The sequence below is a fragment of the Leuresthes tenuis genome, unplaced genomic scaffold (assembly GCF_036924035.1).
Source record: "Leuresthes tenuis unplaced genomic scaffold, fLeuTen1.0.hap1 SCAF_6, whole genome shotgun sequence".
NCBI lineage: Eukaryota > Metazoa > Chordata > Actinopteri > Atheriniformes > Atherinopsidae > Leuresthes > Leuresthes tenuis.
Genome location: NW_027325360.1, coordinates 32,160,057 through 32,232,145, shown reverse-complemented (window position 1 = coordinate 32,232,145; position 72,089 = coordinate 32,160,057). Strand labels below are relative to the sequence as shown.

Below are 72,089 nucleotides of genomic sequence, written 5' to 3'. Positions count from 1 at the left end.
TTACTGTTCAGTGCCACAGCATGATGCATTCTTACGACCCCCTGCAGTTGGCTCTCATAGTATCAGTCAGAGCGAGAACTACATGTAAACTTTATGGGCAACCTGTTCTATTAGTGAATTCTCTGTAGATTAGCCCATGATACCATATACAACATGTATGCAAACTAAGAGGGAAACCTTTTTCATGTAATTTAAACCTACCTCTATTTGCTATAAACAACCCATCCTCCGTTCAGTGTCACAGTATGGTGCAGCCAGAGACAACCAGATGTCTGTTAACAGACCCCACCCCACACATCTAATTATTTTCCCATCTTTACCTTACAGGGACCGGTCTTTGAAGCTGTTAAAATGCTGACCGCTTCTACAACTTAACCTTTTCTATTAACCCTAACCCTTTCTCTTATTTAAACATTCAACTAATATATTTCTCACAACCTCCTGACTTTAGCTGTAATAATTCTTAACCCTAGCCATAAACTCCCCCTTCCTTCCTTAGATCTCTTCAACAGATGGCTAATCTATGTCAAACAGAGGTCACACGTCAAAATAGCTTGATCGATCGATAAGAGGTCAAAAGTCATATCCCCAGATGTCAGCAAACGGATGTCAAACAAAGGTCACCTGTCATATTAATTTGATTGATCGATAAGAGGTCAGAGGTCACCTGTCAAAATGAGTTTGAATAAAGGTGTCCTTTTATTTCTCTAATGCGGGAGCGGAGTTGTTCGGCTGTGAGTAGGTGTGAATCTCCGACCATAATTGCTGAAAAATGTGTTAGAAAAGGTAAAAATGCCGGTCCATACATCATCAAAGGCGAGAGAGGTTGTGTTCGGCTGCAAGTAGGTGTGAATGTCCAGCCATAATTACTCACAAACGGGTAAGAAAAGGTAGTAGCCAGACCATATATGATCAAAACAGGGAGCGGAGGTGGTTCAGCTGCAAGAAGGTTTGAATGTCAAACTAAAGTTCAAATATATTAACAAAAGTGGGAGGAGAGGTCTTCGGATGAGAGTGGTTGAAAATTTCCAACCATAATGTATAAAATGCGGTGAAAAAAAAGGTGTGATAGAACACTAAAAGGTGGAGCGGAAGTGTTCGGCTGCAAGAAGGTGTGAATGTCCGACTATATTTGGTGAAAAGCAGGTGAAGCAAGGTCTGAATGCCCAACCTTACATCATCAAAAGCAAGATCAGAGTTGTTTGGCTGCAAGAAGGCCATAGTTTGCCAAAAGCGGGTAAGGTGCGAATGTCCGACTAAATATCAACAAAATTTGGGGCGGAGGTCTTCGGATGCAAGTGGGTGTGAATATCCCACCATACAAGTATGGTGGAGAGGAAGCTGTGAATAGCCGACCATAGTTTGGAAAAAGCGGGTAAGAAAAGGTTGGAATGCCCGAACATACACCATCAAAAGAGGGAGCGGAGGTGTTCCGCTGTACGAAGGTGTGAATGTCCAACCATACTTGGTAAAAAGCGGGTAAGAAAAGGTTAATATACCCGACTGTACACAATCAATAGCGGGAGCGGATGTGTTCGGCTACAAGAAGGTGTGACAGTCCGACCATGGTTTGTAAAAAGCGGGTAAGAAAAGGTGCGAATGTCCGACAATGTATGATCAAAAGAGAGAGCGGAGGTTTTCGGATACACGAAAGTTTGAATGTCCTACCATAGTTTGTAAATAGCGGGTAAGAAAAGGTTCGAATGCCCGACTATACACCATAAAAAGCGGGAGCGGAGGTGTTCCGCTGTAAGACGGTGTGAATGTCCGACCATAGTTGGTAAAAAGCGGGTAAGAAAAGGTTAAAATACCCGACTGTACAAAATCAATAGCGGGAGTGGAGTTGTTCGGCTACAAGGTCTGAAAGTCCGACCATGGTTTGTAAAAAGCAATTAAGAAAAGGTTCGAATATCCAACCAAACATAATCAAAAGCGGGAGCAGAGCTGTTCCACTGCAAGTAGGTGTGAATGTCCAGCCATAATTACTCACAAACGGGGGAAGAAAAGGTAGTATTGCCAGACCATACATGATCAAAACAGGGAGCGGAGGTTCAGCTGCAAGGTGTGAATGTCTGACTATAGTTTGTAAAAAGCGGGTAAGACAAGGTGCGAATGCCCGACAATGTATGATCAAAAGAGAGAGCGGAGGTGTTCGGCTGCAAGGTCTGAATGTCCAACCATAATTTGTAAAAACCGGGTAAGAAAAGGCTCGAAAGCCCGACTATACATCATCAAAAGCGGGAGCGGAGGTGTTCAGCTGCAAGAAGGTGTGAATGTTCGACTAAAGTTTGTAAAAAGCTGTTAAGACAAGGAGCGATGTCCCGACATTGTATGATCAAAAGCGGGAGCGGAGGTGTCCAGCTGTGAGTAGGTGTGAATGTCCGACCATAATTGCTGAAAAATGTGTTAGAAAAGGTAAGAATACTGGACCATACATCATCAAAAGCGGGACAGGTGGTGTTCAGCTGCAAGAAGGTGTGAAAGTCCGACAATGGTTTGTAAAAAGCGGGTAATAAAAGGTTCGAATGCCCGAATATACATCATCAAAAGCGGAAGCGGAGGTGTTCGGATGCAAGAAGGTGTGAACGTCCAACAAAAATATGTAAAAAGAAGTTAAGAAAAGGTTCGAATATCCAACCAAACATAATCAAAAGCGGGAGCAGAGCTGTTCGACTGCAAGTAGGTGTGAATGTCAGATCATAATTTGCAAAAAGCTGATGAGAAAGGGTGAGAATGCCCGACTATACATCATTAAATGCGGGAGCGGAGTTGTTCGGCTGTGAGTAGGTGTGAATCTCCGACCATGATTGCTGAAAAATTTGTTAGAAAAGGTAAAAATGCCGGTCCATACATCATCAAAAGCGAGAGAGGTTGTGTTCGGCTGCAAGTAGGTGTGAATGTCCAGCCATAATTACTCACAAACGGGTAAGAAAAGGTAGTATTGCCAGACCATATATGATCAAAACAGGGAGCGGAGGTGGTTCAGCTGCAAGAAGGTTTGAATGTCAAACTAAAGTTCAAATATATTAACAAAAGCGGGAGGAGAGGTCTTCGGATGAAAGTGGTTGAAAATTTCCAACCATAATGTATAAAATGCGGTGAAAAAAAAGGTGTGATAGAACACTAAAAGGTGGAAGAAGACCATAGTTTGCCAAAAGCGGGTAAGGTGCGAATGTCCGACTAACAACAACAAAATTTGGGGCGGAGGTCTTCGGATGCAAGTGGGTGTGAATATCCCACCATGCAAGTATGGTGGAGAGGAAGCTGTGAATAGCCGACCATAGTTTGGAAAAAGCGGGTAAGAAAAGGTTTGAATGCCCGAACATACACCATCAAAAGAGGGAGCGGAGGTGTTCCGCTGTACGAAGGTGTGAATGTCCAACCATACTTGGTAAAAAGTGGGTAAGAAAAGGTTAATATACCCGACTGTAAACAATCAATAGCGGGAGCGGATGTGTTCGGCTACAAGAAGGTGTGACAGTCCGACCATGGTTTGTAAAAAGCGGGTAAGAAAAGGTGCGAATGTCCGACAATGTATGATCAAAAGAGAGAGCGGAGGTTTTCGGATACACGAAAGTTTGAATGTCCGACCATAGTTTGTAAATAGCGGGTAAGAAAAGGTTCGAATGCCCGATTATACACCATAAAAAGCGGGAGCGGAGGTGTTCCGCTGTAAGACGGTGCGAATGTCCGACCATAGTTGGTAAAAAGCGGGTAAGAAAAGGTTAAAATACCCGACTGTACAAAATCAATAGCGGGAGCGGAGTTGTTCGGCTACAAAAAGGTGTGAAAGTCCGACCATGGTTTGTAAAAAGCAGTTAAGAAAAGGTTCGAATATCCAACCAAACATAATCAAAAGCGGGAGCAGAGCTGTTCGACTGCAAGTATGTGTGAATGTCCAGCCATAATTACTCACAAACGGGGTAAGAAAAGGTAGTATTGCCAGACCATACATGATCAAAACAGGGAGCGGAGGTTCAGCTGCAAGGTGTGAATGTCTGACTATAGTTTGTAAAAAGCGGGTAAGACAAGGTGCGAATGCCCGGCAAGTAGGTGTGAATGTCCAGCCATAATTACTCACAAACGGGTAAGAAAAGGTAGTATTGCCAGACCATATATGATCAAAACAGGGAGCGGAGGTGGTTCAGCTGCAAGAAGGTTTGAATGTCAAACTAAAGTTCAAATATATTAACAAAAGCGGGAGGAGAGGTCTTCGGATGAAAGTGGTTGAAAATTTCCAACCATAATGTATAAAATGCGGTGAAAAAAAAGGTGTGATAGAACACTAAAAGGTGGAAGAAGACCATAGTTTGCCAAAAGCGGGTAAGGTGCGAATGTCCGACTAAATATCAACAAAATTTGGGGCGGAGGTTTTCGGATGCAATTGGGTGTGAATATCCCACCATACAAGTATGGTGGAGAGGAAGCTGTGAATAGCCGACCATAGTTTGGAAAAAGCGGGTAAGAAAAGGTTTGAATGCCCGAACATACACCATCAAAAGAGGGAGCGGAGGTGTTCCGCTGTACGAAGGTGTGAATGTCCGACCATACTTGGTAAAAAGCGGGTAAGAAAAGGTTAAAATTACCGACTGTACACAATCAATAGCGGGAGCGGATGTGTTCGGCTACAAGAAGATGTGAAAGTCCGACCATGGTTTGTAAAAAGCGGGTAAGAAAAGGTGCGAATGTCCGACAATGTATGATCAAAAGAGAGAGCGGAGGTTTTCGGATACAAGAAGGTTTGAATGTCCCACTATAGTTTGTAAAAAGCGGGTAAGAAAAGGTTCGAATGCCCGACTATACACCATCAAAAGCGGGAGCAGAGGTGTTCCGCTGTAAGACGGTGTGAATGTCCGACCATAGTTGGTAAAAAGCGGGTAAGAAAAGGTTAAAATACCCGACTGTACACAATCAATAGCGGGAGCGGAGTTGTTCGGCTACAAGAAGGTGTGAAAGTCCGACCATGGTTTGTAAAAACCGGGAAGAAAAGGCTTGAAAGCCCGACTATACACCATCAAAAAGAAGGTTTGAATGTCCATCAATAATTGCTTTAAAACAAGAAAGTAAATTTTCGAATATCAAACCGCACATGATCATAAGCGGGAGAGGAGGTGATCGGCTGCAAGAAGGTGTGAATGTCCACCCATAATTCATGAAAAATGGGTAAAAAAAAGGTGCGAATGCCTAACAATACATTATCAAAAGCAGGTGTGAATGTCAGATCATAATTTGTAAAAAGCTGATGAGAAAGGGTGAGAATGCCCGACTATACACCATCAAATGCGGGAGCGGAGGTGTTCGGCTCTGAGTAGGTGTGAATGTCCGACCATAATTGCTGAAGAATGTGTTAGAAAAGGTAAGAATGCTGGACCATACATCATCAAAAGCGGGAGAGGTGGTGTTCGGCTTAAAAAAGGTGTGACTGTTCGACTAAAGTTTGTAAAAAGTGGGTAAGACAAGGTGCGAACGCCTGACAATGTATGATCAAAAGCGGGAGCGGAGGTGTTCAGCTGCAAGAAGGTCTACATGTCCATCAATAATTGCTAGAAAACATGAAAGAAACTTTTCGAAAATCAAACCGCACATGATCATAAGTGGGATAGGAGGTGTTCAGCTGCAAGGTGTGAATGTCCACCCATAATTCCTGAAAAATGGGCAAAAAAAAGGTGTGAATGCCCAACCATACATCATCAAAAGCAGGAGTGGAAGTCTTTGGCTACAAGAAGGTGTGAACGTCCAACCAAAATATGTAAAAAGAAGTTAAGAAAAGGTTCGAATATCCAACCAAACATAATCAAAAGCGGGAGCAGAGCTGTTCGACTGCAAGTAGGTATGAATGTCAGATCATAAATTTGCAAAAAGCTGATGAGAAAGGGTGAGAATGCCCGACTATACACCATCAAATGCGGGAGCGGAGTTGTTCGGCTGTGAGTAGGTGTGAATCTCCGACCATAATTGCTGAAAAATGTGTTAGAAAAGGTAAGAATGCCGGTCCATACATCATCAAAAGCGAGAGAGGTTGTGTTCGGCTGCAAGTAGGTGTGAATGTCCAGCCATAATTACTCACAAACGGGTAAGAAAAGGTAGTATTGCCAGACCATATATGATCAAAACAGGGAGCGGAGGTGGTTCAGCTGCAAGAAGGTTTGAATGTCCGACTAAAGTTCAAATATATTAACAAAAGCGGGAGGAGAGGTCTTCGGATGAGAGTGGTTGAAAATTTCCAACCATAATGTATAAAATGCGGTGAAAAAAAGGTGTGATAGAACACTAAAAGGTGGAGCGGAAGTGTTGAATGTCCGACTATATTTGGTGAAAAGCAGGTGAAGAAAGGTCTGAATGCCCAACCTTACATCATCAAAAGCGAGATCAGAGGTGTTTGGCTGCAAGAAGGCCATAGTTTGCCAAAAGTGGGTAAGGTGCGAATATCAACAAAATTTGGGGCGGAGGTCTTCGGATGCAAGTGGGTGTGAATATCCCACCATACAAGTATGGTGGAGAGGAAGCTGTGAATAGCCGACCATAGTTTGGAAAAAGCGGGTAAGAAAAGGTTGGAATGCCCGAACATACACCATCAAAAGAGGGAGCGGAGGTGTTCCGCTGTACGAAGGTGTGAATGTCCAACCATACTTGGTAAAAAGCGGGTAAGAAAAGGTTAATATACCCGACTGTACACAATCAATAGCGGGAGCGGATGTGTTCGGCTACAAGAAGGTGTGACAGTCCGACCATGGTTTGTAAAAAGCGGGTAAGAAAAGGTGCGAATGTCCGACAATGTATGATCAAAAGAGACAGCGGAGGTTTTCGGATACACGAAAGTTTGAATGTCCTACCATAGTTTGTAAATAGCGGGTAAGAAAAGGTTCGAATGCCCGACTATACACCATAAAAAGCGGGAGCGGAGGTGTTCCGCTGTAAGACGGTGTGAATGTCCGACCATAGTTGGTAAAAAGCGGGTAAGAAAAGGTTAAAATACCCGACTGTACAAAATCAATAGCGGGAGTGGAGTTGTTCGGCTACAAGGTCTGAAAGTCCGACCATGGTTTGTAAAAAGCAATTAAGAAAAGGTTCGAATATCCAACCAAACATAATCAAAAGCGGGAGCAGAGCTGTTCCACTGCAAGTAGGTGTGAATGTCCAGCCATAATTACTCACAAACGGGGGAAGAAAAGGTAGTATTGCCAGACCATACATGATCAAAACAGGGAGCGGAGGTTCAGCTGCAAGGTGTGAATGTCTGACTATAGTTTGTAAAAAGCGGGTAAGACAAGGTGCGAATGCCCGACAATGTATGATCAAAAGAGAGAGCGGAGGTGTTCGGCTGCAAGGTCTGAATGTCCAACCATAATTTGTAAAAACCGGGTAAGAAAAGGCTCGAAAGCCCGACTATACATCATCAAAAGCGGGAGCGGAGGTGTTCAGCTGCAAGAAGGTGTGAATGTTCGACTAAAGTTTGTAAAAAGCTGGTAAGACAAGGAGCGATGTCCCGACATTGTATGATCAAAAGCGGGAGCGGAGGTGTCCAGCTGTGAGTAGGTGTGAATGTCCGACCATAATTGCTGAAAAATGTGTTAGAAAAGGTAAGAATACTGGACCATACATCATCAAAAGCGGGAGAGGTGGTGTTCGGCTGCAAGAAGGTGTGAAAGTCCGACAATGGTTTGTAAAAAACGGGTAATAAAAGGTTCGAATGCCCGAATATACATCATCAAAAGCGGAAGCGGAGGTGTTCGGATGCAAGAAGGTGTGAACGTCCGACCAAAGTTTGTAAAAAGCAGTGAAAAGCGAGAAAATGCTTTTCGTGAGTTCTGCATGATTTGGGATTTTGCTTATAAAATGCATTACTTCACTCAAACTATGTTAAAACTGATTTGTCCTTCATATTTACCATGTCTAGAAAGATTTAAACAAAAAAACAACGTTGTACTTTGCAGTAAAAGAAAGAGCAAATCTAAAGTTTCAGGAATCCGAGTATTAGCCTGCTTTCATGAGTTCTGCACGATTTCGGATTTTGCTATAAAATGAATTGCTTTGCTCAAACCAAGTTAAAACTGCGTTGTCCTTCCATATTCATCAATGTCTAGATCGACTTCAACAAAGAAAAACATTGGACTTTGCAGTAGAAGAAGTTGAAATCCATCTACACATTGATAAATATGAAGGACAAAGCAGTTCCCACTTGCCCATAAGAAAAGAAGCTTATTCTCGGATTCCTGGTCCTTCAGTTTTGCTCTTTCTTCTACTGCAAAATACAATGTTGTTCTTTGTTGAAGTCGATCTAGACATTGATAAATATGAATGAAAAAGCAGTTTTAACTTGGTTTGAGTGAATTAATTCATTTTATACATAAAATCCGAAATCGTGCAGAACTCATGAAAATAAGCTTATTCTCAGATTCCTAAAACTTTTGATTGGCTCTTTCTTTTACTGCAAAGTCCAACGATGTTTTTTTTGTTTAAATCTATCGAGACATTGATAAATATGAAGGTAAAAGCCGTTTTAACATAGTTTGAGTGAAGGAATTGATTTTATAGATAAAATCCCAAATCATGCAGAACTCCTCAAAAGGGGCGTATGGCTTAATCACAAGTGTGGCTCTTTCTCATTCAGGGTAGTATGAGGAAGTTTATGCTTGAAATATATGTATAAATGGGTACATATGAAGGACAAAGTAGTGTTAACTTAGTTTGAGTGAAGGAATTCATTTTATACATTAAATCCCAAATCATGCAGAACGTATGAAAAGAAGCTTTTTCTCGGATTCCTGATCCTTCAGTTTTGCTCTTTCTTCTACTGCAAAATACAATGTTGTTCTTTGTTGAAGTCGATCTAGACATTGATAAATATGAAGGAAAAAGCAGTTTTAACTTGGTTTGAGTGAATGAATTCATTTTATACATAAAATCCGAAATCGTGCAGAACTCATGAAAATAAGCTTATTCTCGGAATCCTAAAACTTTTGATTTGCTCTTTCTTTTATTGCAAAGTACAACGTTGTTTTTTTGTTTAAATCTATCGAGACATTGATAAATATGAAGGTAAAAGCCGTTTTAACATAGTTTGAGTGAAGGAATTAATTTTATAGATAAAATCCCAAACCATGCAGAACTCCTCAAAAGGGGCGTATGGCTTAATCACAAGTGTGGCTCTTTCTCATTCAGGGTAATATGAGGAAGTTTATGCTTGAAATATATGTAGAAATGGGTACATATGAAGGACAAAGCAGTGTTAACTTAGTTTGCGTGAAGGAATTCATTTTATACATAAAATCCGTAATCGTGCAGAACTCATGAAAATAAGCTTATTCTCGGATTCCTAAAACTTTTGATTTGCACTTTCTTTTACTGCAAAGTACAACGTTGTTTTTTGTTGAAATCTATCTAGACATTGATAAATACCAGCCGAAACTCTGCTGCCGCTTTTGATAATTTATGGTTGGGCATTCTTACCTTTTCTTACCCGCTTTTTACAAATTATGATCTTACATTCACACCTACTTGCAGTCGAACACCTTCTCATCCACTTATGATCATGTGCGGTTGGGCTTTCGCACCTTTTCTTACCCATTTTTCAGTAATTATGGGTGGACATTCAGACCTTCTTGCAGCCAAAAACCTCCGCTCCTCTTTTGATCATACATTGTCGGGCATTCACACCTTGTCTTACCCGCTTTTTACAAACTTTAGTCGGACATTCAAACCTTCTTGCAGCTGAACCACCTCCACTCCCTGTTTTGATCATATATGGTCTGGCATTCTTACCTTTTCTAACACATTTTTCTGCAATTATGGTCGGACATTCACACCTACTCACAGACGAACACCTCCGCTCCCACATTTGATAGTGTATAGTCGGGCATTGTCACCCTTTCTCAACAGCTTTTTGCAAATTATGATCTGATATTTACACCTACTTGCAGTCGAACAGCTCTGCTCCCGCTTTTGATTATGTTTGGTTGGATATTCGAACATTTTCTTAACTGCTTTTTACAAACCATGGTCGGACATTCAAACCTTCTTGTAGCCGAAAACATCCGCTCCTGCTTTTGATGATGTATGATTTGGCATTCGCACCTTTTCTTACCCATTTTTCAGTAATTTTTGGTCGGACATTCAGACCTTCTTGCACCTGAACACCTTTGCTCCCGCTTTTGATGGTGTATAGTCAGGCTTTCGAGCCTTTTCTTCCCCGATTTTTACAAATTGTGGTTGGACATTCAGACCTCGCAGCCGAAAACCTCCGCTCCCTCTTTTGATCATACATTGTCGGGCATTCGCCCCTTGTCTTACACGGTTTTTACAAACTTTAGTCAGACATTCACACCTTGCAGCTGAACCACCTCCATTCCCTGTTTTGATCATGTGTGGTCTGGAAATACTACCTTTTCTTCCCCCGTTTGTGAGTAATTATGGCTGGACATTCACACCTACTTGCAGTCGAACAGCTCTGCTCCCGCTTTTGATTATGTTCGGTTGGATATTCAAACCTTTTCTTAACTGCTTTTTACAAACTTTGGTCGGACGTTCACACCTTCTTGCAGCCGAACACCCCCGCTTCCGCTTTTGATGATTTATGGTTGGACATTCGCATCTTTTCCTACCCATTTTTCAGTAATTATGGGTGGATATTCACATCTTCTTGCAGCTGAACACCTCCTCTCCCGCTAATGATCATGTAAGGTTTGATATTCGAAAATTTTCTTTTATGTTTTAAAGCAATTATTAATGGACATTCACACCTACTTGCAGCCGAACACCACCTCTCCCGCTTTTGATGATGTATGGACCGGCATTCTTACCTTTTCTAACACATTTTTCAGCAATTATGGTTGGAGAATCACACCTACTCACAGCCGAACAACTCCGCTACCGCATTTGATGATGTATAGTCGGGATTTCTCACCCTTTCTCATCAGCTTTTTGCAAATTATGATCTGACATTCACACCTACTTGCAGTCGAACAGCTCTGCTCTCGCTTTTGATTATGTTTGGTTAGATATTCGAACCTTTTCTTAACTGCTTTTTTACAAACTTTGGTCGGACGTTCACACCTTCTTGTAGCCGAACACCTACGCTTCCGGTTTTGATAGTGTATATTCGGGCATACGAACCTTTTCTTACCCGCTTTTTACAAACCATGGTCGGACTTTCACACCTTCTCTTAGCTGAACAACTCCGCTCCCTCTTTTGATTGTGTACAGTCGGGTATTTTAACCTTTTCTTACCCGCTTTTTACCAACTATGATTGGACATTCACACCGTCTTACAGCGGAACACCTCCGCTCCCTCTTTTGATGGTGTATGTTCGGGCATTCAAACCTTTTCTTACCCGCTTTTTACAAACCAGGGTCGGACTTTCACACCTTATAGTAGCCGAACAACTCCGCTCCCGCTATTGATTGTGTACAGTCGGGTATTTTAACCTTTTCTTACCCGCTTTTTACCAACTATGGTCGGACATTCACACCGTCTTACAGCGGAACACCTCCTCTCCCGCTTATGATCATGTACGGTTTGATATTCGAAAATTTACTTTTTTGTTTTAAAGCAGTTATTGATGGACATTCAAACCTTCTTTTTGATGGTGTATAGTCGGGCTTTCGAGCCTTTTCTTCCCTGTTTTTACAAACCATGGTCGGACTTTCACACCTTCTTGTAGCCGAACAACTCCGCTCCCGCTATTGATTGTGTACAGTCGGGTATTTTAACTTTTCTTACCCGCTTTTTACCAACTATGGTCGGACATTCACACCGTCTTACAGCGGAACACCTCTGCTCCCGCTTTTGATGGTGTATAGTCGGGCATTCGAACCTTTTCTTACCCGCTTTTTACAAACTATGGTGGGACATTCAAACCTTCTTGTATCCGAAAACCTCCGCTCTCTCTTTTGATCATACATTGTCGGACATTCGCACCTTTTCTTACCCGCTTTTTACAAACCATGGTCGGACTTTCACACCTTCTTGTAGCCGAACACATCCGCTCCCGCTATTGATTGTGTACAGTCGGGTATTTTAACCTTTTCTTACCCGCTTTTTACCAACTATGGTCGGACATTCACACCTTCGTACAGCGGAACACCTCCGCTCCCTCTTTTGATGGTGTATGTTCGGGTATTCAAACCTTTTCTTACCCGCTTTTTCCAAACTATGGTCGGCTATTCACAGCTTCCTCTCCACCATACTTGTATGGTGGGATATTCAGACCTACTTGCATCCGAAGACCTCTGCCCCAAATTTTGTTGATATTTAGTCGGACATTCGCACCTTACCCGCTTTTGGCAAACTATGGCCTTCTTGCAGCCAAACACCTCTGATCTCGCTTTTGATGATGTAAGGTTGGCCATTCAGACCTTGCTTCACCTGCTTTTAACCAAATATAGTCGGACATTCACACCTTCTTGCAGCCGAACACTTCCGCTCCACCTTTTAGTGTTCTATCACACCTTTTTTTCACCGCATTTTATACATTATGGTCGGAAATTTTCAACCACTCTCATCCGAAGACCTCTCCTCCCGCTTTTGTTAATATATTTGAACTTTAGTCGGACATTCAAACCTTCTTGCAGCTGAACCACCTCCGCTCCCTGTTTTGATCATATATGGTCTGGCAATACTACCTTTTCTTACCCGTTTGTGAGTAATTATGGCTGGACATTCACACCTACTTGCAGCCGAACACAACCTCTCTCGCTTTTGATGATGTATGGACCGGCATTCTTACCTTTTCTAACACATTTTTCAGCAATTATGGTCGGAGATTCACACCTACTCACAGCCGAACAACTCCGCTCCCGCATTTGATGGTGTATAGTCGGCCATTCTCACCCTTTCTCATCAGCTTTTTGCAAATTATGATCTGACATTCACACCTACTTGCAGTCGAACAGCTCTGCTCCCGCTTTTGATTATGTTTGGTTGGATATTCGAACCTTTTCTTAACTTCTTTTTACATATTTTGGTTGGACGTTCACACCTTCTTGTAGCCGAACACTTCCACTCCTGCTTTTGATGATGTATGGTTGGGCATTCACACCTTTTTTTTGCCCATTTTTCAGGAATTAAGGGTGGACATTCACACCTTGCAGCTGAACACCTCCTATCCCACTTATGATCATGTGCGGTTTGATTTTCGAAAAGTTTCTTTCATGTTTTCTAGCAATTATTGATGGACATGTAGACCTTCTTGCAGCTGAACACCTCCGCTCCCGCTTTTGATCATACATTGTCAGGCATTCGCACCTTGTCTTACCCACTTTTTACAAACTTTAGTCGAACAGTCACACCTTTTTGCAGCCGAACACCACCTCTCCCGCTTTTGATGATGTATGGTCCAGCATTCTTACCTTTTCTAAAACATTCTTCAGCAATTATGGTCGGACATTCACACCTACTCAGAGCCGAACACCTCCGCTCCCGCATTTGATGGTGTATAGTCGGGCATTCTCACCCTTTCTCATCAGCTTTTTACAAATTATGATCTGACATCCACACCTGCTTTTGATAATGTATTGTTAGGCATTCGCACCTTTTTTTTAATACAAAGTTTGTTGTTTATTGTTGAAACTTCATCAGAAGTGAAGAAATAAATGAATGCCTATCAACAAATGTGGGATCTAAACTCTAGTGCTTCCTCTAAAATAATTTCCTTTCTCAATTTAGAAATGTGTGTGTGTAAGTCACAACACCCGTGACACCAAAACGGCTTTCTTTTCTCTACACTCTCCACTATGAGCACACACACCAAATCAGAAAGGCTTTTTTCTCTCTTTTCTACATTATGGACTGTGGGGACACAAAACCGCTCTCTCTCTTTTTTTTTTTATCGTGTGCCAGGGCGTTGTCTCATGTATTAGATTATGCTTAAGATACGAATGGGTTTATCAGTCACATCAGAATCCATACATACTGATCCTCCCGTAATAAAATGGTCGGATCTTATCAAACACACTTTGTTTCTTGTGACAATCAAGTCAGCGAAACAGCGTATACACGTCAAGACACTGAATCAAGTTTGCCACAAGAACTCATAAGTTTGGCAGTATTGCTCTGCCATCAGCAATGATGCACCCATTTTATTTTCGTGAGACATGTGAAAGCACCTGTTCATCTACTGTTCTATCACTATGAATTAGTGATCTATTATCAATATGGATACTTCTACAACTACTATCAAAGTATGTCCGGACTTCTTATGTTGTCAGTTGCTATATATGAATAAGTGGGTAGCTACTGACAAGCATTAAGCATGTCACACAGCCCAAACATATAACATTTCAGGACACACCACACAGTTAACAACCACAGTGAAGCGTGTCAAAGCCCAAACATGTAACATTCAACAGGACACTTACACAACACATTCAAATCAAACAGTCAGACAACATACAAGAACATATACCCCAGCCGGCATTGCTCCCTGCCTATTTTCGTACAGCACACTATGTGTGCGCACACCTTTATTCACAAACTCTTCAACTTATACTCTTTTACCGAAGCTGCTACAGCTCGATTGGCCGAATACCCTTTGATCCTATTTCGGTGAATTTGACATCTGCCTTACATATAACAGATTAGCGGTTTAGCAGTTTTAATTTAGTTTGAGTGATGGAATTCATTTTATAGCAAAATCCGAAATCGTGAAGAACTCATGAAAGTAAGCTTATTCTCGGATTCCTGAAACTTTAGATTTGCTCTTTCTTTTACTGCAAAGTACAACGTTGTTTCTTTTGTTTAAATCTTTCTAGACATGGTAAATATTAAGGACAAAGCAGTTTTCACATAGTTTGAGTGAAGGAATTCATTTTATAGATAAAATCCCAAGAGTCTGCTGAGAAAAGAGAGTGAATGCGAAGTAGACTTTAACACGGCTATGGGAGCGAGCCGAGTGTGGGCTAACCAGGAGAATTGCTTGAAAGAAACGCGACCCCGAATGAGCGGTCAGAACAAAGCCTCAATACGGGATTCTCGTGGTGTTTTTGTTGCTGCCTTGTCTTTTGCACAGAGTAAAAGACAAGGCAGCCATCGAATAGGGCCCGATTGTTCCTACTTGGTCAGCCGAGGAGCAAGGGGGGGGGGAGCAAGCGTCTCAACCAAGCAAAGCTCACCATGGGGAAGGTGGCTATGCCAACTAGCCTGATGCCCTGCTCCCGCAGTGACGGATAATCGTACTCTGGTTTCTCTTCATAACGTACAAGTCTTTCGCCTTTTACTAAAGATTTCTGTGGAGAGCAGCACTAATGAGTTGTTTCTATTTTTGGCAGGCTTTACCTTTGCGGGTGAAGCCCTTTCTGTCTGTGCAAAAGAAATCTTGTTACTGTGCAGAGTGACTTCTCTGCGTAGAGTCGCCTTACTTGTTGCGACTGTGCCGATGTTCGAAGCTGGAGTGCAAAGTTGTTGCTTGAATGGTGCTTGCTGGAGCATGCGGGAGTGCAAAGTTATACCATTTAAAAGGGCTGAAGAGTGCTCAGTGCAGCGGGTGGGCGACACTCTGGCCACCTTGAAAACCGAGGTTACATCCACTACCAGGGGCAGCCCAAGTTCTGCCGCAAGTGTGGTGAGCATGGGCACCTGGTTGAGGCTTGTACCAAGGTGTTATGTGGGAAGAGCAGAGAAATTGGGCAAACTTTTGGAGAGTGTCCAAATGGCAGGAAATGTAATCTCTGTGGAGAATTAAATCACCTCTTCAGAGATTGCCCTAAATCTTTTGCCAACAAATTAAAGACGGTAAAGTCACAGTCAAGCCAACAAAGAGAAGGACCAAAGGTGGCAGTTGGTGAACAAAGTGAAGAGGTTGACCCAATAAATTCAAACTTCCCGCCAAAAGCTTGGATTGGAAGTGAGGAGCAAAAAGGGGAGGGGCCTGTAGAGGCCTCACCACTCAGTGTTGAAGTCTGTGAGAATTCAGTTAAATGCAACATTGCGTCAGAGGCCAACACCGAGAGTCCGAAAAGGAAATATAGATCACCCTACTCACTTTTCACCTAAAGAAATGAAGGAAGAGCTAGTTTCCCAAGAAATAACCTGAGTGTGTAATTTGTTTTGATAACTTAGAAAAACGAAAATGACATACCTACTTTCCTTTATGCTTTTAATGGTTCTCACCTTCTCAACACTAAATGTGAGAAGTGTGAAATCGAAGACAAGAGCCCAGAGTATTTTATTCTTCTTAGACTCCATAAAATCAGATGTGTTTTTAATACAAGAATGTGGACTACCTTTTTTAAAAAACCATAGACAATGGGAGGAAATGTGGCCCCATTTATCGATATGGAGTGGCTCAAATCAAAATAAAAATGATGGTGTGGCCATTCTAATTAAAAATCCGCATGTTCTGGTGAAAGGTAGCACAGTGGTGAGAGACGGATGGGCACTTTTAGCACACTTGAATTTTATGGGGCAAGACTTTAACCTCTTCAATATTTATGGTTTCAATGGAAAAAATTAAAGGTATGACCTTTTAGAAGATATACAGCTTTACATGCTAGGGCAAGTACCTTTAGTTGTAGGAGGGGATTTTAACTGTATCTTGAGCAGGAAAGATAGAAAAAGAGCAGGGGTAGATTTTAAAGTGGATAAGACTTCGATTTTACTTCAGGGCATATGCAGGGATTTTAAGCTTACTGACTGTTTTAAAACCATGCATCCCAGAGAGGAGGGCTTCACCTGGTTTAGTCATGATGGCACCAGAGCCTCTCGCATTGATTATTTCTTTACTAGAGATTGCCCACCCACTGATGTTAGATTAACCCCTGTTTTCTTTTCAGACCACCTTATGCTCTCCTGCACCCTTTCACCCCCTTCTGGTGTGACGGTAGGAAGTGGTCTGTGGAAACTCAACTGTTCCCTGTTGGAGGATGAAATCATAGTCAGTCAGTACAGGGAATGTTATAAAGAGTGGCATACCCTTCAAGACCTCTACGAAACACATGCACAATGGTGGGAAATGGTGAAGGAAACGACCCAGACTTTTTTTAAACAGCAAGGTAAACGTAAAAAAAGGAAAGAGAATCGATGTATGATGGGACTACATAAACGCTTACAGCGCTACTTTAAACTAAATCAGTGTGGCATAGACTTTAAAGAAGAAATCAAAGATGTCAAAAAGGAAATGTCAGTTTTAGCAGAAATAAAGAGTAAAGGAATTTTTGTAAGAAGCAGGGAGCAGGAAATTGAGGAAGGTGAAAAAAAAAGAAAGTTATAAATAAAAAGGAGTGTATTCAAAATCTAAAAAGAGAAGATGGGTTTTTAACAAAATCCACACAAGAGATGATTGAAACTGTACATACCTTTTATAATAACATGTACAAAGAGAAACCAGTGCACTTGGAAACATCGGCAGAAATTTTAAAATTCGTTGACAAAACCGTAAAAGAGAATGCACACTTGACACAGGATTTTACTGCTTTAGAGTTAAAAAAATGCCTAACAGGTTTTAAGAGAAGTCGAGCTCCAGGTTTAGACGGGCTTCCTGCAGAATTCTATCTGACCTATTGGGACCTTTTATCATCAGACGTTTTAGATGTTTTTAAAGATTTTGAAAAACTCGACCGACTGCCTGACAGTTTTAGAGTGGGAATAGTGACTCTACTTTATAAAAAAAATGATAAGACTGACCTAAAGAATTGGAGGCACATCACACTTTTAAACTTTGACTGTAAACTTTTTAGCAAGGTTTTAGCGACACGGATGTCCTCTGTTTTAGAGGAGGTAATTCACCCAGACCAAGCTTGTGCCATCTCAGGGAGACAACTCAACGACAGCCTCGTACTGATTCGAGACATCATTGATTACGCTAGAGACAGAAACACCCGGCTTGTCATCTTAAATTTAGACTTTGAAAAAGCATTTGATCGGGTCTCGCATCAATATCTCTTTCAGGTGTTGCAGCCATCGAATAGGGCCCGATTGTTCCTACTTGGTGAGCTTTGCTTGGTTGAGACGCTTGCCCCCCCCCCCCTGCTCCTCGGCTGACCAAGTAGGAACAATCGGGCCCTATTTGATGGCTGCCTTGTCTTTTACTCTGTGCAAAAGACAAGGCAGCCACAAACACCACGGGAACACCGTATTGAGGCTTTGTTCTGACCGCTCATTCAGTGTCGCGTTTCTTTCAAGCAATTCTCCCGGTTAGCCCGCACTCGGCTCGCTCCCAGAGCCGTGTTAAAGTCTACTTCGCATTCACTCTCTTTTCTCAGCAGATTAAAAGAAAGTTTCATCTTGGGCTCCCTGAAACTTCCATCCTGCACCGCTGTTTGCTTTTTCACAAGAGCAGAGGAGAGCGCACCGTTCCCAGCGGCACTGCAGTACCGGGTCGAGGCTTGGAGTGAACGGAGCAAGCTTCTTTTTCAACTCCTATTCTTAAAAATCCATTTAATATGTAGTCCTCGTATAGAGGACATATCAGATATTAAACTGATAAGAACAGATACTACACTTGATCTTAGCCAAAAGGCCGAGAAGCGACAACTGTCCACTGGTTCACGTCCGAGGGCCCTTCCTGGCACAATGCGCACTTGTAGCGGTGTTCTTTTTATGGCCATAGGTGGCCAGAGTGTCACTATGCACCTCCGCCCACCTGCTGCACTGAGCACTCTTCAGCCCTTTTAAATGGTATAACTTTGCACCCCCGCACGCTCCAGCAAGCACCATTCAAGCAACAACTTTGCACTCCAGCTTCGAACATCGGCACAGTCGCAACAAGTAAGGCGACTCTACTCAGAGAAGTCACTCTGCACAGTAAGAAGATTTCTTTTGCACAGACAGAAAGGGCTTCACCCGCAAAGGTAAAGCCTGCCAAAAATAGAAACAACTCATTAGTGCTGCTCTCCACAGAAGTCTTTAGTAAAAGGCGAAAGACTTGTACGTTATGAAGAGAAACCAGAGTACGATTATCCGTCACTGCGGGAGCAGGGCATCAGGCTAGTTGGCATAGCCACCTTCCCCATGGTGAGCTTTGCTTGGTTGAGACGCTTGCTCCCCCCCCCCTTGCTCCTCGGCTGACCAAGTAGGAACAATCGGGCCCTATTCGATGGCTGCCTTGTCTTTTACTCTGTGCAAAAGACAAGGCAGCAACAAAAACACCACGGGAAAACTGTATTGAGGCTTTGTTCTGACCGCTCATTCAGTGTCGCGTTTCTTTCAAGCAATTCTCCCGGTTAGCCCGCACTCGGCTCGCTCCCAGAGCCGTGTTAAAGTCTACTTCGCATTCACTCTCTTTTCTCAGCAGACTCTTGGGATTTTAATCTATAAAATGAATTCCTTCACTCAAACTATGTGAAAACTGCTTTGTCGTTCATATTTACCATGTCTAGAAAGATTTAAACAAAAAAAACAACGTTGTACTTTGCAGTAAAAGAAAGAGCAAATCTAAAGTTTCAGGAATCCGAGAATAAGCTTACTTTCATGAGTTCTTCACGATTTCGGATTTTGCTATAAAATGAATTCCTTCACTCAAACTAAATTAAAACTGCTAAACCGCTAATCTGTTACATGTAAGGCAGATGTCAAATTCACCGAAATAGGATCTAAGGGTATTCGGCCAATCGAGCTGTAGCAGCTTCGGTAAAAGAGTATAAGTTGAAGAGTTTGTGAATAAAGGTGTGCGCACACATAGTGAGCTGTAGGAAAATAGGCAGGGAGCAATGTCGGCTGGGGTATATGTTCTTGTATGTTGTCTGACTGTTTGATTTGAATGTGTGTAAGTGTCCTGTTGAATGTTTGGGCTTTGACACTTCACTGTGGTTGTTAACTGTGTGGTGTGTCCTGAAATGTTATATGTTTGGGCTGTGTGACATGCTTAATGCTTGTCAGTAGCTACCCACTTATTCATATATAGCAACTGACAACATAAGAAGTCTGGACATACTTTGATAGTAGTTGTAGAAGTATCCTTATTGATAATAGATCACTAATTCATAGTGATAGAACAGTAGATGAACAGGTGCTTGCACATGTCTCACGAAAATAAAATGGGTGTATCATTGCTGATGGCAGAGCAATACTGCCAAACTTATGAGTTCTTGTGGCAAACTTGATTCAGTGTCTTGACGTGTATACGCTGTTTCGCTGACTTGATTGTCACAAGAAACAAAGTGTGTTTGATAAGATCCGACCATTTTATTACGGGAGGATCAGTATGTATGGATTCTGATGTGACTGATAAACTCATTCGTATCTTAAGCATAATCTAATACATGAGACAACGCCCTGGCACACGATAAAAAAAAAAAGAGAGAGAGCGGTTTTGTGTCCCCACAGTCCATAATGTAGAAAAGAGAGAAAAAAGCCTTTCTGATTTGGTGTGTGTGCTCATAGTGCAGAGTGTAGAGAAAAGAAAGCCGTTTTGGTGTCACGGGTGTTGTGACTTACACACACACATTTCTAAATTGAGAAAGGAAATTATTTTAGAGGAAGCACTAGAGTTTAGATCCCACATTTGTTGATAGGCATTCATTTATTTCTTCACTTCTGATGAAGTTTCAACAATAAACAACAAACTTTGTATTATGAGAAAGAACCAGAATCATTCTTCAGGAATCCGAAAATAAGCTCTATTTTATGAGTTATGCACGAATTCGGATTCTCCTATAAAACGAATTCCTTAACTCAAACCAAGTTAAGACTGCTTTGTCCTTCATATTTATTAATGTCTAATCAAGTTTCAACGATAAACAACGTTGTACTTTGTAGAATGAGAAAGAACTTCTTCAGCAATAAGCATCTCTCGACATATGACGAAGTACAGATTTTGCTATAAAATTAATTCCTTCTATCAGCCTGACTTAAAACTGTTTGTCCTCCTTATTTATCCACTTCAAATCAAGTTTCAACAAATAAAAAAATGTTATAGTTTGAGAAAGTACAACTTAATCTTCAGCAATCAGTATAAAAAGAGGTGCAAATGCCAACCATACATACCTAAAAGGTGGAGCGGAAGTATTCAGCTGCAAGTAGGTGTGAATGTTCGACTATAATTTGTAAAAAGCGGGTAAGAAAAGGTTCGAATGCCCGACTATATATTAACAAAAGCGGGAGGAGAGGTCTTCGGATGAGAGTGGGTGAGAATTTCCAACCATAATCTATAAAATACGGTGAAAAAAAATTTGTGAATGCCTCATAGAACACTAAAAGCGGAAGTGTTCGGCTGCAAGAAGGTGTGAATGTCCGACTATATTTGGTGAAAAGCAGGTGAAGCAAGGTCTGAATGCCCAACCCAACATCATCAAAAGCGAGATCAGAGGTGTTTGGCTGCAAGAAGGCCATAGTTTTCCAAAAGCGGGTAAGGTGCGAATGTCCGACTAAATATCAACAAAATTTGGGGCGGAGGTCTTCGGATGCAAGTGGGTGGAGAGGAAGCTGTGAATAGCCGACCATAGTTTGGAAAAAGCGGGTAAGAAAAGGTTTGAATGCCCGAACATACACCATCAAAAGAGGGAGCGGAGGTGTTCCGCTGTACGAAGGTGTGAATGTCCGACCATAGTTGGTGAAAAGCGGGTAAGAAAAGGTTTAAATACCCGACTGTACACAATCAATAGCGGGAGGGGATGTGTTCGGCTACAAGAAGGTGTGACAGTCCGACCATGGTTTGTAAAAAGCGGGTAAGAAAAGGTGCGAATGCCCGACTATACACCATAAAAAGCGGGAGCGGAGGTGTTCCGCTGTAAGACGGTGTGAATGTCCGACTATAGTTGGTAAAAAGCGGGTAAGAAAAGGTTAAAATACCCGACTGTACAAAATCAATAGCGGGAGCGGAGTTGTTCGGCTACAAGAAGGTGTGAAAGTCCGACCATGCTTTGTAAAAAGCAGTTAAGAAAAGGTTCGAATATCCAACCAAACATAATCAAAAGCGGGAGCAGAGCTGTTCGACTGCAAGTAGGTGTGAATGTCCAGCCATAATTACTCACAAACGGGGGAAGAAAGGGTAGTATTGCCAGACCATACATGATCAAAACAGGGAGCGGAGGTTCAGCTGCAAGGTGTGAATGTCTGACTATAGTTTGTAAAAAGCGGGTAAGACAAGGTGCGAATGCCCGACAATGTATGATCAAAAGAGAGAGTGGAGGTGTTCGGCTGCAAGGTCTGAATGTCCAACCATAATTTGTAAAAACCGGGTAAGAAAAGGCTCGAAAGCCCGACTATACATCATCAAAAGCGGGAGCGGAGGTGTTCAGCTGCAAGAAGGTGTGAATGTTCGACTAAAGTTTGTAAAAAGCTGGTAAGACAAGGAGCGATGTCCCGACATTGTATGATCAAAAGCGGGAGCGGAGGTGTCCAGCTGTGAGTAGGTGTGAATGTCCGACCATAATTGCTGAAAAATGTGTTAGAAAAGGTAAGAATACTGGACCATACATCATCAAAAGCGGGAGAGGTGGTGTTCGGCTGCAAGAAGGTGTGAAAGTCCGACAATGGTTTGTAAAAAGTGGGTAATAAAAGGTTCGAATGCCCGAATATACATCATCAAAAGCGGAAGCGGAGGTGTTCGGATGCAAGAAGGTGTGAACGTCCGACCAAAGTTTGTAAAAAGCAGTGAAAAGCGAGAAAAAGCTTTTCGTGAGTTCTGCATGATTTGGGATTTTGTATGGGATTTTTTATAAAATGCATTCCTTCACTCAAACTATGTTAAAACTGATTTGTCCTTCATATTTACCATGTCTAGAAAGATTTAAACAAAAAAAACAACGTTGTACTTTGCAGTAAAAGAAAACATTGGACTTTGCAGTAGAGGAAGAAGTTGAAATCCATCTACACATTGATAAATATGAAGGACAAAGCAGTTCCCACTTGCCCATAAGAAAAAAAGCTTATTCTCGGATTCCTAAACCTTCAGTTTTGCTCTTTCTTCTACTGCAAAATACAATGTTGTTCTTTGTTGAAGTCGATCTAGACATTGATAAATATGAAGGAAAAAGCAGTTTTAACTTGGTTTGAGTGAATGAATTCATTCTATACATAAAATCCGAAATCGTGCAGAACTCATGAAAATAAGCTTATTCTCGGATTCCTAAAACTTTTGATTGGCTCTTTCTTTTACTGCAAAGTACAACGTTGTTTTTTTGTTTAAATCTATCGAGACATTGATAAATATGAAGGTAAAAGCCGTTTTAACATAGTTTGAGTGAAGGAATTAATTTTATAGATAAAATCCCAAATCATGCAGAACTCCTCAAAAGGGGCGTATGGCTTAATCACAAGTGTGGTTCTTTCTCATTCAGGGTAGTATGAGGAAGTTTATGCTTGAAATATATGTAGAAATGGGTACATATGAAGGAAAAAGCAGTTTTAACTTGGTTTGAGTGAATGAATTCATTTTATACATAAAATCCGAAATCGTGCAGAACTCATGAAAATAAGCTTATTCTCGGATTCCTAAAACTTTTGATTTGCACTTTCTTTTACTGCAAAGTACAACGTTGTTTTTTGTTGAAATCTATCTAGACATTGATAAATACCAGCCGAAACTCTGCTGCCGCTTTTGATAATTTATGGTTGGGCATTCTTACCTTTTCTTACCCGCTTTTTACAAATTATGATCTTACATTCACACCTACTTGCGAACACCTTCTCATCCACTTATGATCATGTGCGGTTGGGCTTTCGCACCTTTTCTTACCCATTTTTCAGTAATTATGGGTGGACATTCAGACCTTCTTACAGCCGAATACCTCCGCTGCCGCTTTTGATGGTGTATAGTCGGGCTTTCGAGCCTTTTCTTCCCCGATTTTTACAAATTATGGTTGGACATTCAAACCTTCTTGCAGCCAAAAACCTCCGCTCCTCTTTTGATCATACATTGTTGGGCATTCACACCTTGTCTTACCCGCTTTTTACAAACTTTAGTCGGACATTCAAACCTTCTTGCAGCTGAACCATCTCCGCTCCCTGTTTTGATCATATATGGTCTGGCAATAGTACCTTTTCTTACCCATTTGTGAGTAATTATGGCTGGACATTCACACCTTCTTGCAGCCGAACACAACCTCTCCCGCTTTTGATGATATATGGTCCGGCATTCTTACCTTTTCTAACACATTTTTCAGCAATTATGGTCGGACATTCACACCTACTCACAGACGAACACCTCCGCTCCAACATTTGATAGTGTATAGTCGGGCATTCTCACCCTTTCTCATCAGCTTTTTGCAAATTATGATCTGATATTCACACCTACTTGCAGTCGAACAGCTCTGCTCCCGCTTTTGATTATGTTTGGTTGGATATTCGAACCTTTTCTTAACTGCTTTTTACAAACCATGGTCGGACTTTCACACCTTCTTGTAGCCGAACAACTCTGCTCCCGCTATTGATTGTGTACAGTCGGGTATTTTAACCTTTTCTTACCCGCTTTTTACCAACTATGGTTGGACATTCACACCGTCTTACAGCGGAACACCTCCGCTCCCGCTTTTTATGGTGTATAGTCGGGCATTCGAACCTTTTCTTACCCGCTTTTTCCAAACTATGGTCGGCCATTCACAGCTTCCTCTCCACCATACTTGTATGGTGGGATATTCACACCCACTTGCATCCGAAGACCTCCGCCCCCACTTTTGTTGATATTTAGTCGGTCATTCGCACCTTACCCGCTTTTGGCAAACTATGGCCTTCTTGCAGCCAAACACCTCTGATCTCGCTTTTGATGATGTAAGGTTGGGCATTCAGACCTTGCTTCACCTGCTTTTCACCAAATATAGTCGGACATTCACACCTTCTTGCAGCCGAACACTTCCGCTCCACCTTTTAGTGTTCTATGGGGCATTCACATATTTTTTTTCACCGCTTTTTATAGATTATGGTTGGGTATTCTCACCCACTCTCATCCGAAGACCTCTCCTCCCGCTTTTGTTAATATATAGTCGGGCATTCGAACCTTTTCTTACCCACTTTTTACAAATTATGGTCGGACATTCACACCTACTTGCAGCCGAATACTTCCGCTCCACCTTTTAGGTATGTATGGTTAGCATTTGCACCTTTTTTATACTGATTGCTGAAGATTAAGTTGTACTTTCTGAAACTACAACATTTTTTTAATTGTTGAAAATTGATTTGAAGTGGATAAATTACGAGGACAAACAGTTTTAAGTCAGGCTGATAGAAGTAATTAATTTTATAGAAAAATCTGTACTTCGTCATATGTCGAGAGATGCTTATTGCTGAAGAAGTTCTTTCTCATTCTACAAAGTACAACGTTGTTTATCGTTTAAACTTGATTAGACATGAATAAATATGAAGGACAAAGCAGTCTTAACTTGGTTTGAGTTAAGGAATTCGTTTTATAGGAGAATCCGAATTCGTGCATAACTCGTAAAATAGAGCTTATTTTCGGATTCCTGAAGAATGAGTCTGGTTCTTTCTCATAATACAAAGTTTGTTGTTTATTGTTGAAACTTCATCAGAAGTGAAGAAATAAATGAATGCCTATCAACAAATGTGGGATCTAAACTCTACTGCTTCCTCTAAAATAATTTCTTTTCTCAATTCAGAAATGTGTGTGTGTAAGTCACAACACCCGTGACACCAAAACGGCTTTCTTTTCTCTACACTCTGCACTATGAGCACACACACCAAATCAGAAATTCTCTCTTTTCTACATTATGGACTGTGGGGACACAAAACCGCTCTCTCTTTTTTTTTTTATCGTGTGCCAGGGCGTTGTCTCACGTATTAGATTATGCTTAAGATACGAATGGGTTTATCAGTCACATCAGAATCCATACATAGTGATCCTCCCGTAATAAAATGGTCGGATCTTATCAAACACACTTTGTTTCTTGTGACAATCAAGTCAGCGAAACAGCGTATACACGTCAAGACACTGAATCAAGTTTGCCACAAGAACTCATAAGTTTGGCAGTATTGCTCTGCCGTCAGAAATAATACATCCATTTTATTTTCGTGAGACATGTGCAGGCACATGTTCATCTACTGTTCTATCACTATGAATTAGTTTATCTATTATCAATAAGGATACTTCTACAACTACTCTATCAAAGTATGTCCGGACTTCTTATGTTGTCAGTTGCTATATATGAATAAGTGGGTAGCTACTGACAAGCATTAAGCATGTCACACAGCCCAAACAAATAACATTTCAGGACACACCACACAGTTAACAACCACAGTGAAGCGTGTCAAAGCCCAAACATGTAACATTCAACAGGACACTTACACAACACATTCAAATCAAACAGTCAGACAACATACAAGAACATATACCCCAGCCGGCATTGCTCCCTGCCTATTTTCCTACAGCTCACTATGTGTGCGCACACCTTTATTCACAAACTCTTCAACTTATACTCTTTTACCGAAGCTGCTACAGCTCGATTGGCCGAATACCGAATAATCCTATTTCAGTGAATTTGACATCTGCCTTACATGTAACAGATTAGCGGTTTAGCAGTTTTAATTTAGTTTGAGTGAAGGAATTCATTTTATAGCAAAATCCGAAATCGTGAAGAACACATGAAACTAAGCTTATTCTCGGATTCCTGAAACTTTAGATTTGCTCTTTCTTTTACTGCAAAGTACAACGTTGGTTTTTTTGTTTAAATCTTTCAAGGCATGGTAAATATGAAGGACAAAGCAGTTTTAACATAGTTTGAGTGAAGGAATTAATTTTATAGATAAAATCCCAAGAGTCTGCTGAGAAAAGAGAGTGAATGCGAAGTAGACTTTAACACGGCTCTGGGAGCGAGCCGAGTGCGGGCTAACCGGGAGAATTGCTTGAAAGAAACGCCACACCGAATGAGCGGTCAGAACAAAGCCTCAATACGGTTTTCCCGTGGTGTTTTTGTTGCTGCCTTGTCTTTTGCACAGAGTAAAAGACAAGGCAGCCATCGTATAGGGCCCGATTGTTCCTACTTGGTCAGCCGAGGAGCAAGGGGGGGGGAGCAAGCGTCTCAACCAAGCAAAGCTCACCATGGGGAAGGTGGCTATGCCAACTAGCCTGATGCCCTGCTCCCGCAGTGACGGATAATCGTACTCTGGTTTCTCTTCATAACGTACAAGTCTTTCGCCTTTTACTAAAGACTTCCGTGGAGAGCAGCACTAATGAGTTGTTTCTATTTTTGGCAGGCTTTACCTTTGCGGGTGAAGCCCTTTCTGTCTGTGCAAAAGAAATCTTGTTACTGTGCAGAGTGACGTCTCTGAGTAGAGTCGCCTTACTTGTTGCGACTGTGCCGATGTTCGAAGCTGGAGTGCAAAGTTGTTGCTTGAATGGTGCTCGCTGGAGCGTGCGGGAGTGCAAAGTTATACCGTTTAAAAGGGCTGAAGAGTGCTCAGTGCAAAGTGACACTCTGGCCACCTATGGCCATAAAACGAACACCGCTACAAGTGCGCATTGTTCCATGAAGGGCCCTCGGACGTGAACCAGTGGACAGTTATCGCTTCTCGGCCTTTTGGCTAAGATCAAGTGTAGTATCTGTTCTTATCAGTTTAATATCTGATATGTCCTCTATACGAGGACTACATATTAAATGGATTTTTAGCAATAGGAGTTGAAAAAGTAGCTTGCTTCGTTCACTCCAAGCATTGACCCGGTACTGCAGTGCCGCTGGGAACGGTGCGCTCTTCTCTACTCTTGTGAAAAAGCAAACAGCGGTGCAGGATGCAAGTTTCAGGGAGCCCAAGATGAAACTTTCTTTTAGTCTGCTGAGAAAAGAGAGTGAATGCGAAGTAGACTTTAACACGGCTCTGGGAGCGAGCTGAGTGCGGGCTAACCGGGAGAATTGCTTGAAAGAAACGCCATACCAAATGAGCGGTCAGAACAAAGCCTCAATACGGTGTTCCCGTGGTGTTTTTAATGCTGCCGCTGTTTGCTTTTTCACAAGAGCGCACCTGTGTAGAGGGGGCCTGGGTGATGGTGGGTCTCAGGCCCGGGCTGCTGCGACTGGTGTGACCGGGTGGTTTGTTTGTTTGTTTTTTGTTGTTGTTTGTTTGTTTTTTTAGAGGTCCTCCGGAGTGGGGTTGGGTTGAGTGGGGTGGGGCGGGATGGGTACCTTCTGGGGGTACAGTAGCTCCCGGAATATGGTCGCTGCAGGCCCCGAGCCTGGTGGACATCAGGCCCTCCTGTCCTATGTTGGCTCCCTGGTAGCGGGGATGCCTGTTGCAGCCAGTCCCTGGCTGCCCTCTCTGGGGGAGAGTAGCTCCCCCGGCGTATATCCCCATACCCCTCTCCCTTCTGGCTCCTGTACACAGCACACACTCACACATGAAGGGTTTTGGGGGCGTGTGTGTTCGGTGGGGTGTAGTGGACTCTGCAGTAGTTGCACTCTGCAGTTCCCCGCCCCTGTTCTAATTACACCTTAGACATTACTACTTATCAAACACACTCACACACACACATTAGGTCTTGGGGGGTGGTTACACTGAGTGGCATCTGGTGGGCGGGGCTCTTTGGGTATGTAGGCTGCCCAGAGGGCCACGCTCCCAATTCTACAAGTTTGGCTGCCCCTCAATTTTAATTGCTCACTATTAGAAAATATTGAAGAGCCAGAAGGGTGAGGGGAGGGGTCTTCTTCGCACACCCCTGCTTCCTGGTTGCTGCTCGGGGCGGGAGTGGCCAGGAGGATTAATTAATTGTTCTGCTGGTTTGGGGTCTGTGGTGGCTGGGGGGCTGCTGGCCCCCTGGTGTGCCCGCTGCACTACACCCCAGCGGAGTCGAGGGAAGGAGGACGTGTGGATGTATGGGACATGAAAGTGTGTGTGGTAATGATTGGGCCTGGATCTTGGACTTGCTGTCGCCTGGCCTGCCTGTGCTTCTCCCGATGGGGGGGCGGTGTGGCCTCTCCCCGCTGCTCGTGACTTCACCCACCTGTGGGCACGTCTTGACTCCCAGGGCACTTGGCCAGGGCTGCTGGGGCAGGCGCTGATCCACTGTGTGGCTGTCTGGGGCGCTTGGCCCTCCTGGGTATTGGGTGGGGCCTCTGCCGGGGGGTTTGGGGGCGCTCGGGCTCCTGGGGCCCGGATCCAGTGCACGGCCCATGTCTGGGCGGCTGGGGCCTGGCGACGTCGGTGGGCTGTTGCCCCTGGCTCCCGGAGGGCCTCTGCCCTATGCTTATGGGGGCTTCCTCTGCAGTCTTCTGGGTGGATGCGTGGTTGCCCCTGCGGTGGGCTTCCTGGGTTCTGTGCTCTGTGGGGGCTGCTGGTGGCCTGGGTCTTGTGGCCCTCTCTGCCTGCTTCTGATTGCTTGGGGGGGCTGTGGATTGTGGCCCTGTACGCTTATACACTCATAACTAAGCACGGTTTATCATGTAGGTCCTGTGCCATGGGTGTTGCATGTTCTCACACACACACAACCACATTCATTAGTCCAGTAGCATGGTCGCTAAGAAGTTGATGTATTATCATGTCGTCATGATTGTTGTCTGTTTTGTTTTTTACAGGTGTAGCAGCTGGTTGTCTGGATTTTGTTTCTATTTTTGTTCTGTTTCCTCTTCTTTCTTCTTCTTCTTTCCTTGTCCCCCGGTCCGGTTCAGTTCTATTACATGTCATATATTGTAAACAGAAATAAATAAATGGGCATTAAGGGGAGCTTTACATTTATAAATCTTCCCTTGGCAAAGCAAATCTGTTTGGCATCAAAGGTATTCAGACTACAATTCTGCTGCCATAATGCTGAACATGATAAGGGGAAAAAAAAAAAAAGTAAAGAAGACAGTTCTGCCGAAAGCCAGGGACTAGACCTGTTCTAAGTTCTATACTTTTTAAAAGGGGCGTGTTTATCAACTATGGAATTAGAAGATTTACAAAAAGTATAACTATTCAACAGATCAGTCAAAAAAAAAACCTGCTCATGGAGATGTTTCAGGATCTGGATACCAAGCGTGGATCTAATGTTTTCATTTTTGCAATTCTGATACAGGCTATTGAGCAGTGATAACTAACACCAAGTTCAGATACTGCGGATTTTCTACCTTTGATTTGTTAAGATTGAACCAATCAGGGACAACCTTGAAGGATCTCTTAAGTTTGGTTTTGTAGGATCAGTAATTACCTGAGAAAGGTTGATATTGGTACACACCTTTTTTAAATGATCAGAGGCAGAGTTCAACTTGTTTAAATTAAAATTGCCACACAGAGATTGGGTTAGGCCCCATGCACACAGAATGACATCAACAAATATAAGAAATATTAAACATTTACACATAGATTTTTGAATACATGTAGAGGAATGATACTTTGAAATGCGCTCATTGCGGAGTTATGATCAGTTGAGTAATGAAGGTTGAACTATTCTGGGAAAGAGGTTCTATTCCCAGCATCATGATGGACACTCCTGATATAGAAGGTTTCGCTAACGCATTGGAATTGTTTTACTATTTTCATATGGATGTGCAATGAAGAATTGCTTGCTGCTGATAAATGCAAAGAAGAACAGCTTACACATAGATGCTCACATATAGGCTGCTGAATGCAATGAAGACCTGCTTATCCAGTAAAGTTCAATGTCAATGTGTAATATTCAATTAGGATTTGCAAAACAGTGAAGTTAAACAATGAATGGGTCCATAGTCGGTATGAGAAGACTACAGGAATATTTACCTGGGTGTACGTTCAAACAGAGATAAGAAAATTGCGATAAATAATTGTTTGTTTGTTTGTTAGTATGTATATTAATGTTATGTGTATAAACTGTGTTGATTTGTAGTTACTCAGTAGTGTCTCAGTGAAACAACCGACAGGGGAAGCCTTACGGTGACAACAAAAGCAGTGTTTTACTGATCAGTCAAGTTGCTCCAGAATACTTGTTTTAAAGCAAACAAGGAATTAGATGGGAAAAATACATGTTTTAACGGGACCCAGACAATATTAAATACTCAGACAGATGGGAGAAGAAATGTAGTTTTGTAGGAAATCACAAAATTATTACAGAAATTTAGTGAAATCAATTGAAGAATGCCTTTCTGAAGAGCTGTTTACCACAGATGAGCAGCTTTGCGACCAAGCACATTGTAGATCGCTTTAGTGCCAAAATGATCTAATTTAATGGATTGGTTTTAGACATGCATAACAGCATTTTAAGAACAAAGAGAGAAACAAAAAGGGACAACGCTTCATGGTGGAAGGTGATGTATAAATAACTGTGTATATGATGAAGGAGAGACCATTTGAGCAGCACAGCCATTTCGCAGCACAGGGACAGCAGTCCAAGTTAAAGGATCTCCCACGTGGTATCACCTGTCACACTGTGTCAAGGCATAAAAAGAAGAAAAAATCACCAAACTCAAGGACAAAGAGACGAAGACTCCAGTGAATGAAGAGAGAGGACTGACAAACCAGAAATACAAAAGGATGCTCGATGTCAAGATCCAGAAGAAGAGGCTAACAATGCCACGAACACTTACGATGCTGGGAATGATGCCAGCAATGAACAGAGAAGAAGATTCAGTGTCATCAATCTGCAACACGTGCCTCTAATGAGGGGGTGAATATAGAATCCTCAACGATTACAACGTCTCTGGGAACTGTGACAACAACAAGGTTTAAACCATTTTGATATATATTGTAACCTATTGGCTAAGGAATAGTGCTGAAAATGAGGTATATCTAATCCACCACTGTCTGTAGGGTTTTTAAACTAATACGTGGTGGTTTGTTTTTCCACAGAAATTTGGAGATGCATGAATCTAGTGACTTAAACCAAGTAGCAGATGGTTTTATGGGGATCATTGTGAACATATAGTTAACTTTTGGTAGTATCATCATTTTAATGGTTGTAACTCTCCCCATAAGTGATATAGGTAAGGACTTCCAATGAGAGAGATCGTCCTCTACTCTCTTTAATAATTGCACTTAATTTAGCTTTGTTAGCTCTGAGAGCCTGGAGGAAATGTTTATGCCTAAATATCTAATATTTCCTGACTGTAAAGTGATCGCAGGTATATTCTGGACCCTACAGTTAATGGGCAGAACTGTGGTCTTAGACCAGTTGATAGAGTAGTCAGAAAGTGCTGAGAATTTATTTATGAGTGTGATCGTGTGAGTGAGAGACGTCTGTTAGTTCTGAAGGAAAAGTAATACATCATCAGCATAAAGACTTATTTTATGCTCAATATTTTGGGATTGGATGCCTTTAATATTTCTATCTTGTCTGATAGAAGCTGCTAAAGGTTTGATGAAAATAGCAAAAAGTGAGGGAGAAAGTGGGCAACCCTATTGTGTACCTCTCTGCAGACTGAAGCTTGGAGAAGTTTGATCATTTGTCCTGACACATGTATTTGGGGAGCTATTTAATATCCTTATCCATTTGATAAAGTGTGACCCAAACCCGAATTTGTTTAATGCTGCGAATAAAAATTTCCAGTTCACTCCATCAAATGCTTTTTCTGCATCTAGAGAGTCGATTGTGGTTTCCAAGTTGTTGATGGTAGAATAGTCTATGAGATTAATGATCCGGTTTGTGAACAAACTGTTGTGCCTACTGCTCTTCAGCCTGTCAAATGAAACGTAGAATTTGAAAAGTGACAAATGAACGAAGACCCAAGGAGTTGAGTCGTAAACGAATCAATACTGTTTCCTGTGCGAGGACCCGTCAGCTGAGGAGTTGAGTCATGAACGAATCAATACTTTTTCCTGTGCGAGGACCCGTCACCCGAGGACTTGAGTCGTGAACGAATCAATACTGTTTCCTGTCCTGCTGACTGAGCTTATGAAGCTGCCGCCTGCCATGTGGTGAGGAAGGGTACTAAATGAAAATGAACAAATCATTCACTGAGACAACTCGTTACTCCCGAGTCATATAAAAAATTAGTTCATATCGAACGAATCGCTCACGAACGACACATCACTATCTATTGACGAGTTATGCATGAATTCGGATTTTGCAATAAAATTAATCCTTCTCTCAAACCAAGTTCAAACTGCTTTGTTCTTTATATTTATCAACTTCTAATCTAATTTCAACAATAAACAACACTGTATTTTGTAGTATGAAAAAGAACAAGACCTAATTTTCAGCAATAAGCTTCTCTCGAGGAGATATGAAGGAATAAAGATTTTGCTATAAAATTAAATCCTTCTATCAAACTGACTTAAAATTTCTTCACTTCTGATGAAGTTTCAACAATAAACAACAAACTTTGTATTATGAGAAAGAACCAGACTCATTCTTCAGGAATCCGAAAATAAGCTCTATTTTACGAGTTATGCACGAATTCGGATTCTCCTATAAAACGAATTCCTTAACTCAAACCAAGTTAAGACTGCTTTGTCCTTCATATTTATTCATGTCTAATCAAGTTTCAACGATAAACAACGTTGTACTTTGTAGAATGAGAAAGAACTTCTTCAGCAATAAGCATCTCTATCGACATATGACGAAATACAGATTTTGCTATAAAATTCCTTCTATCAGCCTGACTTAAAACTTTTTGTCCTCCTTATTTATCCACTTAATCTTAAGCAATCAGTATAAAAAGAGGGTAAGAAAAGGTGCAAATGCCAACCAAACATCACTAAAAGGTGGAGTGGATGTGTTCGGCTGCAAGAAGGTTTTAATTTCCGACCATAGTTCGTAAAAGCGGGTAAGAAAAGGTTCGAATGCCCGAACATACACCATCAAAAGAGGGAGCGGAGGTGTTCCGCTGTAAGAAGGTGTGAATGTCCAACCATAGTTGGTAAAAAGCAGGTAAGAAAAGGTGAAAATACCCGACTGTACACAATCAATAGCGGGAGCGGAGTTGTTCGGCTACTAAAAGGTGTGAAAGTCCGACCCTGGTTTGTAAAAAGCGGGTAAGACAAGGTGCGAATGCCCAACAATGTATGATCAAAAGAGGGAGCGGAGGTTTTCGGCTGCAAGAAGGTCTGAATGTCCACCCATAATTCCTGAAAAATGGGTAAAAAAAGGTTGTGAATGCCCAACCATACATCATCAAAAGCAGGAGTGGATGTGTTCGGTTACAAGAACGTTTGAATGTCCATTGTTGAGGTTAACCTGTACCTCTTTCCGAGTCCGTTGATGCAGTGAAGGAGGAAGACAGAGGAGACGATATAAGAATCATCACAGTTTTATTTACGCAGTTTGCAAAGTGCGGAGAGCAGTTCAGTACAATGCATGCGAACAGCACAAAGTACGGAAAAGCTCTGTCGTTGTCTAGGGGTGTGATGTTATATAGACTTGAGTTCAGTCTCCGCCTTATGAGATGTGTGTGCGTCAATATCTTATCTCTTCCTCTATGTGTGTGTGTGTGTGTACTGGTATAAGGCGTTACTTTCAGAAGACCGTTGTGGGTGCAGTCCTAGTTTTACAACCTGTTGTTCTCAGAGATATTTCCTTATCAGGCTGCTGTGCAAGCACAGAAATGAGCAAGTCAGTTATACAGGATATCACCTTATACAGCTATCCTCACTCACAATACCCCCTTTTGATCTCTATTAAGAGATCACACAAATAGTTGAGTAACAATACATGACTAAAAATAAATTGAAAAACTTCACGCCCCCTTTTGATAACAACAAGATGATCACACAATCTCCGACATTCTGATGATATCATCTTCCTCTGTATCAGGATCGGGAGGGTTCAGCAGTGGCATTACCAAAGGGGAGGGAGCCTTCCCCTCTATAGTGGTAGTTATAAGTCTAATGGCAAGTGAACGGATACATGGGATACAGCAACAACCACAAGTCACCAAAATAGCGACGAATATAGCAAGAGATATGTTTCACTGTGTCTCAAGTATGATAAAAATAGCAAGCAAAACTTTCTTGGTAATTCAGACCTTATCTATCAGGGTGCTCTAGGCGGGGTTACCCCTAGAGGAGCTTTAAACCTTATAGTTTGTCAACATTACCCAACTCCTTAGCAAATAGCACACATTATTAAAAAGATAACATAAGGGTGATACTGCAATGATTATAACTTGGTATGACCTGTAAGAGCAAGTTTAAGCAAAGCCCCAGCAAACACGATCATGAGTATAACAAATCCAAAAATAAAACAATTCAACTGCGATGACGTCATCTGGTCCCGTTCTTCTGAGAAGCACAACTCCGGGTGCTCTTTAAGGAAAGTCAGTCGCTGGTAATATGAAGAAGGTGAGGGCTGACGTTTCCAGATGAGGGTTGAGTTGGAGCCCGGGTCTAACACCCTTCCTGCTCGTAAATGATGTCGTTGCAAGGAGGCAGAAGTGTACTACTTCTGCCTGCAAAATGCCACCAGGGGATTATTCTGCCCCTTGTTGGTTGGTGGTCTTTTCCTCTGTACCAGCCGGTACAGTGTGCAAATCTTTCAGCGCCTGGTGAGTCGCTGCTAGGGAGCGTTGAGGTTCCTCGGCTGCCGCACACTGGCTCCAATGGAACCACGTATCACCTTTCCCTTTGACTCGGACTGCGTGGGAGGTCCTCTCGGTCACCTGATAGGGCCCCGTCCACCTTGGCTCCGACCACTTTCGTTTGATGACCCTCAGCAATACCCACTCAGCCTCTGGAGCCGGCGCTGGTTGGCCCTCTCCTCTGCTACTCGCCACCTGCTTTGAAAATTCTGCAACGAGACTTTGGAGTTCATGGAAATACATTTTGTGGGTTAGGTGTTGTTCAATATGTCCTGTTCCTGGCAACTTAGATTGAGGTCCAGGAAAAGCTCTCCCTGTCTGGAGCTCATGTGGTGTAAACCTTGTGGACTGATTAACAGAGCTCCTGATGGACATTAATGCTAAGGGCAACGCATCTAGCCAATTCATTTTGGTCTGTGCACAGATTTTAGCCAATTTGCTCTTCACTGTCTGATTCATTCTCTCAACCTTACCCTGTGATTGTGGATGGTAGACAGTACCAAACTTGTGTTTTAGCCCTAGCATGGCCTCAACCTGTTGCAACTCTTGGTTTTTGAAGTGAGTGCCGTTGTCTGACCTGATCCTTTCTGGAAATCCATACCTGGGGATATAATGGTTAATCAGAAATTTTATTACCGACTTACCATCCTCTTTCTTGGTAGGCCATGCTTCAGGCCATCCTGAATATGCGTCCACACACATCAGAATATACCTATACCCTTTCACCGGTGTGATCATGTCTGTGTAATCAATGATGATTTCTTTCCCTGGCTTTACCTCCAATGGATAACATCCAGGGTGTGGTTTCACTGTTGGTCTGACATTGTACTTTAGACACTCCTCGCATGACCCCACAAAATGTTTGGCCATGTCCTTTAGGTATGGATGCCACCAGTGCTCTAGATTTCTCATCATTTGAGCTACCCCCACATGTCCCACTCCATGTGCCTCCGCCAACGCTGTCTGTCTGATCCCTGGAGGTAGTATAGGTCGTCCATCTGGGCCCCTCCAGAGGCCGTGTACTTCTGTCGCCCCTCTCGCTTTCCATAATGTCTTTTCTTGTGGAGAGGCCGCAGCTTGCTCAGCTATCAGTGCGGTCATGTCTGTGTCTTTCTCTGTCTCAGCGCACATGAGGATCGCCTTCACCACATATCCTGCCGCGGTTTTAGCTGCCATATCTGCTGCGTTGTTTCCCTTTTTTGTAGGTGAGTCATTTTTCTCATGGCCCTTACATTTGATAACAGCTACTTTGCTCGGGAGTAGTAGGGCCTCCGCTAGCTCTTTCATTTCTGCCTCATGTCTGATGGGTTTATTTGTTGCGGTTAGAAATCCAGCCCTCAACCACTGTTTCAGTTCCACATGTACTGCTCCTGCTGCATAGGCTGAATCTGTGTAAATGTTTACTTCCTGCCCTTCCCCTAGCCTCAGTGCTGCTATTACTGCCAGTACTTCTGCTCTTTGTGCTGACTGCTGTCCTTCCAGTCTCTCTGTTTGTCGTGTGATCAGTTCCCCTTGCACGTCCTCTACAACTGCATATGCTGCTTTCAGTCCTTCTCGTTCATCCCTGAAGCAACAGCCGTCTGTGTACAGTTCTCTGGCCCCTGGTATCGGTTCTGTTTGTAGGTCCAGTCGTACTTTCTCCTCTTTCTGCACTCTGTCCGTACACTCATGCGGCTCACCTGTTCCTAGCTGATCTGCCATGTTTATGCCTTCATGAGTGAAAGTCAGGTTTGGTGCCTCGAGAATTTTGCTCAGTCGTCTTTGTCTCAGAGCAGTCAGCGTAAAAGTCTGTGAGTTCACATAGGCCACAACGCTATGTGTGGTCAGAATGTGCAGTTGATGTCCCATGACAATGTGTGCAGTTTTTTGAATGAGCTTTGCTATCCCTGCTGCCTGTTGTGTACACATAGGATGGCGCTTTTCCATATTATCTAGCATCACACTGATATACATTAGTACTACTCTCTCACCCCCTTTTCTCTGGAACAGGACGCCATTAGTGCAAAGTTCTGTTCCAGAGACATCCAAGTAGAATGGTAAGCTATAATCGGGTATAGCTAGGTCTGCTGCTGTGGAGAGGGCCTGTTTTAGTGCAATAAAGGCTTCCTCCGCCTCCTGAGTCCAATTCAGGGTCGCTGACAGGTTGCGCATGCCTTGTTCTTTCACTAGGGCCCGCAGAGGTCTAGTTAAGCCGGTGTAATTGGCTATGTAAGTCCTACTATAGCCCGTCAACCCTAAGAAAGACAACATGTCCTTTACCTTCACTGGCTTAGAGTGATGGAGAATAGTAGACCTGTGCTGAGGGGAGAGCCCTGCTCCTTTTTGGGAAATTTGCCTGCCCAAAAACGCTACCTGCCGCCGTGCAACCTGAAGTTTGGCTTTGCTGACCTTGAACCCTGTTCTTGCAAGATGTAAAAGGACATTTTTAGTTGCTTCCAAACACAGAGCCGCAGTGGGCGCTGCCAACAACAAATCATCTACATACTGAACGAGAGTCACCTGCTCTGGTAGTGGGCAATCACTCAGGATATCTTTTAGAACCTGGTTAAAAATCCCTGGGGACAAAGCGAACCCTTGTGGCAGCCTGGTGTACTGTAGCTGCTTGTGCTGATACGAAAACGAGAAAATGTGCCTGCAGTCTTCCGCCAAGGGAAGACAAAAGAATGCATTAGCCAAGTCAATGCAGGTAAACCACTCATGTTTAGGATCCAAATTGGTTAGAGCCACATATGGATTCGGAACAGGAACTGTAGGAGTGAGGAGAATATCGTTGATTGCCCGTAGGTCATGTGCCATGCGATATTTACCTGTCCCTTTCTTTTCAATAGGTAAAATGGGTGTGTTCCACTCTGAGGACGAGGGTTCTAACACCCCCTTTTGTAACAGGCCATCAATAGTGTCCCTAAGTCCTTCTTCCGCCTGAGGTTTATGAGGATACTGCCTTATCCAAATAGGGGGACCCTCACGCACCTGGAATGTAATGGGCTTGTACTTAACTTGTCCAACATCTGTCGGACCCTGTGCCCATAGGTGTTCAGGGAGGCTGGCGAGTAGAGCTGCCGCCTCCACGTGATCTGTACGTTCACGGCCATGATGTCTAGAGATCTGTGCATGCTCTAATGTGACTGTATCTTCCCCTGAAACCTGAATGCGATATGTGCGAGCTTGCGCAGAATACTGAACTTGTGGAAGTTGTGTATTTACCCAATCGGATTGTAGGAGTGCCCGTTTAACAATACTCCCTAGCTCTTTTGCCTGATGCTGTGGGTGTAATGCCAATGATACATGTGGGGCCGCTTCTTCTGCCATCATATACCAGGGAAGTTGTGCAGAGGTCAGGGCAACACCTGCCGCCACGCCTTCAGGCGCCACATAAATATTATGTGTCTTAATTTGCCAATCTCGACCTTCAAGTTGGTCCTGAAAATTTTCCTGATACCAATCTGTCTGTAACCCATCATAGAATAGAGTAACATGGGGGGAATCTGGAGGTGAGACATAGGGTTCGAGTTGGGAAATCCAGGGTTTCCACTGGAGGTAAGCCGAGAGGATACCACGCCGCTCAGATGTTTCCGGCTGTAATAGACCCCAGTATATGTCCGCGTATTGTTCATTCACTGGCTGCACAAGATATTGACCAGTGATGTTCTCCATCGGTCCAGAGCACGGCAAATGAGATCCATCAGGCATGACAACAACCAGGCCATCGGCGCTGCAGAGTATCGTGGCCCCCAGTTTTATCAGGAGATCTCTTCCCAGCAAGTTCATCGGTACAGAAGGTGAATGTACAAATGGATGTGTCACAGTCTGTTTTCCCACCTGGGTGAGTAGCGGCTTAGTGAACGGCAGTGTCTTTTTCTCCCCAGAGAAGCCCATAAGCGTGATGGTATGCGATGACAGGGAACCAGCTGGTACAACTTTCAATGTGGAACATGTGGCTCCAGTGTCAACCAAGAAAGGCAGATCTTTTTTCTCAATCTGAACTGACAGCATCGGTTCTGCCGTAGTGATGCTGTCTGAGAGTCTCTGTGGGGTGTGTCAATACTGACCGGACTGGTCAGGGTTCTCCCCATTGTCCCACAATGGGAACTGACCAGCAGCAGCTGCTCCCCAAGGCTGTTGAGGATACATAGGTGCAGTAACAGGAGGTCCGGAGCCGCGACCCCTGCCTCTCCCAGGAGGACCACTATCCACACCTTTCTGTGCTCTTGGATTATGTGGGCAGCTTCTTATCCAATGATTAGGGTCTCCACAGAGATAACAACAACGAGTCTCCCCTGACTGTCCTCTTCCTGTACCGCCCCTTAGTCCCCGACCTCTTCCCCCAAAGCCTCCACCCCACATTGGTCCTCCCCCATGTCTTCTCCCGCCTGATGGGGGCTGCGGTACCCATGGTGGGACCGGAAATAAATCCGGAACCTGTGGTGGCTCGGCAGCCAACATGACCTTCGCAGCTTCCCCTTTTTGTTTTTTATTTTTATCATTACATTTCTGTCTAGCTTCCGTTAACTGTAATTTTAACAGCTGAACCTGCAATTCTTTTAAGTCATCCTGTTCTTTCTGTGTATTATCTTGAGCACGGGTGAGGTGGTGTATTAAGTGTTTCTCCCAGACATGGGATTCACTACCGAGCATGTCCGGGTTATTTACCATGGCTGTTTTGACATTCTCCGGCACTCCTTCCAGTATAGCCTGTCTAAACCACTCCCTCTGAGCTCCAGCTTTCCCTGGGTGGCATCCTGTGTGTTTCAACCATAAATCCTTGCTCTGATCCACATACTCCCTGGGATTTTGTTTGGGGTCCCATCTCATCTTTGGCATTACGGTGGCGTTAGGTAGTGGATATTTTTCTCTCATAGCTTTCCCTATTTCAGTGCTATGATGCGTGAAGGGGGTGCCATCTGTCATTCTGTCTGTATGGGCGATAGTCTCAATTTCTCTCATGTCCCCACCCGTCATGCATCGTCCTGCAATAGCTCTAAAGTCCCCCAATGCCAATTTCTGTCCTGCCGTCAGAGAATCCAATTTGCTGAGCCACAAATTTCCACCCTCGGCTACAGGTGGTAATTTCTCCACTATGGCCTGTATGTCCCCTATAGTAAATGGTCGGTACCGGTCACCTTGTCCTGGTACTGCTGTTAGTGGGTACATTGTGACCGGAAGGATTGTCTCACCACGTCGGCGCTGGCTAACTCTTCTGCCTATCGTATCTGTCAGTTCCTCTGCCACCTTCATTTCTTTCTCTACACTTCTCATCAGTCCGTCCCTTTTTTGACAGAGCTCTTCTATCTCTCTCCGACATAACTCATCTAGCTCTCTCTCTTTCCTGACGGCTGAATCTTCCTCCTCTTCCCTCCATGATCCTGCCAAGCTAAAACTTACTGGTACTTCTTGTCTTTCACCTTCCCACTGTCCCTTTCCTTGAAAAGAAGCTGTCCCTGCTGCTTCTGCTTCCTCCTCACAATCTGAAATCTCACTTCCCCTCATGACCTGCCTCCGTGGCTGTGGTGTGACTTTTCGTTTTACCGTGTGCTGTGGAGCCTGTTCTCTTGCCTGTCTCTGCGAGAATGGGTCTGGGGGCGCCGAAAGGTTATCACCTGTGAAGGGGTTATAAGAGGATTTGGACGTCGTCCCTGTCCTTACTGAAGTCTCAGGGCTTGATGCTGTAGGAGTGGCTGCACCTGCTTCAGTCACCCTGTCACTTACAAGTGTCTCTTCTGAGGATCCAACCTGAAGTGTACCACTAGTCACATATAGTGTGGGATATAACCCTGGTGTCGGTGCAGCAGGCGGTGCATATGGAGGTGGCCATGTAGGAGTGTCAGGTGCAGTTACCATTTGTTTGCCTCCTGGTTTTCCTGCGTTCTCATGGAGATGTCTCACACTTTGCCAGAAGACCGCCAGCTCAGACCAGCCCCGTCGTCGCTCCTCCTGCTCTTTCGCCTCCTTTTTTAATTTCGAACGTTGCAGCACACCTGGCTTTTGTCCCTGCTCTGCCAGCTCTTCTTTCCTCACCTTACATTCTTTCTCCTTTTCCCACAACCAGGCCCCTAACGGACCGGGGTCTGACATTTTCTTGCCCTTATATCTCACCAATTGTTCCACTTGTCCCTTTATGTCGGCTAATTTCCTGTCCCTACCCTTTTTAGGTAACACTGCCCCTGCTGCTTTTAACGTATTCTCTAACTGCAGCTCGAGGGGCCTCCAGGCACCCGTACCTGGGCCCCATCCCCCATCATCTATTTCCCTGTCAAACTCTCCCTCCATTTTACTTCTCTTATTCTAAATTCTGAGGCCAGCCGGTTTGTATGACGTACGTCCGAGCAACAGGCCTTGTAAGGTGATGATTTATTAACGGCCAGTCAGTTTGTATGGCATAACACCCGAGCAACTGACCCTTTTGACAAACCAAGCCACTTATGTTAGCACCGCTAGGTTTCGATGGCTCAGACAGATTACGTTATCACCGTTAGGTTTCCTCTGTCTGATTGTCGAGTTTGTCAAGACACCGTTTTATGTACCCATTCACCTTTAGACACCTCAGAATTTTATTTTTCCCACAGCCCGCTTCTCCTTATTTCTCTCAAACAAATACAAAAACACACAAAGCACGTTAAAATCTTCACAAACTTTTTCAAAATGCACTTATAGAAAAATACCTCAGGAACCCTGTTCCTGTACTCTAGTATAGGGGACTCTAGCCCCAAACAGACTTCAAGAATTTATGAGGAGTATAACCTCAAGGGACTCTAACCCAACTCCGTAGAGTATACTACTTTAGGGGACTCTAACCCCAAACAGACTTCAAGAATTTATGAGGAGTATAACCTCAAGGGACTCTAACCCAACTCCGTAGAGTATACTACTTTAGGGGACTCTAACCCCAGGGACTCAAACCCAGTAGAATTCGGGGTGTCTTCACCTCCCCGGGACTCTAACCCAGCAGCCTCTCAGGCTTCCGGTTCCTCGTCAGGCAACCGGTGGGGTCCGCCACGACCAAAGACAGTCTGTTTTATCCTCTTTTTATATTCACTTTTCTTTTATAGTTTTTTTTTTTTTTTTTTTTTTTTTTTTACACAGTTCTCGACATTAATTCTTATCGTCTTTTGCTGATTCAACCACCAGTTTCAGGACAGGACACGTTGTTTTAAAATATTCAATGTGCAGAGTTTGATAAAACAGGTTCTGCTTACCTCTGTGTTAACGTGCCGGCTCGTGTCCCGTCTCTGTCACCGTGAAGGAATCTTTTATCCGAATGAACTCCGTCCTCTCCTCACCACATCCCGAACGAGCCCCCAAAATTGTTGAGGTTAACCTGTACCTCTTTCCGAGTCCGTTGATGCAGTGAAGGAGGAAGACAGAGGAGACGATATAAGAATCATCACAGTTTTATTTACGCAGTTTGCAAAGTGCGGAGAGCAGTTCAGTACAATGCATGCGAACAGCACAAAGTACGGAAAAGCTCTGTCGTTGTCTAGGGGTGTGATGTTATATAGACTTGAGTTCAGTCTCCGCCTTATGAGATGTGTGTGCGTCAATATCTTATCTCTTCCTCTATGTGTGTGTGTGTGTGTACTGGTATAAGGCGTTACTTTCAGAAGACCGTTGTGGGTGCAGTCCTAGTTTTACAACCTGTTGTTCTCAGAGATATTTCCTTATCAGGCTGCTGTGCAAGCACAGAAATGAGCAAGTCAGTTATACAGGATATCACCTTATACAGCTATCCTCACTCACACCATCAATAATTGCTTTAAAACATGAAAGAAAATTTTCGAATATCAAACCTTATATGATCATTAGCGGGAGAGGAGGTGTTCAGCAGCAAGAAGGTGTGAATGTCCACCCACAATTACTGAAAAATGGGTAGGAAAAGGTGCGAATGTCCAAACATACATCATCAAATGCAGGAGTGGAGTTGTTCAGCTACAAGTAGGTATGAAAGTCCAACCATGGTTTGTAAAAAGCGGGTAAGAAAAGGTTCGAATACCCGAATATATACCATCAAAAGCGGAAGCGGAGGTGTTCGGCTGCAAGAAGGTGTGAATGTCCGACCAAAGTTTGTAAAAAGCAGTTAAGAAAAGGTTCGAATATCCAACCGAACATAATCAAAACCGGGAGCAGACGTGTTCGACTGCAAGTAGGTGTGATTGTCAGATCATAATTGCTGAAAAATGTGATAGAAAAGACTAGAATGCCGGACAATACATCATCAAAAGCGGGAGAGGTGGTTTTTCGGCTGCAAGTAGGTGTGATTGTCCAGCCATAATTACTCACAAACGGGGGAAGAAAAGGTAGTATTAACAGACCACACATGATCAAAACAGGGAGTGGAGGTGGTTCAGCTTCAAGGTGTGAATGTCTGACTAAAGTTTGTAAAAAGTGTGTAAGACAAGGTGTGAATGCCCAACAATGTATGATCAAAAGAGGGAGCGGAGGTTTTCGGCTGCAAGGTCTGAATGTCCAACCATAATTTGTAAAAACCGGGGAAGAAAAGGCTCGAAAGCCCGACTATACAATATCAAAAGCAGGAGCGGAGGTGTTCAGGTGCAAGAAGGTCTGAATGTCCGACCAATAATTACTGAAAAATGGGTAAGAAAGGTCCGCTTTTTATGGTAAATGATCGGGCATTCGAACCTTTTCTTACCCACTTTTTACAAACATGGTCAGACTTTCACACCTTCTTGTAGCCGAACAACTCCGCTCCCGCTATTGATTGTGTACAGTCGGGTATTTTAACCTTTTCTTACCCGCTTTTTACCAACTATGGTCGGACATTCACACCTTCTTGTAGCCGAACACATCCGCTCCCGCTATTGATTGTGTACAGTCGGGTATTTTAACCTTTTCTTACCCGCTTTTTACAAACTATGGTCAGACATTCAAACCTTCTTGTAGCTGAACACATCCACTCTTGCTTTTGATGATGTATGGTTGGGCATTCAAACCTACTTGTTGCCCACTTTTCATTAATTATGGGTGGACATTCACACCTTGTCGCAGCCAAACACCTCCGCTCCCTGTTTTGATCATGTATGGTTGGACATTCGAACCTTTTCTCACCCGCTGTTTGCAAACTATGGTCGGCTATTCACAGCTTCCTCTCCACCATACTTGTATGGTGGGATATTCACACCCACTTGCATCCGAAGACCTCCGCCCCAAATTTTGTTGTAATTTAGTCGGACATTCGCACCTTACCCGCTTTTGGCAAACTATGGCCTTCTTGCAGCCAAACACCTCTGATCTCGCTTTTGATGATGTAAGGTTGGGCATTCAGACCTTGCTTCACCTGCTTTTCACCAAATATAGTCGAACATTCACACCTTCTTGTAGCCGAACACTTCCGCTCCACCTTTTAGTGTTCTATCACACCTTTTTTTTCACGGCATTTTATACATTATGGTTGGAAATTTTCAACCACTCTTATCCGAAGACCTCTCCTCCCGCTTTTGTTAATATATTTGAACTTTAGTGGGACATTCAAACCTTCTTGCAGCTGAACCACCTCCGCTCCCTGTTTTGATCATATATGGTCCGGCAATACTGCGTTTTCTTATCCGTTTGTGAGTAATTATGGCTGGACATTCACACCTACTTGCAGCCGAACACAACCTCTCTCGCTTTTGATGATGTATGGACCGGCATTCTTACCTTTTCTTACATTTTTCAGCAATTATGGTTGGGCATTCGCACCTTTTTTTACCCATTTTTCAGGTATTATGGGTGGACATTCATACCTTCTTGCAGCTGAACACCTCCTCTCCCACTTATGATCATGTGCGGTTTGATTTTCGAAAATTTTCTTTCATGTTTTCTAAAAATTATTGATGGACATTTAGACCTTCTTGCAGCTGAACACCACCTCTCCCGCTTTTGATGATGTATGGACCGGCATTCTTACCTTTTCTAACACATTTTTCAGCAATTATGGTCGGAGATTCACACCTACTCACAGCTGAACAACTCCGCTACCGCATTTGATGGTGTATAGTCGGGCATTCTCACCCTTTCTCATCAGCTTTTTGCAAATTATGATCTGACATTCACACCTACTTGCAGTCGAACAGCTCTGCTCCAGCTTTTGATTATGTTTGGTTAGATATTCGAACCTTTTCTTAACTGCTTTTTACAAACTTTGGTCGGACGTTCACAATATCTTGCAGCCGAACACCTCCGCTTCCGCTTTTGATGGTGTATATTCGGGCATACGAACCTTTTCTTACCCGCTTTTTACAAACCATGGTCGGACTTTCACACCTTCTCTTAGCTGAACAACTCCGCTCCCTCTTTTGATTGACAAACTTTGGTCGGACGTTCACAATATCTTGCAGCCGAACACCTCCGCTCCCTCTTTTGATGATGTATGGTTAGGCATTGGCACCTTTTCATACCCATTTTTCAGTAATTATGGGTGGACTTTCACACCTTCTTGCAGCTGAACACCTACTCTCCCGCTTATGATCATGTGCGGTTTGATATTCGAAAATTTCCTTTCATGTTTTCTAGCAATTATTGATGGACATTCAGACCTTCTTGCAGCTGAACACCTCCGCTCCCGCTTTTGATGGTGTATAGTTGGGCTTTCGAGCCTTTTCTTCCCCGGTTTTTACAAATTATGGTTGGACATTCAGACCTTCTTGCAGCCGAAAAATTCCACTCCCTCTTTTGATCATACATTGTCGGGCATTCGCATCTTTTCTTACCCACTTTTTACAAACCATTGTTGGACTTTCACACCTTTTACTAGCCGAACAACTCCGCTCCCGCTATTAATTGTGTACAGTCGGGTATTTTAACCTTTTCTTACCCGCTTTTTACCAACTATGGTCTGACATTCACACCTTCTTACAGCGGAAAACCTCCGCTCCCTGTTTTGATTATGTATGGTTTGACATTCGCACCTTCTCTCACCCGCCTTTTACTATGGTCGGCCATTCACAGCTTCCTCTCCACCATACTTGTATGGTGGAATATTCACATCCACTTGCATCCGAAGACCTCCGCCCCCACTTTTGTTGATATTTAGTCGGTCATTCGCACCTTACCCGCTTTTGGCAGATTATGGCCTTCTTGCAGCCAAACACCTCTGATCTCGCTTTTGATGATGTAAGGTTGGGCATTCAGACCTCTCTTCACCTGCTTTTCACCAAATATAGTCGGACATTCACACCTTCTTGCAGCCGAACACTTCCGCTCCACCTTTTAGTGTTCTATGGGGTATTCACACCTTTTTTTTCACCGCATTTTATCGATTATGGTTGGAAATTCTCACCCACTCTCATCCGAAGACCTCTCCTCCCGCTTTTGTTAATATATAGTCGAGCATTCGAACCTTTTCTTACCCACTTTTTACAAATTATGGTCGGACATTCACACCTACTTGCAGCCGAATACTTCCGCTCCACCTTTTAGGTATGTATGGTTGGCATTTGCACCTTTTCTTACCATCTTTTTATACTGATTGCTGAAGATTAAGTTGTACTTTCTGAAACCACAACATTTTTTTAATTGTTGAAAATTGATTTGAAGTGGATAAATTACGAGGACAAACAGTTTTAAGTCAGGCTGATAGAAGGAATTAATTTTATAGAAAAATCTGTACTTCGTCATATGTCGAGAGATGCTTATTGCTGAAGAAGTTCTTTCTCATTCTACAAAGTACAACGTTGTTTATCGTTGAAACATGATTAGACATGAATAAATATGAAGGACAAAGCAGTCTTAACTTGGTTTGAGTTAAGGAATTCGTTTTACAGGAGAATCCGAATTCGTGCATAACTCGTAAAATAGAGCTTATTTTCGGATTCCTGAAGAATGAGTCTGGTTCTTTCTCATAATACAAAGTTTGTTGTTTATTGTTGAAACTTCATCAGAAGTGAAGAAATAAATGAATGCCTATCAACAAATGTGGGATCTAAACTCTAGTGCTTCCTCTAAAATAATTTCCTTTCTCAATTTAGAAATGTGTGTGTGTAAGTCACAACACCCGTGACACCAAAACGGCTTTCTTTTCTCTACACTCTGCACTATGAGCACACACACCAAATCAGAAAGGCTTTTTTCTCTCTTTTCTACATTATGGACTGTGGGGACACAAAACCACTCTCTCTCTTTTTTTTTTTTTAACGTGTGCCAGGGCGTTGTCTCACGTATTAGATTATGCTTAAGATACGAATGGGTTAATCAGTCACATCAGAATCCATACATACTGATCCTCCCGTAATAAAATGGTCGGATCTTATCAAACACACTTTGTTTCTTGTGACAATCAAGTCAGCGAAACAGCGTATACACGTCAAGACACTGAATCAAGTTTGCCACAAGAACTCATAAGTTTGGCAGTATTGCTCTGCCGTCAGCAATCATACACCCATTTTATTTTCGTGAGACATGTGCAGGCACCTGTTCATCTACTGTTCTATCACTATGAATTAGTTTATCTATTATCAGTAAGAATACTTCTACAACTACTATCAAAGTATGTCCAGACTTCTTATGTTGTCAGTTGCTATATATGAATAAGTGGGTAGCTACTGACAAGCATTAAGCATGTCACACAGCCCAAACATATAACATTTCAGGACACACCACACAGTTAACAACCACAGTGAAGCGTGTCAAAGCCCAAACATGTAACATTCAACAGGACACTTACACAACACATTCAAATCAAACAGTCAGACACCTTTATTCACAAACTCTTCAACTTATACTCTTTTACCGAAGCTGCTACAGCTCGATTGGCCGAATACCGAATAATCCTATTTCGGTGAATTTGACATCCTCCTTACATGTAACAGATTAGCAGTTTAGCAGTTTTAATTTAGTTTGAGTGAAGGAATTCATTTTATAGCAAAATCTGAAATCGTGAAGAACTCATGAAACTAAGCTTATTCTCGGATTCCTGAAACTTTAGATTTGCTCTTTCTTTTACTGCAAAGTACAACGTTGGTTTATTTGTTTAAATCTTTCAAGACATGGTAAATATGAAGGACAAAGCAGTTTTAACATAATTTGAGTGAAGGAATTCATTTTATAGATAAAATCCCAAGAGTCTGCAGAGAAAAGAGAGTGAATGCGAAGTAGACTTTAACACGGCTCTGGGAGCGAGCCGAGTGCGGGCTAACCAGGAGAATTGCTTGAAAGAAACGCGACACCGAATTAGCGGTCAGAACAAAGCCTCAATACGGTGTTCCCGTGGTGTTTTTGTTGCTGCCGCTGTTTGCTTTTTCACAAGAGCGCACCTGTTGAGGGGGGGCCTGGGTGATGGTGGGTCTCAGGCCCGGGCTGCTGCGACTGGTGTGACCGGGTGGTTTGTTTGTTTGTTTTTTGTTGTTGTTTGTTTGTTTTTTTTAGAGGTCCTCCGGGGTGGGGTTGGTTTGAGTGGGGTGGGGCGGGATGGGTACCTTCTGGGGGTACAGTAGCTCCCGGAATATGGTCGCTGCAGGCCCCGAGCCTGGTGGACATCAGGCCCTCCTGTCCTGTGTTGGCTCCCTGGTAGCGGGGATGCCTATTGCAGCCAGTCCCTGGCTGCCCTCTCTGGGGGAGAGTAGCTCCCCCGTTGTATATCCCCATACCCCTCTCCCTTCTGGCTCCTGTACACAGCACACACGCACACATGAAGGGTTTTGGGGGCGTGTGTGTTCGGTGGGGTGTAGTGGACTCTGCAGTAGTTGCACTCTGCAGTTCCCCGCCCCTGTTTTAATTACACCTTAGACATTACTACTTATCAAACACACTCACACACACACATTAGGTCTTGGGGGGTGGTTACACTGAGTGGCATCTGGTGGGCGGGGCTCTTTGGGTATGTAGGCTGCCCAGAGGGCCACGCTCCCAGTTCTATAAGTTTGGCTGCCCCTCAATTTTAATTGCTCACTATTAGAAAATATTGAAGAGCCAGAAGGGTGAGGGGAGGGGTCTTCTTCGCACACCCCTGCTTCCTGGTTGCTGCTCGGGGCGGGAGGGGCCAGGAGGATTAATTAATTGTTCTGCTGGTTTGGGGTCTGTGGTGGCTGTGGGGCTGCTGGCCCCCTGGTGTGCCCGCTGCACTACACCCCAGCGGAGTCGAGGGAAGGAGGACGTGTGGATGTATGGGACATGAAAGTGTGTGTGGTAATGATTGGGCCTGGATCTTGGACTTGCTGTCGCCTGGCCTGCCTGTGCTTCTCCCGATGGGGGGGCGGCGTGGCCTCTCCCCGCTGCTCGCGACTTCACCCACCTGTGGGCACGTCTTGACTCCCAGGGCACTTGGCCAGGGGTGCTGGGGCAGGCGCTGCTCCACTGTGTGGCTGTCTGGGGCGCTTGGCCCTCCTGGGTATTGGGTGGGGCCTCTGCCGGGGGGTTTGGGGGCGCTCGGGCTCCTGGGGCACGGATCCAGTGCACGGCCCATGTCTGGGCGGCTGGTGCCTGTCGACGTCGGTGGGCTGTTGCCCCTGGCTCCCGGAGGGGGCTTCCTCTGCAGTCTTCTGGGTGGATGCGTGGTTGCCCCTGCGGTGGGCTTCCTGGGTTCTGTGCTCAGTGGGGGCTGCTGGTGGCCTGGGTCTTGTGGCCCTCTCTGCCTGCTTCTGATTGCTTGGGGGGGCTGTGGATTGTGGCCCTGTACGCTCATACACTCATAACTAAGCACGGTTATCATGTAGGTCCTGTGCCATGGGTGTTGCATGTTCTCACACACACACAACCACATTCATTAGTCCAGTAGCATGGTCGCTAAGCAGTTGATGTATTATCATGTCGTCTCAGGTCATCTATATCCACACACACACACCTTTTTTAATTGATCAGAGGCAGAGTTCAACTTGTTTAAATTAAAATTGCTCACATTTTAATGGTTGTAACTCTCCCCATAAGTGATATAGGTAAGGACTTCCAACGAGAGAGATTGTCCTCTACTCTCTTTAATAATCGCACTTAATTTAGCTTTGTTAGCTCTGAGATTCTGGAGGAAATGTTTATGCCTAAATATCTAATATTTCCTGACTGTAAAGTGATCGCAGGTATATTCTGGACCCTACAGTTAATGGGCAGAACTGTGGTCTTAGACCAGTTGATAGAGTAGTCAGAAAGTGCTGAGAATTTATTTATGAGTGTGATCGTGTGAGTGAGAGACGTCTGTGAGTTCTGAAGGAAAAGTAATACATCATCAGCATAAAGACTTATTTTATGCTCAATATTTTGGGATTGGATGCCTTTAATATTTCTATCTTGTCTGATAGAAGCTGCTAAAGGTTTGATGAAAATAGCAAAAAGTGAGGGAGAAAGTGGGCAACCCTATCGTGTACCTCTCTGCAGACTGAAGCTTGGAGAAGTTTGATCATTTGTCCTGACACATGTATTTGGGGAGCTATTTAATATCCTTATCCAGTTGATAAAGTGTGACCCAAACCCGAATTTGTTTAATGCTGCGAATAAAAATTTCCAGTTCACTCCATCAAATGCTTTTTCTGCATCTAGAGAGTCGATTGTGGTTTCCAAGTTGTTGATGGTAGAATAGTCTATGAGATTAATGATCCGGTTTGTGAACGAACTGTTGTGCCTACTGCTCTTCAGCCTGTCAAATGATACGTAGAATTTGAAAAGTGACAAATGAACGAAGACCCAAGGAGTTGAGTCGTAAACGAATCAATACTGTTTCCTGTGCGAGGACCCGTCAGCTGAGGAGTTGAGTCATGAACGAATCAATACTGTTTCCTGTGCGAGGACCCGTCACCCGAGGAGTTGAGTCGTGAACGAATCAATACTGTTTCCTGTCCTGCTGACTGAGCTTATGAAGCTGCCGCCTGCCATGTGGTGAGGAAGGGTACTAAATGAAAATGAATGAATCACTCACTGAGACAACTCGTTACTCCCGAGTCATATAAAAAATTAGTTCATATCAAACGAATCGCTCACGAACGACACATCACTATCTATTTGACGAGTTATGCATGAATTCGGATTTTGCAATAAAATTAATTCCTTCTCTCAAACCAAGTTCAAACTGCTTTGTTCTTCATATTTATCTACTTCTAATCTAGTTTCAACAATAAACAACACTGTATTTTGTAGTATGAAAAAGAACAAGACTAATTTTCAGCAATAAGCTTCTCTCGAGGAGATATGAAGGAATACAGATTTTGCTATAAAATTAAATCCCTCTATCAAACTGACTTAAAATTTCTTCACTTCTGATGAAGTTTCAACAATAAACAACAAACTTTGTATTATGAGAAAGAACCAGACTCATTCTTCAGGAATCCGAAAATAAGCTCTATTTTACGAGTTATGCACGAATTCGGATTCTCCTATAAAACGAATTCCTTAACTCAAACCAAGTTAAGACTGCTTTGTCCTTCATATTTATTCATGTCTAATCAAGTTTCAACGATAAACAACGTTGTACTTTGTAGAATGAGAAAGAACTTCTTCAGCAATAAGCATCTCTCGACATATGACGAAATACAGATTTTGCTATAAAATTAATTCCTTCTATCAGCCTGACTTAAAACTGTTTGTCCTCCTTATTTATCCACTTCAAATCAAGTTTCAACAATTAAAAAAAAATTGTAGTTTGAGAAAGAACCACTGAATCTTCAGCAATCAGTATAAAAAGAGGGTAAGAAAAGGTGCAAATGCCAACCATACATCACTAAAAGGTGGAGCGGAAGTATTCGGCTGCAAGTAGGTGTGAATGTTCGACCATAATTTGTAAAAAGCGGGTAAGAAAAGGTTCGAATGCCCGACTATATATAAACAAAAGCGGGAGGAGAGGTCTTCGGATGAGAGTGGGTGAGAATTTCCAACCATAATCTATAAAATGCGGTGAAAAAAAAGGTGTGAATACCTCATAGAACACTGAAAGGTGGAGCGGAGGTGTTCGGCTGCAAGATATTGTGAACGTCCGACCAAAGTTTGTAAAAAGCAGTTAAGAAAAGGTTCGAATATCTAACCAAACATAATCAAAAGCGGGAGCAGAGCATTTCGACTGGAAGTAGGTGTGAATGTCAGATCATAATTTGCAAAAAGCTGATGAGAAAGGATGAGAATGCCCGACTATACACCATCAAATGCGGTAGCGGAGTTGTTCGGCTGTGAGTAGGTGTGAATCTCCAACCATAATTGCTGAAAAATGTGTTAGAAAAGGTAAAAATGCCGGTCCATACATCATCAAAATCGGGAGAGGTGGTGTTCAGCTGCAAGGTCTAAATGTCCATCAATAATTGCTAGAAAACATGAAAGAAAATTTTTGAAAATCAAACCAAACATGATCATAAGTGGGAGAGGAGGTGTTCAGCTGCAAGAATGTGTGAATGTCCACCCATAATACCTGAAAAATGGGTAAAAAAAAGGTGCGAATGCCCAACCATACATCATCAAAAGCAGGAGTGCATGTGTTCGGCTACAAGAAGGTGTGAACGTCCAACCAAAGTTTGTAAAAAGCAGTTAAGAAAAGGTTTGAATATCCAACCAAACATAATCAAAAGCGGGAGCAGAGCTGTTCGACTGCAAGTAGGTGTGAATGTCAGATCATAATTTGCAAAAAGCTGATGAGAAAGGATGAGAATGCCCGACTATACACCATCAAATGCGGGAGCCGAGTTGTTCGGCTGTGAGTAGATGTGAATCTCCGACCATAATTACTGAAAAATGTGTTAGAAAAGGTAAGAATGCCGGTCCATACATCATCAAAAGCGAGAGAGGTTGTGTTCGGCTGCAAGTAGGTGTGAATGTCCAGCCATAATTACTCACAAACGGGTAAGAAAAGGTAGTATTGCCAGACCACATATGATCAAAACAGGGAGCGGAGGTGGTTCAGCTGCAAGAAGGTTTGAATGTCCGACTAAAGTTCAAATATATTAACAAAAGCGGGAGGAGAGGTCTTCGGATGAGAGTGGTTGAAAATTTCCAACCATAATGTATAAAATGCGGTGAAAAAAAGGTGTGATAGAACACTAAAAGGTGGAGCGGAAGTGTTCGGCTGCAAGAAGGTGTGAATGTCCGACTATATTTGGTGAAAAGCAGGTGAACCAAGGTCTGAATGCCCAACCTTACATCATCAAAAGCGAGATCAGAGGTGTTTGGCTGCAAGAAGGCCATAGTTTTCCAAAAGCGGGTAAGGTGCGAATGTCCGACTAAATATCAACAAAATCTGGGGCGGAGGTCTTCGGATGCAAGTGGGTGTGAATATCCCACCATACAAGTATGGTGGAGAGGAAGCTGTGAATAGCCGACCATAGTTTGGAAAAAGCGGGTAAGAAAAGGTTTGAATGCCCGAACATACACCATCAAAAGAGGGAGCGGAGGTGTTCCGCCGTACGAAGGTGTGAATTTCCGACCATAGTTGGTAAAATGCGGGTAAGAAAAGGTTAAAATACCCGACTGTACACAATCAATAGCGGGAGCGGATGTGTTCGGCTACAAGAAGGTGTGAAAGTCCGACCATGGTTTGTAAAAAGCGGGTAAGAAAAGGTGCGAATGTCCGACAATGTATGATCAAAAGAGAGAGCGGAGGTTTGCGGATACAAGAAGGTTTGAATGTCCTACCATAGTTTGTAAAAAGCGGGTAAGAAAAGGTTCGAATGCCCGACTATACACCATCAAAAGCGGGAGCAGAGGTGTTCCGCTGTAAGACGGTGTGAATGTCCGACCATAGTTGGTAAAAAGCGGGTAAGAAAAGGTTAAAATACCCGACTGTACACAATCAATAGCGTGAGCGGAGTTGTTCGGCTACAAGAAGGTGTGAAAGTCCAACCATGGTTTGTAAAAACCGGGAAGAAAAGGCTCGAAAGCCCGACTATACACCATCAAAAATAAGGTTTGAATGTCCATCAATAATTGCTTTAAAACAAGAAAGTAAATTTTCGAATATCAAACCGCACATTATCATAAGCGGGAGAGGAGGTGTTCGGCTGCAAGAAGGTGTGAATGTCCACCCATAATTCATGAAAAATGGGTAAAAAAAAAGGTGTGAATGCCTAACAATACATTATCAAAAGCAGGTGTGAATGTCAGATAATAATTTGTAAAAAGCTGATGAGAAAGGGTGAGAATGCCTGACTATACACCATCAAATGCGGGAGCGGAGGTGTTCGGCTCTGAGTAGGTGTGAATGTCCGACCATAATTGCTGAAAAATGTGTTAGAAAAGGTAAGAATGCTGGACCATACATCATCAAAAGCGGGAGAGGTGGTGTTCGGCTGCAAAAAGGTGTGACTGTTCGACTAAAGTTTGTAAAAAGTGGGTAAGACAAGGTGCGAATGCCTGACAATGTATGATCAAAAGCGGGAGTGGAGGTGTTCAGCTGCAAGAAGGTCTACATGTCCATCAATAATTGCTAGAAAACATGAAAGAAACTTTTCGAAAATCAAACCGCACATGATCCTGAAAAATGGGCAAAAAAAGGTGTGAATGCCCAACCATACATCATCAAAAGCAGGAGTGGAAGTGTTCGGCTACAAGAAGGTGTGAACGTCCAACCAAAATATGTAAAAAGCAGTTAAGAAAAGGTTCGAATATCCAACCAAACATAATCAAAAGCGGGAGCAGAGCTGTTCGACTGCAAGTAGGTGTGAATGTCAGATCATAATTTGCAAAAAGCTGATGAGAAAGGGTGAGAATGCCCGACTATACATCATCAAATGCGGGAGCGGAGTTGTTCGGCTGTGAGTAGAGTTGAATCTCCGACCATAATTGCCGAAAAATGTGTTAGAAAAGGTAACAATGCCGGTCCATACATCATCAAAAGCGAGAGAGGTTGTGTTCGGCTGCAAGTAGGTGTGAATGTCCAGCCATAATTACTCACAAACGGGTAAGAAAAGGTAGTATTGCCAGACCATATATGATCAAAACGGGGAGCGGAGGTGGTTCAGCTGCAAGAAGGTTTGAATGTCCGACTAAAGTTCAAATATATTAACAAAAGCGGGAGGAGAGGTCTTCGGATGAGAGTGGTTGAAAATTTCCAACCATGATGTATAAAATGCGGTGAAAAAAAAGGTGTGATAGAACACTAAAAGGTGGAGCGGAAGTGTTCGGCTGCAAGAAGGTGTGAATATCCAACTATATTTGGTGAAAAGCAGGTGAAGCAAGGTCTGAATGCCCAACCTTACATCATCAAAAGCGAGATCAGAGGTGTTTGGCTGCAAGAAGGCCATAGTTTGCCAAAAGCGGGTAAGGTGCGAATGTCCGACTAAATATCAACAAAATTTGGGGCGGAGGTCTTCGGATGCAAGTGGGTGTGAATATCCCACCATACAAGTATGGTGGAGAGGAAGCTGTGAATAGCCGACCATAGTTTGGAAAAAGCGGGTAAGAAAAGGTTTGAATGCCCGAAAATACACCATCAAAAGAGGGAGCGGAGGTGTTCCGCTGTACGAAGGTGTGAATGTCCGACCATAGTTGGTAAAAAGCGGGTAGGAAAAGGTTAAAATACCCGACTGTACACAATCAATAGCGGGAGCGGATGTGTTCGGCTACAAGAAGGTGTGACATTCCGACCATGGTTTGTAAAAAGCGGGTAAGAAAAGGTGCGAATGTCCGACAATGTATGATCAAAAGAGATAGCGGAGGTTTTCGGATACACGAAGGTTTGAATGTCCTACCATAGTTTGTAAATAGCGGGTAAGAAAAGGTTCGAATGCCCGACTATACACCATAAAAAGCGGGAGCGGAGGTGTTCCGCTGTAAGACGGTGTGAATGTCCGACCATAGTTGGTAAAAAGCGGGTAAGAAAAGGTTAAAATACCCGACTGTACACAATCAATAGCGGGAGCGGAGTTGTTCGGCTACAAGAAGGTGTGAAAGTCCGACCATGGTTTGTAAAAAGCAGTTAAGAAAAGGTTCGAATATCCAACTAAACATAATCAAAAGCGGGAGCAGAGCTGTTCGACTGCAAGTAGGTGTGAATGTCCAGCCATAATTACTCACAAACAGGTAATAAAAGGTAGTATTGCCAGACCATACATGATCAAAACCGGGAGCGGAGGTTCAGCTGCAAGGTGTGAATGTCTGACTATAGTTTGTAAAAAGCGGGTAAGACAAGGTGCGAATGCCCGACAATGTATGATCAAAAGAGAGAGCGGAGGTGTTCGGCTGCAAGGTGTGAATGTCCAGCCATAATTTGTAAAAACCGGGTAAGAAAAGGCTCGAAAGCCCGACTATACATCATCAAAAGCGGGAGCGGAGGTGTTCAGCTGCAAGAAGGTGTGAATGTTTGACTAAAGTTTGTAAAAAGCTGGTAAGACAAGGAGCGATGTCCCGACATTGTATGATCAAAAGCGGGAGCGGAGGTGTCCAGCTGTGAGTAGGTGTGAATGTCCGACCATAATTGCTGAAAATGTGTTAGAAAAGGTAAGAATGCTGGACAATACATCATCAAAAGCGGGAGAGGTGGTGTTCGGCTGCAAAAAGGTGTGACTGTTCGACTAAAGTTTGTAAAAAGCGGGTAAGAAAAGGTTCGAATGCCCGAATATACATCATCAAAAGCGGAAGCGGAGGTGTTCGGATGCAAGAAGGTGTGAACGTCCGACCAAAGTTTGTAAAAAGCAGTGAAAAGCGAGAAAAAGCTTTTCGTGAGTTCTGCATGATTTGGGATTTTGCTTATAAAATGCATTCCTTCACTCAAACTATGTTAAAACTGATTTTTCCTTCATATTTACCATGTCTAGAAATATTTAAACAAAAAAAACAACGTTGTACTTTGCAGTAAAAGAAAGAGCAAATCTAAAGTTTCAGGAATCCGAGTATAAGCCTGCTTTCATGAGTTCTGCACGATTTCGGATTTTGCTATAAAATGAATTGCTTTGCTCAAACCAAGTTAAAACTGCTTTGTCCTTCCATATTTATCAATGTCTAGATCGACTTCAACAAAGAAAAACATTGGACTTTGCAGTAGAAGAAGTTGAAATCCATCAACACATTGATAAATCTGAAGGACAAAGCAGTTCCCACTTGCCCATAAGAAAATAAGCTTATTCTCGGATTCCTGATCCTTCAGTGTTGCTCTTTCTTCTACTGCAAAATACAATGTTGTTCTTTGTTGAAGTCGATCTAGACATTGATAAATATGAAGGAAAAAGCAGTTTTAACTTGGTTTGAGTGAATGAATTCATTTTATACATAAAATCCGAAATCGTGCAGAACTCATGAAAATAAGCTTATTCTCGGATTCCTAAAACTTTTGATTGGCTCTTTCTTTTACTGCAAAGTACAACGTTGTTTTTTTTGTTTAAATCTATCGAGACATTGATAAATATGAAGGTAAAAGCCGTTTTAACATAGTTTGAGTGAAGGAATTAATTTTATAGATAAAATCCCAAATCATGCAGAACTCCTCAAAAGGGGCGTATGGCTTAATCACAAGTGTGGTTCTTTCTCATTCAGGGTAGTATGAGGAAGTTTATGCTTGAAATATATGTAGAAATGGGTACATATGAAGGACAAAGCAGTGTTAACTTAGTTTGAGTGAAGGAATTCATTTTATACATAAAATCCCAAATCATGCAGAACGTATGAAAAGAAGCTTATTCTCGGATTCCTGATCCTTCAGTTTTGCTCTTTCTTCTACTGCAAAATACAATGTTGTTCTTTGTTGAAGTCGATCTAGACATTGATAAATATGAAGGTAAAAGCCGTTTTAACATAGTTTGAGTGAAGGAATTAATTTTATAGATAAAATCCCAAATCATGCACAACTCCTCAAAAGGGGCGTATGGCTTAATCACAAGTGTGGCTCTTTCTCATTCAGGGTAGTATGAGGAAGTTTATGCTTGAAATATATGTAGAAATGGGTACATATGAAGGACAAAGCAGTGTTAACTTAGTTTGCGTGAAGGAATTAATTTTATACATAAAATCCGAAATCGTGCAGAACTCATGAAAATAAGCTTATTCTCGGATTCCTAAAACTTTTGATTTGCACTTTCTTTTACTGCAAATTACAACGTTTTTTTGTTGAAATCTATCTAGACATTGATAAATACCAGCCGAACATCTCTGCTGCCGCTTTTGATAATTTATGGTTGGGCATTCTTACCTTTTCTTACCCGCTTTTTACAAATTATGATCTTACATTCACACCTACTTGCAGTCGAACACCTTCTCATCCACTTATGATCATGTGCGGTTGGGCTTTCGCACCTTTTCTTACCCATTTTTCAATAATTATGGGTGGACATTCAGACCTTCTTGTAGCCGAACACATCCGCTCCTGCTTTTGATGATGTATGATTGGGCATTCGCACCTTTTCTTACCCAATTTTCAGTAATTATTGGTCGGACATTCAGACCTTCTTGCACCTGAACACCTCTGCTCCCGCTTTTGATGGTGTATAGTCGGGCTTTCGAGCCTTTTCTTCCCCGATTTTTACAAATTATGGTTGGACATTCAGACCTTGCAGCCGAAAACCTCCGCTCCCTCTTTTGATCATACATTGTCGGGCATTCGCCCCTTGTCTTACACGGTTTTTACAAACTTTAGTCAGACATTCACACCTTGCAGCTGAACCACCTCCATTCCCTGTTTTGATCATGTGTGGTCTGGAAATACTACCTTTTCTTCCCCCGTTTGTGAGTAATTATGGCTGGACATTCACACCTACTTGCAGCCGAAAAACCACCTCTCCCGCTTTTGATGAAGTATTGTCCGGCATTCTAGTCTTTTCTATCACATTTTTCATTAATTATGATCTGACATTCACACCTACTTGCAGTCGAACAGCTCTGCTCCCGCTTTTGATTATATTCGGTTGGATATTCAAACCTTTTCTTAACTGCTTTTTACAAACTTTGGTCAGACGTTCACACCTTCTTGCAGCCGAACACCTCCGCTTCCGCTTTTGATGGTATATATTCGGGTATTCGAACCTTCTCTTACCCGCTTTTTACAAACTATGGTCGGACATTCAAACCTTCTTGTAGCCGAACACATCCACTCCTGCTTTTGATGATGTATGGTTGGGCATTCGCACCTTTTCATACCCATTTTTCAGTAATTATGAGTGGATATTCACACCTTCTTGCAGCGGAACACCTCCTCTCCCGCTTATGATTATGTGCGGTTTGATATTCGAAAATTTTCTTTCATGTTTTATAGCAATTATTGATGGACATTCATACCTTTTTGTAGCCGAACACATCCACTCCTGCTTTTGATGATGTATGGTTGGGCATTCGAACCTACTTGTTGCCCGTTTTTCATTAATTATGGGTGGACATTCACACCTTGTCGCAGCCAAACACCTCCGCTCCCTGTTTTGATCATGTATGTTTTGACATTCGTACATTCTCACCCGCTTTTTACTATTGTCAGCCAATCACAGCTTCCTCTCCACCATACTTGTATGGTAGGAAATTCTCACCCACTCTCATCTGAAGACCTCTCCTCCCGCTTTTGTTAATATTTAGTCGGGCATTCGAACCTTTTCTTACCCACTTTTTACAAATTATGGTCGAACATTCACACCTACTTGCAGCCGAATACTTCCGCTCCACCTTTTAGTGATGTATGGTTGGCATTTGCACCTTTTCTTACACTCTTTTTATACTGATTGCTGAAGATTAAGTTGTTCTTTCTCAAACTACAAAATTTTTTTTAATTGTTGAAACTTGATTTGAAGTGGATAGATAAGGAGGACAAACAGTTTTAAGTCAGGCTGATAGAAGGAATTAATTTTATAGCAAAATCTATATTTTGTCATATGTCGAGAGATGCTTACTGCTGAAGAAGTTCTTTCTCATTCTACAAAGTACAATGTTGTTTATCGTTGAAACTTGATTAGACATGAATAAATATGAAGGACAAAGCAGTCTTAACTTGGTTTGAGTTAATGAATTCGTTTTATAGGAGAATCCGAATTCGTGCATAACTCGTAAAATAGAGCTTATTTTCGGATTCCTGAAGAATGAGTCTGGTTCTTTCTCATAATACAAAGTTTGTTGTTTATTGTTGAAACTTCATCAGAAGTGAAGAAATAAATGAATGCCTATCAACAAATGTGGGATCTAAACTCTACTGCTTCCTCTAAAATAATTTCTTTTCTCAATTCAGAAATGTGTGTGTGTAAGTCACAACACCCGTGACACCAAAACGGCTTTCTTTTCTCTCTTTTCTCTACACTCTGCACTATGAGCACACACACCAAATCAGAAAGGCTTTTTTCTCTCTTTTCTACATTATGGACTGTGGGGACACAAAACCGCTCACTCTTTTTTTTTTTGATTGTGTGCTAGGGCGTTGTCTCACGTATTAGATTATGCTTAAGATACGAATGGGTTTATCAGTCACATCAGAATCCATACATACTGATCCTCCCGTAATAAAATGGTCGGATCTTATCAAACACACTTTGTTTCTTCTGACGATCAAGTCAGCGAAACAGCGTATACACGTCAAGACACTTAATCAAGTTTGCCACAAGAACTCATAAGTTTGGCAGTATTGCTCTGCCGTCAGCAATCATACACCCATTTTATTTTCGTGAGACGTGCAGGCACCTGTTCATCTACTGTTCTATCACTATGAATTAGTTTATCTATTATCAATAAGGATACTTCTACAACTACTATCAAAGTATGTCCAGACTTCTTATGTTGTCAGTTGCTATATATGAATAAGTGGGTAGCTACTGACAAGCATTAATCATGTCACACAGCCCAAACATATAACATTTCAGGACACACCACACAGTTAACAACCACAGTGAAGTGTCAAAGCCCAAACATTCAACAGGACACTTATACAACACATTCAAATCAAACAGTCAGACAACATACAAGAACATATACCCCAGCCGGCATTGCTCCCTGCCTATTTTCCTACAGCTCACTATGTGTGCGCACACCTTTATTCACAAACTCTTCAACTTATACTCTTTTACCGAAGCTGCTACAGCTCGATTGGCCGAATACCGAATAATCCTATTTCAGTGAATTTGACATCTGCCTTACATGTAACAGATTAGCGGTTTAGCAGTTTTAATTTAGTTTGAGTGAAGGAATTAATTTTATAGCAAAATCCGAAATCGTGAAGAACTCATGAAAGTAAGCTTATTCTCGGATTCCTGAAAGTTTAGATTTGCTCTTTCTTTTACTGCAAAGTACAATGTTGTTTTTTTTGTTTAAATCTTTCTAGACATGGTAAATATGAACGACAAAGCAGTTTTAACATAGTTTGAGTGAAGGAATTCATTTTATAGATAAAATCCCAAGAGTCTGCTGAGAAAAGAGAGTGAATGCGAAGTAGATTTTAACATGGCTCTGGGAGCGAGCCTTTTCTTACCCGCTTTTTACCAACTATGGTCGGACATTCACACCTTCTTACAGCGGAACACCTCCGCTCCCTCTTTTGATGGTGTATGTTTGGGCATTCGAACCTTTTCTTACCCGCTTTTTACAAACTATGGTCGGACATTCAAACCTTCTTGTAGCAGAACACATCCACTCCTGCATTTGATGATGTATGGTTGGGCATTCGCACCTTTTCTTACCCATTTTTCAGTAATTATGGGTGGACATTCACACCCACTTGCAGCTGAACACCTCCTCTCCCGCTTATTATCATGTGCGGTTTGATATTCGAAAATTCTCTTTCATGTTTTCTAGCAATTATTGATGGACATTCAGACCTTCTTGCAGCTGAACACCTCCGCTCCAGCTTTTGATGGTGTATAGTCGGGCTTTCGAGCCTTTTCTTCCCCGGTTTTTACAAATTATGGTTGGACATTCAGACCTTCTTTCAGCCGAAAACCTCCGCTCCCTCTTTTGATCATACATTGTCGGGCATTCGCACCTTTTCTTACCCGCTTTTTACAAACTTTAGTCGGACATTAACACCTTCTTGCAGCTTAACCACCTCCGCTCCCTGTTTTGATCATGTATGGTCTGGCAATATTACCTTTTCTTATCCATTTGTGAGTAATTATGGCTGGACATTCACGCCTACTTGCAATCGAACACCACCTCTCCCGCTTTTGATGATGTATGGACCGGCATTCTTACCTTTTCTAACACATTTTTCAGCAATTATGTTTGGAGATTCACACCTACTCACAGCCGAACAACTCCGCTCCCGCATATGATGGTGTATATTCGGGCATACAAACCTGTTCTTACCCGCTTTTTACAAACTATGGTCGGACATTCAAACCTTCTTGTAGCTGAACAACTCCGCTCCCTCTTTTGATTGTGTACAGTCGGGCATACAAACCTGTTCTTACCCGCTTTTTACAAACTATGGTCGGACATTCAAACCTTCTTGTAGCCGAACACATCCACTCCTGCTTTTGATGATGTATGGTTGGGCATTCGCACCTTTTCTTACCCATTTTTCAGTAATTATGGGTGGATATTCACACCTTCTTGCAGCGGAACACCTCCTCTCCCGCTTATGATTATGTGCGGTTTGATATTCAAAAATTTTCTTTCATGTTTTCTAGCAATTATTGATGGACATTCATACCTTCTTGTAGCCGAACACCTCCGCTCCCTGTTTTGATCATGTATGTTTTGACATTCGCACATTCTCACCCGCTTTTTACTATTGTCGGCCAATCACAGCTTCCTCTCCACCATACTTGTATGGTAGGAAATTCTCACCCACTCTCATCCGAAGACCTCTCCTCCTGCTTTTGTTAATATTTAGTCGGGCATTCAAACCTTTTCTTACCCACTTTTTACAAATTATGGTCGAACATTCACACCTACTTGCAGCTGAATACTTCCGCTCCACCTTTTAGTGATGTATGGTTGGCATTTGCACCTTTTCTTACCCTCTTTTTATACTGATTGCTGAAGATTAAGTTGCTCTTTCTCAAACTACAATTTTTTTTTAATTGTTGAAACTTGATTTGAAGTGGATAAATAAGGAGGACAAACAGTTTTAAGTCACGCTGATAGAAGGAATTAATTTTATAGCAAAATCTGTATTTCGTCATATGTCGAGAGATGCTTATTGCTGAAGAAGTTCTTTCTCATTCTACAAAGTACAACGTTGTTTATCGTTGAAACTTGATTAGACATGAATAAATATGAAGTACAAAGCAGTCTTAACTTGGTTTGAGTTAATGAATTCGTTTTATAGGAGAATCCGAATTCGTGCATAACTCGTAAAATAGAGCTTATTTTCGGATTCCTGAAGAATGAGTCTGGTTCTTTCTCATAATACAAAGTTTGTTGTTTATTGTTGAAACTTCATCAGAAGTGAAGAAATAAATGAATGCCTATCAACAAATGTGGGATCTAAACTCTACTGCTTCCCTTAAAATAATTTCTTTTCTCAATTCAGAAATGTGTGTGTGTAAGTCACAACACCCGTGACACATAAACGGCTTTCTTTTCTCTCTTTTCTCTACACTCTGCACTATGAGCACACACACCAAATCAGAAAGGCTTTTTTCTCTCTTTTCTACATTATGGACTGTGGGGACACAAAACCGCTCTCTCTTTTTTTTTTTTATCGTGTGCCAGGGCATTGTCTCACGTATTAGATTATGCTTAAGATACGAATGGGTTTATCAGTCACATCAGAATCCATACATACTGATCCTCCCGTAATAAAATGGTCGGATCTTATCAAACACACTTTGTTTCTTGTGACAATCAAGTCAGCGAAACAGCGTATACACGTCAAGACACTGAATCAAGTTTGCCACAAGAACTCATAAGTTTGGCAGTATTGCTCTGCCGTCAGCAATCATACACCCATTTTATTTTCGTTAGACGTGCAGGCACCTGTTCATCTACTGTTCTATCACTATGAATTAGTTTATCTATTATAAATAAGGATACTTCTACAACTACTATCAAAGTATGTCCAGACTTCTTATGTTGTCAGTTGCTATATATGAATAAGTGGGTAGCTACTGACAAGCATTAAGCATGTCACACAGCCCAAACATATAACATTTCAGGACACACCACACAGTTAACAACCACAGTGAAGTGTCAAAGCCCAAACATTCAACAGGACACTTACACAACACATTCAAATCAAACAGTCAGACAACATACAAGAACATATACCCCAGCCGGCATTGCTCCCTGCCTATTTTCCTACAGCTCACTATGTGTGCGCACACCTTTATTCACAAACTCTTCAACTTATACTCTTTTACCGAAGCTGCTACAGCTCGATTGGCCGAATACCCTTAGATCCTATTTCGGTGAATTTGACATCTGCCTTACATGTAACAGATTAGCGGTTTAGCAGTTTTAATTTAGTTTGAGTGAAGGAATTCATTTTATAGCAAAATCCGAAATCGTGAAGCCCTCATGAAAGTAAGCTTATTCTCGGATTCCTGAAACTTTAGATTTGCTCTTTCTTTTACTGCAAAGTACAACGTTGTTTTTTTTGTTTAAATCTTTCTAGACATGGTAAATATGAACGACAAAGCAGTTTTAACATAGTTTGACTGAAGGAATTCATTTTATAGATAAAATCCCAAGAGTCTGCAGAGAAAAGAGAGTGAATGCGAAGTAGACTTTAACACGGCTATGGGAGCGAGCCGAGTGTCGGCTAACCGGGAGAATTGCTTGAAAGAAACGCGACACCGAATGAGCGGTCAGAACAAAGCCTCAATACGGGATTCTCCTGGTGTTTTTGTTGCTGCCTTGTCTTTTGCATAGAGTAAAAGACAAGGCAGCCATCGAATAGGGCCCGATTGTTCCTACTTGGTCAGCCGAGGAGCAAGGGGGGGGGGGGGGGGGCAAGCGTCTCAACCAAGCAAAGCTCACCATGGGGAAGGTGGCTATACCAACTAGCCTGATGCCCTGCTCCCGCAGTGACGGATAATCGTACTCTGGTTTCTCTTCATAACATACAAGTCTTTCGCCTTTTACTAAAGACTTCCGTGGAGAGCAGCACTAATGAGTTGTTTCTATTATTGGCAGGCTTTACCTTTGCGGGTGAAGCCCTTTCTGTCTGTGCAAAAGAAATCTTGCTACTTTGCAGAGTGACTCCTCTGAGTAGAGTCACCTTACTTGTTGCGACTGTGCCGATGTTCGAAGCTGGAGTGCAAAGTTGTTGCTTGAATGGTGCTTGCTGGAGCATGCGGGAGTGCAAAGTTATACCATTTAAAAGGGCTGAAGAGTGCTCAGTGCAGCGGGTGGGCGGAGGTGCAACGTGACACTCTGGCCACCTATGGCCATAAAAAGAACACTGCTACAAGTGCGCATTGTGCCAGCAAGGGCCCTCGGACCTGAAACAGTGGACAGTTATCGCTTCTCGGCCTTTTGGCTAAGATCAAGTGTAGTATCTGTTCTTATCAGTTTAATATGTCCTCTATACGAGGACAACATAATAAATGGATTTTTAAGAATAGGAGTTGAAAAAGAAGCTTGCTCCGTTCACTCCAAGCCTCGACCCGGTACTGCAGTGCCGCTGGGAACGGTGCGCTCTCCTCTGCTCTTGTGAAAAAGCAAACAGCGGTGCAGGATGGAAGTTTCAGGGAGCCCAAGATGAAACTTTCTTTTAATCTGCTGAGAAAAGAGAGTGAATGCGAAGTGGGCTTTAACACGGCTCTGGGAGCGAGCCGAGTGCGGGCTAACCGGGAGAATTGCTTGAAAGAAACGCGACACCGAATGAGTGGTCAGAACAAAGCCTCAATACGGTGTTCCCGTGGTGTTTGTGGCTGCCTTGTCTTTTGCACAGAGTAAAAGACAAGGCAGCCATCGAATAGATTGTTTCTACTTGGTCAGCCGAGGAGCGGGGGGGGGGGGGGGGGGGGGGGGGCAAGCGTCTCAACCAAGCAAAGCTCACCAAGTAGGAACAATCGGGCCCTTTTCGATGGCTGCAACACCTGAAAGAGATATTGATGCGAGACCCGATCAAATGCTTTTTCAAAGTCTAAATTTAAGATGACAAGCCGGGTGTTTCTGTCTCTAGCGTAATCAATGATGTCTCGAATCAGTACGAGGCTGTCGGTGAGTTGTCTCCCTGAGATGGCACAAGCTTGGTCTGGGTGAATTACCTCCTCTAAAACAGAGGACATCCGTGTCGCTAAAACCTTGCTAAAAAGTTTACAGTCAAAGTTTAAAAGTGTGATGGGCCTCCAATTCTTTAGGTCAGTCTTATCATTTTTTTTATAAAGTAGAGTCACTATTCCCACTCTAAAACTGTCAGGCAGTCGGTCGAGTTTTTCAAAATCTTTAAAAACATCTAAAATGTCTGATGATAAAAGGTCCCAATAGGTCAGATAGAATTCTGCAGGAAGCCCGTCTAAACCCGGAGCTCGACTTCTCTTAAAACCTGTTAGGCATTTTTTTAACTCTAAAGCAGTAAAATTCTGTGTCAAGTGTGCATTCTCTTTTACGGTTTTGTCAACGAATTTTAAGATTTCTGCCGATGTTTCCAAGTGCACTGGTTTCTCTTTGTACATGTTACTATAAAAGGTATGTACAGTTTCAATCATCTCTTGTGTGGATTTTGTTAAAAACCCATCTTCTCTTTTTAGATTTTGAATACACTCCTTTTTATTTATAACTTTCTTTCTTTTTCACCTTCCTCAATTTCCTGCTCCCTGCTTCTTACAAAAATTCCTTTACTCTTTATTTCTGCTAAAACTGACATTTCCTTTTTGACATCTTTGATTTCTTCTTTAAAGTCTATGCCACACTGATTTAGTTTAAAGTAGCGCTGTAAGCGTTTATGTAGTCCCATCATACATCTATTCTCTTTCAATTTTTTACGTTTACCTTGCTGTTTAAAAAAAGTCTGGGTCGTTTCCTTCACCATTTCCCACCATTGTGCATGTGTTTCGTAGAGGTCTTGAAGGGTCTGCCACTCTTTATAACATTCCCTGTACTGACTGACTATGATTTCATCCTCCAACAGGGAACAGTTGAGTTTCCACAGACCACTTCCTACCGTCACACCAGAAGGGGGTGAAAGGGTGCAGGAGAGCATAAGGTGGTCTGAAAAGAAAACAGGGGTTAATCTAACATCAGTGGGTGGGCAATCTCTAGTAAAGAAATAATCAATGCGAGAGGCTCTGGTGCCATCATGACTAAACCAGGTGAAGCCCTCCTCTCTGGGATGCATGGTTTTAAAACAGTCAGTAAGCTTAAAATCCCTGCATATGCCCTGAAGTAAAATCGAAGTCTTATCCACTTTAAAATCTACCCCTGCTCTTTTTCTATCTTTCCTGCTCAAGATACAGTTAAAATCCCCTCCTACAACTAAAGGTACTTGCCCTAGCATGTAAAGCTGTATATCTTCTAAAAGGTCATACCTTTCATTTTTTCCATTGAAACCATAAATATTGAAGAGGTTAAAATCTTGCCCCATAAAATTCAAGTGTGCTAAAAGTGCCCGTCCGTCTCTCACCACTGTGCTACCTTTCACCAGAACATGCGGATTTTTAATTAGAATGGCCACACCATCATTTTTATTTTGATTTGAGCCACTCCATATCGATAAATGGGGCCACATTTCCTCCCATTGTCTATGGTTTTTTAAAAAAGGTAGTCCACATTCTTGTATTAAAAACACATCTGATTTTATGGAGTCTAAGAAGAATAAAATACTCTGGGCTCTTGTCTTTGATTTCACACTTCTCACATTTAGTGTTGAGAAGGTGAGAACCATTAAAAGCATAAAGGAAAGTAGGTATGTCATTTTCGTTTTTCAAAGTTATCAAAACAAATTACACACAGGTTATTTCTTGGGAAACTAGCTCTTCCTTCATTTCTTTAGGTGAAAAGTGAGTAGGGTGATCTATATTTCCCTTTCGGACTCTCGGTGTTGGCCTCTGACACAATGTTGCATTTAACTTTGAGTCCCTGGGGGTTGATTGCAGAGCTGAAGTTAAAAAGGAGACCTCATTTGGTGAGTCGGAGGGGAAGACTCTAGGTTCTTCCACTGAAGAACTGTCTGAAAGGGACCTAACCCTTCCCCTCTTCTCTGATACCACTGGGGAATCAGAGGCTCAGATGCCGTCCTCTTCGGCTGTTGACCTTCGGGGAGGTGAGTATCTTCACTAGACTCACCTGTCTGCTCTTCCTCCTCATTTAGCGTAGCTCCACCCTCTGCCTGTGAATTCTCACAGACTTCAACACTGAGTGGTGAGGCCTCTACAGGCCCCTCCCCTTTTTGCTCCTCACTTCCAATCCAAGCTTTTGGCGGGAAGTTTGAATTTATTGGGTCAACCTCTTCACTTTGTTCACCAACTGCCACCTTTGGTCCTTCTCTTTGTTGGCTTGGCTGTGGCTTTACCGTCTTTAATTTGTTGGCAAAAGATTTAGGGCAATCTCTGAAGAGGTGATTTAATTCTCCACAGAGATTACATTTCCTGCCATTTGGACACTCTCCAAAAGTTTGCCCAATTTCTCTGCTCTTCCCACATAACACCTTGGTACAAGCCTCAACCAGGTGCCCATGCTCACCACACTTGCGGCAGAACTTGGGCTGCCCCTGGTAGTGGATGTAACCTCGGTTTTCAAGGTGGCCAGAGTGTCGCCCACCCGCTGCACTGAGCACTCTTCAGCCCTTTTAAATGGTATAACTTTGCACTCCCGCACGCTCCAGCAAGCACCATTCAAGCAACAACTTTGCACTCCAGCTTCGAACATCGGCACAGTCGCAACAAGTAAGGCGACTCTACTCAGAGAAGTCACTCTGCACAGTAAGAAGATTTCTTTTGCACAGACAGAAAGGGCTTCACCCGCAAAGGTAAAGCCTGCCAAAAATAGAAACAACTCATTAGTGCTGCTCTCCACAGAAATCTTTAGTAAAAGGCGAAAGACTTGTACGTTATGAAGAGAAACCAGAGTACGATTATCCGTCACTGCGGGAGCAGGGCATCAGGCATAGCCACCTTCCCCATGGTGAGCTTTGCTTGGTTGAGACGCTTGCCCCCCCCCCCCCCCCCCCCCCCCCTTGCTCCTCGGCTGACCATCTAGGAACAATCGGGCCCTATTCGATGGCTGCCTTGTCTTTTACTCTGTGCAAAAGACAAGGCAGCAACAAAAACACCACGAGAATCCCGTATTGAGGCTTTGTTCTGATCGCTCATTCGGTGTCGCGTTTCTTTCAAGCAATTCTCCCGGTTAGCCCACACTCGGATCGCTCCCATAGCCGTGTTAAAGTCTACTTCACATTCACTCTCTTTTCTCAGCAGACTCTTGGGATTTTATCTATAAAATGAACTCCTTCACTCAAACTATGTGAAAACTGCTTTGTCCTTAATATTTACCATGTCTAGAAAGATTTAAACAAAAAAAACAACGTTGTACTTTGCAGTAAAAGAAAGAGCAAATCTAAAGTTTCAGGAATCCGAGAATAAGCTTACTTTCATGAGTTCTTCACGATTTCGGATTTTGCTATAAAATGAATTCCTTCACTCAAACTAAATTAAAACTGCTAAACCGCTAATCTGTTATATGTAAGGCAGATGTCAAATTCACCGAAATAGGATCAAAGGGTATTCGGCCAATCGAGCTGTAGCAGCTTCGGTAAAAGAGTATAAGTTGAAGAGTTTGTGAATAAAGGTGTGCGCACACATAGTGTGCTGTACGAAAATAGGCAGGGAGCAATGCCGGCTGGGGTATATGTTCTTGTATGTTGTCTGACTGTTTGATTTGAATGTGTTGTGTAAGTGTCCTGTTGAATGTTACATGTTTGGGCTTTGACACGCTTCACTGTGGTTGTTAACTGTGTGGTGTGTCCTGAAATGTTATATGTTTGGGCTGTGTGACATGCTTAATGCTTGTCAGTAGCTACCCACTTATTCATATATAGCAACTGACAACATAAGAAGTCCGGACATACTTTGATAGTAGTTGTAGAAGTATCCTTATTGATAATAGATCACTAATTCATAGTGATAGAACAGTAGATGAACAGGTGCTTGCACATGTCTCACGAAAATAAAATGGGTGTATGATTGCTGACGGCAATACTGCCAAACTTATGAGTTCTTGTGGCAAACTTGATTCAGTGTCTTGACGTGTATACGCTGTTTCGCTGACTTGATTGTCACAAGAAACAAAGTGTGTTTGATAAGATCCGACTATTTTATTACGGGAGGATCAGTATGTATGGATTCTGATGTGACTGATAAACCCATTCGTATCTTCAGCATAATCTAATACGTGAGACAACGCCCTGGCAGACGATAAAAAAAAAAAAGAGAGAGAGCGGTTTTGTGTCCCCACAGTCCATAATGTAGAAAAGAGAGAAAAAAGCTTTTCTGATTTGGTGTGTGTGCTCATAGTGCAGAGTGTAGAGAAAAGAAAGCCGTTTTGGTGTCACGGGTGTTGTGACTTACACACACACATTTCTAAAGTGAGAAAGGAAATTATTTTAGAGGAAGCACTAGAGTTTAGATCCCACATTTGTTGATAGGCATTCATTTATTTCTTCACTTCTGATGAAGTTTCAACAATAAACAACAAACTTTGTATTATGAGAAAGAACCAGACTCATTCTTCAGGAATCCGAAAATAAGCTCTATTTTACGAGTTATGCACGAATTCGGATTCTCCTATAAAACGAATTCCTTAACTCTAACCAAGTTAAGACTGCTTTGTCCTTCATATTTATTCATGTCTAATCAAGTTTCAACGATAAACAACGTTGTACTTTGTAGAATGAGAAAGAACTTCTTCAGCAATAAGCATCTCTCGACATATGACGAAATACAGATTTTGCTATAAAATTAATTCCTTCTATCAGCCTGACTTAAAACTGTTTGTCCTCCTTATTTATCCACTTCAAATCAAGTTTCAACAATTAAAAAAATGTTGTAGTTTGAGAAAAAACAACTTAATCTTAAGCAATCAGTAGGGTAAGAAAGGGTAAGAAAAGGTGCCAAATGCCAACCATACATCACTAAAAGGTGGAGCGGAAGTATTCGGCTGCAAGTAGGTGCGAATGCCTGACAATGTATGATCAAAAGAGGGAGCGGAGGTTTTCGGCTGCAAGGTCTGAATGTCCAACCATAATTTGTAAAAACCGGGGAAGAAAAGGCTCGAAAGCCCGACTATACACCATCAAAAGCGGGAGCGGAGGTGTTCGTCTGCAAGTAGGTGTGAATGTTCGACCACAATTTGTAAAAAGCGGGTAAGAAAAGGTTCGAATGCCCGACTATATATTAACCAAAGCAGGAGGAGAGGTCTTCGGATAAGAGTGGGTGAGAATTTACAACCATAATCTATAAAATGCGGTGAAAAAAAAGGTGTGAATACCCCATAGAACACTAAAAGGTAGAGCGGAAGTGTTCGGCTGCAAGAAGGTGTGAATGTCTGACCATAGTTTGTAAAAAGCGGGTAAGAAAAGGTTCGAATGCCCGAACATACACCATCAAAGGAGGGAGCGGAGGTGTTCCGCTGTAAGAAGGTGTGAATGTCCGACCATAGTTGGCAAAAAGCAGGTAAGAAAAGGTTAAAATACCCGATTGTACACAATCAATAGCGGGAGCAGAGTTGTTCCGCTACTAAAAGGTGTGAAAGTCCGACCATGGTTTGTAAAAAGCGGGTAAGAAAAGGTGCGAATGCCCGACAATGTATGATCAAAAGAGGGAGCGGAGGTTTTCGGCTGAAACAAGGTCTGAATGTCCATCCATATTTTGTAAAAATCTGGGAAGAAAAGGCTCGAAAGCCCGACTATACACCATCAACAGCTGGAGCGGATGTGTTCAACTGCAAGAAGGTCTGAATGTCCATCAATAATTGCTAGAAAACATGGAAGAGAATTTTCGAATATCAAACCGCACATGATCATAAGCGGGAGAGGAGGTGTTCAAATGCAAGAAGGTGTGAATGTCCACCCATAATTACTGCAAAATGGGTAAGAAAAGGTACGAATGCCCAACCATACATGATCCTAACAGGGAGCGGAGGTGTTT

The 72,089-nt window shown here is 42.6% G+C and overlaps 8 non-coding genes across 8 annotated transcripts; 5 read left to right on the top strand and 3 right to left on the bottom strand.

The window, feature by feature from the left end:
* Positions 1-15,168: 15,168 nt before the first annotated feature.
* LOC140310679 (U5 spliceosomal RNA) lies at positions 15,169-15,282 on the top strand. Its single transcript, XR_011916727.1, has one exon. It is a non-coding gene; the product is annotated as a U5 spliceosomal RNA (small nuclear RNA).
* A 2,991-nt stretch (positions 15,283-18,273) lies between these two features.
* On the bottom strand, positions 18,274-18,464 carry LOC140310578 (U2 spliceosomal RNA). The gene has a single exon (XR_011916634.1). It is a non-coding gene; the product is annotated as a U2 spliceosomal RNA (small nuclear RNA).
* Positions 18,465-18,772: 308 nt separating this feature from the next.
* LOC140310509 (U5 spliceosomal RNA) lies at positions 18,773-18,886 on the bottom strand. The gene has a single exon (XR_011916570.1). It is a non-coding gene; the product is annotated as a U5 spliceosomal RNA (small nuclear RNA).
* An 8,094-nt stretch (positions 18,887-26,980) lies between these two features.
* On the top strand, positions 26,981-27,094 carry LOC140310490 (U5 spliceosomal RNA). The gene has a single exon (XR_011916553.1). It is a non-coding gene; the product is annotated as a U5 spliceosomal RNA (small nuclear RNA).
* A 289-nt stretch (positions 27,095-27,383) lies between these two features.
* On the top strand, positions 27,384-27,574 carry LOC140310370 (U2 spliceosomal RNA). Its single transcript, XR_011916448.1, has one exon. It is a non-coding gene; the product is annotated as a U2 spliceosomal RNA (small nuclear RNA).
* Positions 27,575-65,040: 37,466 nt separating this feature from the next.
* Positions 65,041-65,154, top strand: LOC140310585 (U5 spliceosomal RNA). The gene has a single exon (XR_011916640.1). It is a non-coding gene; the product is annotated as a U5 spliceosomal RNA (small nuclear RNA).
* Positions 65,155-65,462: 308 nt separating this feature from the next.
* On the top strand, positions 65,463-65,646 carry LOC140310472 (U2 spliceosomal RNA). Its single transcript, XR_011916539.1, has one exon. It is a non-coding gene; the product is annotated as a U2 spliceosomal RNA (small nuclear RNA).
* A 3,257-nt stretch (positions 65,647-68,903) lies between these two features.
* LOC140310678 (U5 spliceosomal RNA) lies at positions 68,904-69,017 on the bottom strand. The gene has a single exon (XR_011916726.1). It is a non-coding gene; the product is annotated as a U5 spliceosomal RNA (small nuclear RNA).
* Positions 69,018-72,089: the final 3,072 nt, after the last annotated feature.